The sequence below is a fragment of the Anarhichas minor genome, unplaced genomic scaffold (assembly GCF_050575085.1).
Source record: "Anarhichas minor isolate MPS153535 unplaced genomic scaffold, ASM5057508v1 ptg000017l, whole genome shotgun sequence".
NCBI classification, from domain to species: Eukaryota; Metazoa; Chordata; class Actinopteri; order Perciformes; family Anarhichadidae; genus Anarhichas; species Anarhichas minor.
The window spans coordinates 1,836,561-1,908,649 of record NW_027466463.1 but is presented as its reverse complement, the minus strand read 5'-3'; the positions used below and the strand labels follow the sequence as shown (position 1 = coordinate 1,908,649).

Sequence of the window (72,089 nt, the reverse complement as noted above, 5' to 3'; positions counted from 1 at the left end):
GTATAGTAGGACATAAGACTCAAAAAGATATAAAAATATCACAGTATAGTAGGACATCACTCAAAAAGATATAAAAATATCATCGTATAGTAGGACATAAGACTCAAAAAGATATACAAATATCATAGTATAGTAGGACATAAGACTCAAAAAGATATTAAAATATCACAGTATAGTAGGACATAAGACTCAAAAAGATATAAAAATATCACAGTTTAGTAGGACATAAGACTCAAAAAGATTTAAAAATATCACAGTATAGTAGGCCATGAGACTCAAAAAGATATAAAAATATCACAGTATAGTAGGACATGAGACTCAAAAAGATATAAAAATGTCACAGTATAGTAGGACATGAGACTCAAAAAGATATAAAAATATCATCATATAGTAGGACATAAGACTCAAAAAGATATTAAAATATCACAGTATAGTAGGACATAAGACTCAAAAAGATATAAAAAATATCACAGTATAGTAGGACATAAGACTCAAAAAGATATTCAAATATCATAGTATAGTAGGACATAAGACTCAAAAAGATATTAAAATATCACAGTATAGTAGGACATAAGACTCAAAAAGATATAAAAAATATCACAGTATAGTAGGACATAAGACTCAAAAAGATATTAAAATATCACAGTATAGTAGGACATAAGACTCAAAAATCTATTCAAATATCACAGTATAGTAGGACATAAGACTCAAAAAGATATAAAAATATCACAGTTTATTAGGACATAAGACTCAAAAAGATTTAAAAATATCACAGTATAGTAGGACATAAGACTCAAAAAGATATAAAAATATCACAGTATAGTAGGACATAAGACTCAAATATATTAAAATATCACAGTATAGTAGGACATAAGACTCAAAAAGATATAAAAATATCACAGTATAGTAGGACATAAGACTCAAAAAGATTTAAATTATCATAGTATAGTAGGCCATAAGACTCAAAAGGATATAAAAATATCATAGTATAGTAGGACATAAGACTCAAAAAGATATAAAAATATCACAGTATAGTAGGTCATAAGACTCAAAAAGATATACAAATATCACAGTATAGTAGGACATAAGACTCAAAAAGATATTAAAATATCACAGTATAGTAGGACATAAGACTCAAAAATCTATTCAAATATCACAGTATAGTAGGACATAAGACTCAAAAAGATATAAAAATATCACAGTTTATTAGGACATAAGACTCAAAAAGATTTAAAAATATCACAGTATAGTAGGACATAAGACTCAAAAAGATATAAAAATATCACAGTATAGTAGGACATAAGACTCAAAAAGATTTAAATTATCATAGTATAGTAGGCCATAAGACTCAAAAGGATATAAAAATATCATAGTATAGTAGGACATAAGACTCAAAAAGATATAAAAATATCACAGTATAGTAGGTCATAAGACTCAAAAAGATATACAAATATAGTATTGTAGGACATAAGACTCAAAAAGATATAAAAATATCACAGTATAGAAGGACATAAGACTCAAAAAGATACTAAAATATAGTATAGTAGGACATAAGACTCAAAAAGATATATAAATATCACAGTGTAGTAGGCCATAAGACTCAAAAAGATATAAAAATATCACAGTGTAGTAGGACATAAGACTCAAAAAGATATAAAAATATCATAGTATAGTAGGCCATGAGACTCAAAAAGATATAAAAATATAATAGTATAGTAGGCCATGAGACTCAAAAAGATATAAAAATATCACAGTATAGTAGGCCATGAGACTCAAAAAGATATAAAAATATAATAGTATAGTAGGCCATGAGACTCAAAAAGATATAAAAATATCACAGTATAGTAGGACATAAGACTCAAAAAGATATTCAAATATCATAGTATAGTAGGACATAAGACTCAAAAAGATATTAAAATATCACAGTATAGTAGGACATAAGACTCAAAAAGATATAAAAAATATCACAGTATAGTAGGACATAAGACTCAAAAAGATATTAAAATATCACAGTATAGTAGGACATAAGACTCAAAAATCTATTCAAATATCACAGTATAGTAGGACATAAGACTCAAAAAGATATAAAAATATCACAGTATAGTAGGACATAAGACTCAAAAAGATTTAAATTATCATAGTATAGTAGGCCATTAGACTCAAAAGGATATAAAAATATCATAGTATAGTAGGACATAAGACTCAAAAAGATATAAAAATATCACAGTATAGTAGGTCATAAGACTCAAAAAGATATACAAATATCACAGTATAGTAGGACATAAGACTCAAAAAGATATTAAAATATCACAGTATAGTAGGACATAAGACTCAAAAAGATTTAAAAATATCACAGTATAGTAGGACATAAGACTCAAAAAGATATTAAAATATCACAGTATAGTAGGACATAAGACTCAAAAAGATTTAAAAATATCACAGTATAGTAGGACATAAGACTCAAAAAGATATAAAAATATCACAGTATAGTAGGACATAAGACTCAAAAAGATTTAAATTATCATAGTATAGTAGGCCATAAGACTCAAAAGGCTATAAAAATATCATAGTATAGTAGGACATAAGACTCAAAAAGATATAAAAATATCACAGTATAGTAGGTCATAAGACTCAAAAAGATATACAAATATAGTATTGTAGGACATAAGACTCAAAAAGATATAAAAATATCACAGTATAGAAGGACATAAGACTCAAAAAGATACTAAAATATAGTATAGTAGGACATAAGACTCAAAAAGATATATAAATATCACAGTGTAGTAGGCCATAAGACTCAAAAAGATATAAAAATATCACAGTGTAGTAGGACATAAGACTCAAAAAGATATAAAAATATCATAGTATAGTAGGCCATGAGACTCAAAAAGATATAAAAATATAATAGTATAGTAGGCCATGAGACTCAAAAAGATATAAAAATATCACAGTATAGTAGGCCATGAGACTCAAAAAGATATAAAAATATAATAGTATAGTAGGCCATGAGACTCAAAAAGATATAAAAATATCACAGTATAGTAGGACATAAGACTCAAAAAGATATAAAAATATCACAGTATAGTAGGACATAAGACTCAAAAAGATATAAAAACATCACAGTGTAGTAGGCCATGAGACTCAAAAAGATATAAAAATACCACAGTATAGTAGGCCATAAGACTCAAAAAGATATAAAAATATCACAGTATAGTAGGACATAAGACTCAAAAAGATATAAAAACATCACAGTGTAGTAGGCCATGAGACTCAAAAAGATATAAAAATACCACAGTATAGTAGGCCATAAGACTCAAAAAGATATAAAAATATCATAGTATAGTCAGACATAAGACTCAAAAAGATATAACAATATCACAGTATAGTAGGACATAAGACTCAAAAAGATATAAAAATATCACAGTATAGTAGGACATAAGACTCAAAAAGATAGTAAAATATCATAGTATATCGGCCATAAGACTCAAAAAGATATAAAAATATCATAGTATTGTCGGACATAAGACTCAAAAAGATATAACAATATCATAGTATAGTAGGACATAAGACTCAAAAAGATATAACAATATCACAGTATAGTAGGACATAAGACTCAAAAAGATATAACAATATCATAGTATAGTAGGACATAAGACTCAAAAAGATATAAAAATATCACAGTATAGTAGGACATAAGACTCAAAAAGATAGTAAAATATCAGTATAGTAGGACATAAGACTCAAAAAGATATAAAAAATATCACAGTATAGTAGGACATAAGACTCAAAAAGATATTAAAATATCACAGTATAGTAGGACATAAGACTCAAAAATCTATTAAAATATCACAGTATAGTAGGACATAAGACTCAAAAAGATATAAAAATATCACAGTATAGTAGGACATAAGACTCAAAAAGATATTAAAATATCACAGTATAGTAGGACATAAGACTCAAAAATCTATTAAAATATCACAGTATAGTAGGACATAAGACTCAAAAAGATATAAAAATATCACAGTATAGTAGGACATAAGACTCAAAAATCTATTAAAATATCACAGTATAGTAGGACATAAGACTCAAAAAGATATAAAAATATCACAGTATAGTAGGACATAAGACTCAAAAAGATAGTAAAATATCATAGTATATCGGCCATAAGACTCAAAAAGATATAAAAATATCATAGTGTAGTAGGCCATAAGACTCAAAAAGATATAAAAATATCACAGTGTAGTAGGACATAAGACTCAAAAAGATATAAAAATATCATAGTATAGTAGGCCATGAGACTCAAAAAGATATAAAAATATAATAGTATAGTAGGCCATGAGACTCAAAAAGATATAAAAATATCACAGTATAGTAGGCCATGAGACTCAAAAAGATATAAAAATATAATAGTATAGTAGGCCATGAGACTCAAAAAGATATAAAAATATCACAGTATAGTAGGACATAAGACTCAAAAAGATATAAAAACATCACAGTGTAGTAGGCCATGAGACTCAAAAAGATATAAAAATACCACAGTATAGTAGGACATCAGACTCAAAAAGATATTAAAATATCACAGTATAGTAGGACATAAGACTCAAAAATCTATTCAAATATCACAGTATAGTAGGACATAAGACTCAAAAAGATATTAAAATATCACAGTATAGTAGGACATAAGACTCAAAAAGATATAAAAATATCACAGTATAGTAGGACATAAGACTCAAAAAGATTTAAATTATCATAGTATAGTAGGCCATAAGACTCAAAAGGATATAAAAATATCATAGTATAGTAGGACATAAGACTCAAAAAGATATAAAAATATCACAGTATAGTAGGTCATAAGACTCAAAAAGATATACAAATATCACAGTATAGTAGGACATAAGACTCAAAAAGATATTAAAATATCACAGTATAGTAGGACATAAGACTCAAAAATCTATTCAAATATCACAGTATAGTAGGACATAAGACTCAAAAAGATATAAAAATATCACAGTTTATTAGGACATAAGACTCAAAAAGATTTAAAAATATCACAGTATAGTAGGACATAAGACTCAAAAAGATATAAAAATATCACAGTATAGTAGGACATAAGACTCAAAAAGATTTAAATTATCATAGTATAGTAGGCCATAAGACTCAAAAGGATATAAAAATATCATAGTATAGTAGGACATAAGACTCAAAAAGATATAAAAATATCACAGTATAGTAGGTCATAAGACTCAAAAAGATATACAAATATAGTATTGTAGGACATAAGACTCAAAAAGATATAAAAATATCACAGTATAGAAGGACATAAGACTCAAAAAGATACTAAAATATAGTATAGTAGGACATAAGACTCAAAAAGATATATAAATATCACAGTGTAGTAGGCCATAAGACTCAAAAAGATATAAAAATATCACAGTGTAGTAGGACATAAGACTCAAAAAGATATAAAAATATCATAGTATAGTAGGCCATGAGACTCAAAAAGATATAAAAATATAATAGTATAGTAGGCCATGAGACTCAAAAAGATATAAAAATATCACAGTATAGTAGGCCATGAGACTCAAAAAGATATAAAAATATAATAGTATAGTAGGCCATGAGACTCAAAAAGATATAAAAATATCACAGTATAGTAGGACATAAGACTCAAAAAGATATAAAAAATATCACAGTATAGTAGGACATAAGACTCAAAAAGATATTCAAATATCATAGTATAGTAGGACATAAGACTCAAAAAGATATTAAAATATCACAGTATAGTAGGACATAAGACTCAAAAAGATATAAAAAATATCACAGTATAGTAGGACATAAGACTCAAAAAGATATTAAAATATCACAGTATAGTAGGACATAAGACTCAAAAATCTATTCAAATATCACAGTATAGTAGGACATAAGACTCAAAAAGATATAAAAATATCACAGTATAGTAGGACATAAGACTCAAAAAGATTTAAATTATCATAGTATAGTAGGCCATAAGACTCAAAAGGATATAAAAATATCATAGTATAGTAGGACATAAGACTCAAAAAGATATAAAAATATCACAGTATAGTAGGTCATAAGACTCAAAAAGATATACAAATATCACAGTATAGTAGGACATAAGACTCAAAAAGATATTAAAATATCACAGTATAGTAGGACATAAGACTCAAAAATCTATTCAAATATCACAGTATAGTAGGACATAAGACTCAAAAAGATATAAAAATATCACAGTTTATTAGGACATAAGACTCAAAAAGATTTAAAAATATCACAGTATAGTAGGACATAAGACTCAAAAAGATATAAAAATATCACAGTATAGTAGGACATAAGACTCAAAAAGATTTAAATTATCATAGTATAGTAGGCCATAAGACTCAAAAGGATATAAAAATATCATAGTATAGTAGGACATAAGACTCAAAAAGATATAAAAATATCACAGTATAGTAGGTCATAAGACTCAAAAAGATATACAAATATAGTATTGTAGGACATAAGACTCAAAAAGATATAAAAATATCACAGTATAGAAGGACATAAGACTCAAAAAGATACTAAAATATAGTATAGTAGGACATAAGACTCAAAAAGATATATAAATATCACAGTGTAGTAGGCCATAAGACTCAAAAAGATATAAAAATATCACAGTGTAGTAGGACATAAGACTCAAAAAGATATAAAAATATCATAGTATAGTAGGCCATGAGACTCAAAAAGATATAAAAATATAATAGTATAGTAGGCCATGAGACTCAAAAAGATATAAAAATATCACAGTATAGTAGGCCATGAGACTCAAAAAGATATAAAAATATAATAGTATAGTAGGCCATGAGACTCAAAAAGATATAAAAATATCACAGTATAGTAGGACATAAGACTCAAAAAGATATAAAAATATCACAGTATAGTAGGACATAAGACTCAAAAAGATATAAAAACATCACAGTGTAGTAGGCCATGAGACTCAAAAAGATATAAAAATACCACAGTATAGTAGGCCATAAGACTCAAAAAGATATAAAAATATCACAGTATAGTAGGACATAAGACTCAAAAAGATATAAAAACATCACAGTGTAGTAGGCCATGAGACTCAAAAAGATATAAAAATACCACAGTATAGTAGGCCATAAGACTCAAAAAGATATAAAAATATCATAGTATAGTCAGACATAAGACTCAAAAAGATATAACAATATCACAGTATAGTAGGACATAAGACTCAAAAAGATATAAAAATATCACAGTATAGTAGGACATAAGACTCAAAAAGATAGTAAAATATCATAGTATATCGGCCATAAGACTCAAAAAGATATAAAAATATCATAGTATTGTCGGACATAAGACTCAAAAAGATATAACAATATCATAGTATAGTAGGACATAAGACTCAAAAAGATATAACAATATCACAGTATAGTAGGACATAAGACTCAAAAAGATATAACAATATCATAGTATAGTAGGACATAAGACTCAAAAAGATATAAAAATATCACAGTATAGTAGGACATAAGACTCAAAAAGATAGTAAAATATCAGTATAGTAGGACATAAGACTCAAAAAGATATAAAAAATATCACAGTATAGTAGGACATAAGACTCAAAAAGATATTAAAATATCACAGTATAGTAGGACATAAGACTCAAAAATCTATTAAAATATCACAGTATAGTAGGACATAAGACTCAAAAAGATATAAAAATATCACAGTATAGTAGGACATAAGACTCAAAAAGATAGTAAAATATCATAGTATATCGGCCATAAGACTCAAAAAGATATAAAAATATCATAGTATAGTAGGACATAAGACTCAAAAAGATATAACAATATCATAGTATAGTAGGACATAAGACTCAAAAAGATATAAAAATATCACAGTATAGTAGGACATCAGACTCAAAAAGATATTAAAATATCACAGTATAGTAGGACATAAGACTCAAAAATCTATTCAAATATCACAGTATAGTAGGACATAAGACTCAAAAAGATATTAAAATATCACAGTATAGTAGGACATAAGACTCAAAAATCTATTCAAATATCACAGTATAGTAGGACATAAGACTCAAAAAGATATAAAAATATCACAGTATAGTAGGACATAAGACTCAAAAAGATTTAAATTATCATAGTATAGTAGGCCATAAGACTCAAAAGGATATAAAAATATCATAGTATAGTAGGACATAAGACTCAAAAAGATATAAAAATATCACAGTATAGTAGGTCATAAGACTCAAAAAGATATACAAATATCACAGTATAGTAGGACATAAGACTCAAAAAGATATTAAAATATCACAGTATAGTAGGACATAAGACTCAAAAATCTATTCAAATATCACAGTATAGTAGGACATAAGACTCAAAAAGATATAAAAATATCACAGTTTATTAGGACATAAGACTCAAAAAGATTTAAAAATATCACAGTATAGTAGGACATAAGACTCAAAAAGATATAAAAATATCACAGTATAGTAGGACATAAGACTCAAAAAGATTTAAATTATCATAGTATAGTAGGCCATAAGACTCAAAAGGATATAAAAATATCATAGTATAGTAGGACATAAGACTCAAAAAGATATAAAAATATCACAGTATAGTAGGTCATAAGACTCAAAAAGATATACAAATATAGTATTGTAGGACATAAGACTCAAAAAGATATAAAAATATCACAGTATAGAAGGACATAAGACTCAAAAAGATACTAAAATATAGTATAGTAGGACATAAGACTCAAAAAGATATATAAATATCACAGTGTAGTAGGCCATAAGACTCAAAAAGATATAAAAATATCACAGTGTAGTAGGACATAAGACTCAAAAAGATATAAAAATATCATAGTATAGTAGGCCATGAGACTCAAAAAGATATAAAAATATAATAGTATAGTAGGCCATGAGACTCAAAAAGATATAAAAATATCACAGTATAGTAGGCCATGAGACTCAAAAAGATATAAAAATATAATAGTATAGTAGGCCATGAGACTCAAAAAGATATAAAAATATCACAGTATAGTAGGACATAAGACTCAAAAAGATATAAAAATATCACAGTATAGTAGGACATAAGACTCAAAAAGATATAAAAACATCACAGTGTAGTAGGCCATGAGACTCAAAAAGATATAAAAATACCACAGTATAGTAGGCCATAAGACTCAAAAAGATATAAAAATATCACAGTATAGTAGGACATAAGACTCAAAAAGATATAAAAACATCACAGTGTAGTAGGCCATGAGACTCAAAAAGATATAAAAATACCACAGTATAGTAGGCCATAAGACTCAAAAAGATATAAAAATATCATAGTATAGTCAGACATAAGACTCAAAAAGATATAACAATATCACAGTATAGTAGGACATAAGACTCAAAAAGATATAAAAATATCACAGTATAGTAGGACATAAGACTCAAAAAGATAGTAAAATATCATAGTATATCGGCCATAAGACTCAAAAAGATATAAAAATATCATAGTATTGTCGGACATAAGACTCAAAAAGATATAACAATATCATAGTATAGTAGGACATAAGACTCAAAAAGATATAACAATATCACAGTATAGTAGGACATAAGACTCAAAAAGATATAAAAATATCATAGTATAGTAGGACATAAGACTCAAAAAGATATAAAAATATCACAGTATAGTAGGACATAAGACTCAAAAAGATAGTAAAATATCAGTATAGTAGGACATAAGACTCAAAAAGATATAAAAAATATCACAGTATAGTAGGACATAAGACTCAAAAAGATATTAAAATATCACAGTATAGTAGGACATAAGACTCAAAAATCTATTAAAATATCACAGTATAGTAGGACATAAGACTCAAAAAGATATAAAAATATCACAGTATAGTAGGACATAAGACTCAAAAAGATAGTAAAATATCATAGTATATCGGCCATAAGACTCAAAAAGATATAAAAATATCATAGTATAGTAGGACATAAGACTCAAAAAGATATAACAATATCATAGTATAGTAGGACATAAGACTCAAAAAGATATAAAAATATCACAGTATAGTAGGACATCAGACTCAAAAAAATATAAAAATATCACAGTATAGTAGGACATAAGACTCAAAAAGATATAAAAATATCACAGTATAGTAGGACATAAGATTCAAAAAGATATAAAAATATCACAGTATTGTAGGACATAAGACTCAAAAAGATAGTAAAATATCATAGTATATCGGCCATAAGACTCAAAAAGATATAAAATTATCATAGTATAGTAGGCCATAAGACTCAAAAGGATATAAAAATATCATAGTATAGTAGGACATAAGACTCAAAAAGATATAAAAATATCACAGTATAGTAGGTCATAAGACTCAAAAAGATATACAAATATAGTATTGTTGGACATAAGACTCAAAAAGATATAAAAATATCACAGTATAGAAGGACATAAGACTCAAAAAGATATTAAAATATAGTATAGTAGGACATAAGACTCAAAAAGATATATAAATATCACAGTGTAGTAGGCCATAAGACTCAAAAAGATATAAAAATATCACAGTGTAGTAGGACATAAGACTCAAAAAGATATAAAAATATCATAGTATAGTAGGCCATGAGACTCAAAAAGATATAAAAATATAATAGTATAGTAGGCCATGAGACTCAAAAAGATATAAAAATATCACAGTATAGTAGGCCATGAGACTCAAAAAGATATAAAAATATCACAGTATAGTAGGCCATGAGACTCAAAAAGATATAAAAATATAATAGTATAGTAGGCCATGAGACTCAAAAAGATATAAAAATATCACAGTATAGTAGGACATGAGACTCAAAAAGATATAAAAATATCACCGTATAGTAGGACATAAGACTCAAAAAGATATACAAATATCATAATATAGTAGGACATAAGACTCAAAAAGATATTAAAATATCACAGTATAGTAGGACATAAGACTCAAAAAGATATAAAAATATCACAGTATAGTAGGACATAAGACTCAAAAAGATATAAAAATATCATAGTATATAGGCCATAAGACTCAAAAAGATATAAAAATATCATATTATAGTCAGACATAAGACTCAAAAAGATATAAAAATATCACAGTATAGTAGGACATAAGACTCAAAAAGATATAACAATATCACAGTATAGTAGGACATAAGACTCAAAAAGATAGTAAAATATCATAGTATATCGGCCATAAGACTCAAAAAGATATAAAAATATCATAGTATAGTAGGACATAAGACTCAAAAAGATATAACAATATCATAGTATAGTAGGACATAAGACTCAAAAAGATATAAAAATATCACAGTATAGTAGGACATCAGACTCAAAAAAATATAAAAATATCACAGTATAGTAGGACATAAGACTCAAAAAGATATAAAAATATCACAGTATAGTAGGACATAAGATTCAAAAAGATATAAAAATATCACAGTATTGTAGGACATAAGACTCAAAAAGATAGTAAAATATCATAGTATATCGGCCATAAGACTCAAAAAGATATAAAATTATCATAGTATAGTAGGCCATAAGACTCAAAAGGATATAAAAATATCATAGTATAGTAGGACATAAGACTCAAAAAGATATAAAAATATCACAGTATAGTAGGTCATAAGACTCAAAAAGATATACAAATATAGTATTGTTGGACATAAGACTCAAAAAGATATAAAAATATCACAGTATAGAAGGACATAAGACTCAAAAAGATATTAAAATATAGTATAGTAGGACATAAGACTCAAAAAGATATATAAATATCACAGTGTAGTAGGCCATAAGACTCAAAAAGATATAAAAATATCACAGTGTAGTAGGACATAAGACTCAAAAAGATATAAAAATATCATAGTATAGTAGGCCATGAGACTCAAAAAGATATAAAAATATAATAGTATAGTAGGCCATGAGACTCAAAAAGATATAAAAATATCACAGTATAGTAGGCCATGAGACTCAAAAAGATATAAAAATATCACAGTATAGTAGGCCATGAGACTCAAAAAGATATAAAAATATAATAGTATAGTAGGCCATGAGACTCAAAAAGATATAAAAATATCACAGTATAGTAGGACATGAGACTCAAAAAGATATAAAAATATCACCGTATAGTAGGACATAAGACTCAAAAAGATATACAAATATCATAATATAGTAGGACATAAGACTCAAAAAGATATTAAAATATCACAGTATAGTAGGACATAAGACTCAAAAAGATATAAAAATATCACAGTATAGTAGGACATAAGACTCAAAAAGATATAAAAATATCATAGTATATAGGCCATAAGACTCAAAAAGATATAAAAATATCATATTATAGTCAGACATAAGACTCAAAAAGATATAAAAATATCACAGTATAGTAGGACATAAGACTCAAAAAGATATAACAATATCATAGTATAGTAGGACATAAGACTCAAAGAGATATAAAAATATCATAGTATATAGGCCATAAGACTCTAAAAGATATAACAATATCATAGTATAGTAGGCCATGAGACTCAAAAAGATATAAAAATATCATAGTATAGTCAGACATAAGACTCAAAAAGATATAAAAATATCACAGTATAGTAGGACATAAGACTCAAAAAGATAGTAAAATATCATAGTATATCGGCCATAAGACTCAAAAAGATATAAAATTATCATAGTATAGTAGGCCATAAGACTCAAAAGGATATAAAAATATCATAGTATAGTAGGACATAAGACTCAAAAAGATATAAAAATATCACAGTATAGTAGGTCATAAGACTCAAAAAGATATACAAATATAGTATTGTTGGACATAAGACTCAAAAAGATATAAAAATATCACAGTATAGAAGGACATAAGACTCAAAAAGATATTAAAATATAGTATAGTAGGACATAAGACTCAAAAAGATATATAAATATCACAGTGTAGTAGGCCATAAGACTCAAAAAGATATAAAAATATCACAGTGTAGTAGGACATAAGACTCAAAAAGATATAAAAATATCATAGTATAGTAGGCCATGAGACTCAAAAAGATATAAAAATATAATAGTATAGTAGGCCATGAGACTCAAAAAGATATAAAAATATCACAGTATAGTAGGCCATGAGACTTAAAAAGATATAAAAATATCACAGTATAGTAGGCCATGAGACTCAAAAAGATATAAAAATATAATAGTATAGTAGGCCATGAGACTCAAAAAGATATAAAAATATCACAGTATAGTAGGACATGAGACTCAAAAAGATATAAAAATATCACCGTATAGTAGGACATAAGACTCAAAAAGATATACAAATATCATAATATAGTAGGACATAAGACTCAAAAAGATATTAAAATATCACAGTATAGTAGGACATAAGACTCAAAAAGATATAAAAATATCACAGTATAGTAGGACATAAGACTCAAAAAGATATAAAAATATCATAGTATATAGGCCATAAGACTCAAAAAGATATAAAAATATCATATTATAGTCAGACATAAGACTCAAAAAGATATAAAAATATCACAGTATAGTAGGACATAAGACTCAAAAAGATATAACAATATCATAGTATAGTAGGACATAAGACTCAAAGAGATATAAAAATATCATAGTATATAGGCCATAAGACTCTAAAAGATATAACAATATCATAGTATAGTAGGCCATGAGACTCAAAAAGATATAAAAATATCATAGTATAGTCAGACATAAGACTCAAAAAGATATAAAAATATCACAGTATAGTAGGACATAAGACTCAAAAAGATAGTAAAATATCATAGTATATCGGCCATAAGACTCAAAAAGATATAAAAATATCATAGTATAGTAGGACATAAGACTCAAACAGATATAACAATATCATAGTATAGTAGGACATAAGACTCAAAAAGATATAAAAATATCACAGTATAGTAGGACATAAGACTCAAAAAGATATAACAATATCATAGTATAGTAGGACATAAGACTCAAAAAGATATAAAAATATCACAGTATAGTAGGTCATAAGACTCAAAAAGATATACAAATATAGTATTGTTGGACATAAGACTCAAAAAGATATAAAAATATCACAGTATAGAAGGACATAAGACTCAAAAAGATATTAAAATATAGTATAGTAGGACATAAGACTCAAAAAGATATATAAATATCACAGTGTAGTAGGCCATAAGACTCAAAAAGATATAAAAATATCACAGTGTAGTAGGACATAAGACTCAAAAAGATATAAAAATATCATAGTATAGTAGGCCATGAGACTCAAAAAGATATAAAAATATAATAGTATAGTAGGCCATGAGACTCAAAAAGATATAAAAATATCACAGTATAGTAGGCCATGAGACTCAAAAAGATATAAAAATATCACAGTATAGTAGGCCATGAGACTCAAAAAGATATAAAAATATAATAGTATAGTAGGCCATGAGACTCAAAAAGATATAAAAATATCACAGTATAGTAGGACATGAGACTCAAAAAGATATAAAAATATCACCGTATAGTAGGACATAAGACTCAAAAAGATATACAAATATCATAATATAGTAGGACATAAGACTCAAAAAGATATTAAAATATCACAGTATAGTAGGACATAAGACTCAAAAAGATATAAAAATATCACAGTATAGTAGGACATAAGACTCAAAAAGATATAAAAATATCATAGTATATAGGCCATAAGACTCAAAAAGATATAAAAATATCATATTATAGTCAGACATAAGACTCAAAAAGATATAAAAATATCACAGTATAGTAGGACATAAGACTCAAAAAGATATAACAATATCATAGTATAGTAGGACATAAGACTCAAAGAGATATAAAAATATCATAGTATATAGGCCATAAGACTCTAAAAGATATAACAATATCATAGTATAGTAGGCCATGAGACTCAAAAAGATATAAAAATATCATAGTTTAGTCAGACATAAGACTCAAAAAGATATAAAAATATCACAGTATAGTAGGACATAAGACTCAAAAAGATAGTAAAATATCATAGTATATCGGCCATAAGACTCAAAAAGATATAAAAATATCATAGTATAGTAGGACATAAGACTCAAAAAGATATAACAATATCATAGTATAGTAGGACATAAGACTCAAAAAGATATAAAAATATCACAGTATAGTAGGACATAAGACTCAAAAAGATATAACAATATCACAGTATAGTAGGACATAAGACTCAAAAAGATATAACAATATCATAGTATAGTAGGACATAAGACTCAAAAAGATATAAAAATATCACAGCATAGTAGGACATAAGACTCAAAAAGATAGTAAAATATCATAGTATATCGGCCATAAGACTCAAAAAGATATAAAAATATCATAGTATAGTTGGACATAAGACTCAAAAAGATATAACAATATCATAGTATAGTAGGACATCAGACTCAAAAAAATATAAAAATATCACAGTATAGTAGGACATAAGACTCAAAAAGATATAAAAATATCACAGTATAGTAGGACATCAGACTCAAAAAGATATAAAAATATGACAGTATAGTAGGACATAAGACTCAAAAAGATAGTAAAATATCACAGTATAGTAGGACATAAGACTCAAAAAGATATAAAAAATATCACAGTATAGTAGGACATAAGACTCAAAAAGATATTAAAATATCACAGTATAGTAGGACATAAGACTCAAAAATCTATTAAAATATCACAGTATAGTAGGACATAAGACTCAAAAAGATATAAAAATATCACAGTATAGTAGGACATAAGACTCAAAAAGATAGTAAAATATCATAGTATATCGGCCATAAGACTCAAAAATCTATTAAAATATCACAGTATAGTAGGACATAAGACTCAAAAAGATATAAAAATATCACAGTATAGTAGGACATAAGACTCAAAAAGATAGTAAAATATCATAGTATATCGGCCATAAGACTCAAAAAGATATAAAAATATCATAGTATAGTAGGACATAAGACTCAAAAAGATATAACAATATCATAGTATAGTAGGACATAAGACTCAAAAAGATATAAAAATATCACAGTATAGTAGGACATAAGACTCAAAAAGATATAACAATATCACAGTATAGTAGGACATAAGACTCAAAAAGATATAACAATATCATAGTATAGTAGGACATAAGACTCAAAAAGATATAAAAATATCATAGTATAGTAGGCCATGAGACTCAAAAAGATATAAAAATATAATAGTATAGTAGGCCATGAGACTCAAAAAGATATAAAAATATCACAGTATAGTAGGCCATGAGACTCAAAAAGATAGTAAAATATCATAGTATATCGGCCATAAGACTCAAAAAGATATAAAAATATCATAGTATAGTTGGACATAAGACTCAAAAAGATATAACAATATCATAGTATAGTAGGACATCAGACTCAAAAAAATATAAAAATATCACAGTATAGTAGGACATAAGACTCAAAAAGATATAAAAATATCACAGTATAGTAGGACATCAGACTCAAAAAGATATAAAAATATGACAGTATAGTAGGACATAAGACTCAAAAAGATATAAAAATATCACAGTATAGTAGGACATAAGACTCAAAAATCTATTAAAATATCACAGTATAGTAGGACATAAGACTCAAAAAGATATAAAAATATCACAGTATAGTAGGACATAAGACTCAAAAAGATAGTAAAATATCATAGTATATCGGCCATAAGACTCAAAAAGATATAAAAATATCATAGTATAGTAGGACATAAGACTCAAAAAGATATTAAAATATCACAGTATAGTAGGACATAAGACTCAAAAATCTATTAAAATATCACAGTATAGTAGGACATAAGACTCAAAAAGATATAAAAATATCACAGTATAGTAGGACATAAGACTCAAAAAGATAGTAAAATATCATAGTATATCGGCCATAAGACTCAAAAAGATATAAAAATATCATAGTATAGTAGGACATAAGACTCAAAAAGATATAACAATATCATAGTATAGTAGGACATAAGACTCAAAAAGATATAAAAATATCACAGTATAGTAGGACATAAGACTCAAAAAGATATAACAATATCACAGGATAGTAGGACATAAGACTCAAAAAGATATAACAATATCATAGTATAGTAGGACATAAGACTCAAAAAGATATAAAAATATCACAGTATAGTAGGACATAAGACTCAAAAAGATATAAAAATATCACAGTATAGTAGGACATAAGACTCAAAAAGATAGTAAAATATCATAGTATATCGGCCATAAGACTCAAAAAGATATAAAAATATCATAGTATAGTTGGACATAAGACTCAAAAAGATATAACAATATCATAGTATAGTAGGACATCAGACTCAAAAAAATATAAAAATATCACAGTATAGTAGGACATAAGACTCAAAAAGATATAAAAATATCACAGTATAGTAGGACATAAGATTCAAAAAGATATAAAAATATCACAGTATTGTAGGACATAAGACTCAAAAAGATAGTAAAATATCATAGTATATCGGCCATAAGACTCAAAAAGATATAAAATTATCATAGTATAGTAGGCCATAAGACTCAAAAGGATATAAAAATATCATAGTATAGTAGGACATAAGACTCAAAAAGATATAAAAATATCACAGTATAGTAGGTCATAAGACTCAAAAAGATATACAAATATAGTATTGTAGGACATAAGACTCAAAAAGATATAAAAATATCACAGTATAGGACATAAGACTCAAAAAGATATTAAAATATAGTATAGTAGGACATAAGACTCAAAAAGATATATAAATATCACAGTGTAGTAGGCCATAAGACTCAAAAAGATATAAAAATATCACAGTGTAGTAGGACATAAGACTCAAAAAGATATAAAAATATCATAGTATAGTAGGCCATGAGACTCAAAAAGATATAAAAATATAATAGTATAGTAGGCCATGAGACTCAAAAAGTTATAAAAATATCACAGTATAGTAGGCCATGAGACTCAAAAAGATATAAAAATATCACAGTATAGTAGGCCATGAGACTCAAAAAGATATAAAAATATAATAGTATAGTAGGCCATGAGACTCAAAAAGATATAAAAATATCACCGTATAGTAGGACATAAGACTCAAAAAGATATACAAATATCATAGTATAGTAGGACATAAGACTCAAAAAGATATAAAAATATCACAGTATAGTAGGACATAAGACTCAAATATATTAAAATATCACAGTATAGTAGGACATAAGACTCAAAAAGATATAAAAATATCACAGTATAGTAGGACATGACTCAAAAAGATATAAAAATATCATCGTATAGTAGGACATAAGACTCAAAAAGATATACAAATATCATAGTATAGTAGGACATAAGACTCAAAAAGATATAACAATATCATAGTATAGTAGGACATAAGACTCAAAAAGATATAAAAATATCACAGTATAGTAGGACATAAGACTCAAAAAGATATAACAATATCACAGGATAGTAGGACATAAGACTCAAAAAGATATAACAATATCATAGTATAGTAGGACATAAGACTCAAAAAGATATAAAAATATCACAGTATAGTAGGACATAAGACTCAAAAAGATATAAAAATATCACAGTATAGTAGGACATAAGACTCAAAAAGATAGTAAAATATCATAGTATATCGGCCATAAGACTCAAAAAGATATAAAAATATCATAGTATAGTTGGACATAAGACTCAAAAAGATATAACAATATCATAGTATAGTAGGACATCAGACTCAAAAAAATATAAAAATATCACAGTATAGTAGGACATAAGACTCAAAAAGATATAAAAATATCACAGTATAGTAGGACATAAGATTCAAAAAGATATAAAAATATCACAGTATTGTAGGACATAAGACTCAAAAAGATAGTAAAATATCATAGTATATCGGCCATAAGACTCAAAAAGATATAAAATTATCATAGTATAGTAGGCCATAAGACTCAAAAGGATATAAAAATATCATAGTATAGTAGGACATAAGACTCAAAAAGATATAAAAATATCACAGTATAGTAGGTCATAAGACTCAAAAAGATATACAAATATAGTATTGTAGGACATAAGACTCAAAAAGATATAAAAATATCACAGTATAGGACATAAGACTCAAAAAGATATTAAAATATAGTATAGTAGGACATAAGACTCAAAAAGATATATAAATATCACAGTGTAGTAGGCCATAAGACTCAAAAAGATATAAAAATATCACAGTGTAGTAGGACATAAGACTCAAAAAGATATAAAAATATCATAGTATAGTAGGCCATGAGACTCAAAAAGATATAAAAATATAATAGTATAGTAGGCCATGAGACTCAAAAAGTTATAAAAATATCACAGTATAGTAGGCCATGAGACTCAAAAAGATATAAAAATATAATAGTATAGTAGGCCATGAGACTCAAAAAGATATAAAAATATCACCGTATAGTAGGACATAAGACTCAAATATATTAAAATATCACAGTATAGTAGGACATAAGACTCAAAAAGATATAAAAACATCACAGTATAGTAGGACATGACTCAAAAAGATATAAAAATATCATCGTATAGTAGGACATAAGACTCAAAAAGATATAAAAATATCATAGTATAGTAGGCCATGAGACTCAAAAAGATATAAAAATATAATAGTATAGTAGGCCATGAGACTCAAAAAGTTATAAAAATATCACAGTATAGTAGGCCATGAGACTCAAAAAGATATAAAAATATAATAGTATAGTAGGCCATGAGACTCAAAAAGATATAAAAATATCACCGTATAGTAGGACATAAGACTCAAATATATTAAAATATCACAGTATAGTAGGACATAAGACTCAAAAAGATATAAAAACATCACAGTATAGTAGGACATGACTCAAAAAGATATAAAAATATCATCGTATAGTAGGACATAAGACTCAAAAAGATATACAAATATCATAGTATAGTAGGACATAAGACTCAAAAAGATATTAAAATATCACAGTATAGTAGGACATAAGACTCAAAAAGATATAAAAAATATCACAGTATAGTAGGACATAAGACTCAAAAAGATATTAAAATATCACAGTATAGTAGGACATAAGACTCAAAAATCTATTAAAATATCACAGTATAGTAGGACATAAGACTCAAAAAGATATAAAAATATCAGTTTAGTAGGACATAAGACTCAAAAAGATTTAAAAATATCACAGTATAGTAGGCCATGAGACTCAAAAAGATATAAAAATATCACAGTATAGTAGGACATGAGACTCAAAAAGATATAAAAATATCACAGTATAGTAGGACATGAGACTCAAAAAGATATAAAAATATCATCATATAGTAGGACATAAGACTCAAAAAGATATTAAAATATCACAGTATAGTAGGACATAAGACTCAAAAAGATATAAAAAATATCACAGTATAGTAGGACATAAGACTCAAAAAGATATTCAAATATCATAGTACAGTAGGACATAAGACTCAAAAAGATATAAAAATATCACAGTATAGTAGGACATAAGACTCAATAAGATATTAAAATATCATAGTATAGTAGGACATGAGACTCAAAAAGATATAAAAATATCATCGTATAGTAGGACATGAGACTCAAAAAGATATACAAATATCATAGTATAGTAGGACATAAGACTCAAAAAGATATTAAAATATCACAGTATAGTAGGACATAAGACTCAAAAAGATATAAAAAATATCACAGTATAGTAGGACATAAGACTCCAAAAGATATAAAAAATATCACAGTATAGTAGGACATAAGACTCAAAAAGATAGTAAAATATCACAGTATAGTAGGACATAAGACTCAAAAAGATATAAAAAATATCACAGTATAGTAGGACATAAGACTCAAAAATCTATTAAAATATCACAGTATAGTAGGACATAAGACTCAAAAATCTATTAAAATATCACAGTATAGTAGGACATAAGACTCAAAAAGATATAAAAATATCACAGTATAGTAGGACATAAGACTCAAAAAGATAGTAAAATATCATAGTATATCGGCCATTAGACTCAAAAAGATATAAAAATATCATAGTATAGTAGGACATAAGACTCAAAAAGATATAACAATATCATAGTATAGTAGGACATAAGACTCAAAAAGATATAAAAATGTCACAGTATAGTAGGACATAAGACTCAAAAAGATATAACAATATCACAGGATAGTAGGACATAAGACTCAAAAAGATATAACAATATCATAGTATAGTAGGACATAAGACTCAAAAAGATAGTAAAATATCATAGTATATCGGCCATAAGACTCAAAAAGATATAAAAATATCATAGTATAGTAGGACATAAGACTCAAAAAGATATAACAATATCATAGTATAGTAGGACATAAGACTCAAAAAGATATAAAAATATCACAGTATAGTAGGACATAAGACTCAAAAAGATATAACAATATCATAGTATAGTAGGACATAAGACTCAAAAAGATATAAAAATATCACAGTATAGTAGGACATAAGACTCAAAAAGATATACAAATATCATAGTATAGTAGGACATAAGACTCAAAAAGATATACAAATATCATAGTATAGTAGGACATAAGACTCAAAAAGATATTAAAATATCACAGTATAGTAGGACATAAGACTCAAAAAGATATAAAAAATATCACAGTATAGTAGGACATAAGACTCAAAAAGATATTAAAATATCACAGTATAGTAGGACATAAGACTCAAAAATCTATTAAAATATCACAGTATAGTAGGACATAAGACTCAAAAAGATATAAAAATATCAGTTTAGTAGGACATAAGACTCAAAAAGATTTAAAAATATCACAGTATAGTAGGCCATGAGACTCAAAAAGATATAAAAATATCACAGTATAGTAGGACATGAGACTCAAAAAGATATAAAAATATCACAGTATAGTAGGACATGAGACTCAAAAAGATATAAAAATATCATCATATAGTAGGACATAAGACTCAAAAAGATATTAAAATATCACAGTATAGTAGGACATAAGACTCAAAAAGATATAAAAAATATCACAGTATAGTAGGACATAAGACTCAAAAAGATATTCAAATATCATAGTACAGTAGGACATAAGACTCAAAAAGATATAAAAATATCACAGTATAGTAGGACATAAGACTCAATAAGATATTAAAATATCATAGTATAGTAGGACATGAGACTCAAAAAGATATAAAAATATCATCGTATAGTAGGACATGAGACTCAAAAAGATATACAAATATCATAGTATAGTAGGACATAAGACTCAAAAAGATATTAAAATATCACAGTATAGTAGGACATAAGACTCAAAAAGATATAAAAAATATCACAGTATAGTAGGACATAAGACTCCAAAAGATATAAAAAATATCACAGTATAGTAGGACATAAGACTCAAAAAGATAGTAAAATATCACAGTATAGTAGGACATAAGACTCAAAAAGATATAAAAAATATCACAGTATAGTAGGACATAAGACTCAAAAATCTATTAAAATATCACAGTATAGTAGGACATAAGACTCAAAAATCTATTAAAATATCACAGTATAGTAGGACATAAGACTCAAAAAGATATAAAAATATCACAGTATAGTAGGACATAAGACTCAAAAAGATAGTAAAATATCATAGTATATCGGCCATTAGACTCAAAAAGATATAAAAATATCATAGTATAGTAGGACATAAGACTCAAAAAGATATAACAATATCATAGTATAGTAGGACATAAGACTCAAAAAGATATAAAAATGTCACAGTATAGTAGGACATCAGACTCAAAAAGATATAACAATATCACAGGATAGTAGGACATAAGACTCAAAAAGATATAACAATATCATAGTATAGTAGGACATAAGACTCAAAAAGATAGTAAAATATCATAGTATATCGGCCATAAGACTCAAAAAGATATAAAAATATCATAGTATAGTAGGACATAAGACTCAAAAAGATATAACAATATCATAGTATAGTAGGACATAAGACTCAAAAAGATATAAAAATATCACAGTATAGTAGGACATAAGACTCAAAAAGATATAACAATATCATAGTATAGTAGGACATAAGACTCAAAAAGATATAAAAATATCACAGTATAGTAGGACATAAGACTCAAAAAGATATAACAATATCACAGGATAGTAGGACATAAGACTCAAAAAGATATAACAATATCATAGTATAGTAGGACATAAGACTCAAAAAGATATAAAAATATCACAGTATAGTAGGACATAAGACTCAAAAAGATATAAAAATATCACAGTATAGTAGGACATAAGACTCAAAAAGATAGTAAAATATCATAGTATATCGGCCATAAGACTCAAAAAGATATAAAAATATCATAGTATAGTTGGACATAAGACTCAAAAAGATATAACAATATCATAGTATAGTAGGACATCAGACTCAAAAAAATATAAAAATATCACAGTATAGTAGGACATAAGACTCAAAAAGATATAAAAATATCACAGTATAGTAGGACATAAGATTCAAAAAGATATAAAAATATCACAGTATTGTAGGACATAAGACTCAAAAAGATAGTAAAATATCATAGTATATCGGCCATAAGACTCAAAAAGATATAAAATTATCATAGTATAGTAGGCCATAAGACTCAAAAGGATATAAAAATATCATAGTATAGTAGGACATAAGACTCAAAAAGATATAAAAATATCACAGTATAGTAGGTCATAAGACTCAAAAAGATATACAAATATAGTATTGTAGGACATAAGACTCAAAAAGATATAAAAATATCACAGTATAGGACATAAGACTCAAAAAGATATTAAAATATAGTATAGTAGGACATAAGACTCAAAAAGATATATAAATATCACAGTGTAGTAGGCCATAAGACTCAAAAAGATATAAAAATATCACAGTGTAGTAGGACATAAGACTCAAAAAGATATAAAAATATCATAGTATAGTAGGCCATGAGACTCAAAAAGATATAAAAATATAATAGTATAGTAGGCCATGAGACTCAAAAAGTTATAAAAATATCACAGTATAGTAGGCCATGAGACTCAAAAAGATATAAAAATATCACCGTATAGTAGGACATAAGACTCAAAAAGATATACAAATATCATAGTATAGTAGGACATAAGACTCAAAAAGATATAAAAATATCACAGTATAGTAGGACATAAGACTCAAATATATTAAAATATCACAGTATAGTAGGACATGACTCAAAAAGATATAAAAATATCATCGTATAGTAGGACATAAGACTCAAAAAGATATACAAATATCATAGTATAGTAGGACATAAGACTCAAAAAGATATTAAAATATCACAGTATAGTAGGACATAAGACTCAAAAAGATATAAAAAATATCACAGTATAGTAGGACATAAGACTCAAAAAGATATTAAAATATCACAGTATAGTAGGACATAAGACTCAAAAATCTATTAAAATATCACAGTATAGTAGGACATAAGACTCAAAAAGATATAAAAATATCAGTTTAGTAGGACATAAGACTCAAAAAGATTTAAAAATATCACAGTATAGTAGGCCATGAGACTCAAAAAGATATAAAAATATCACAGTATAGTAGGACATGAGACTCAAAAAGATATAAAAATATCACAGTATAGTAGGACATGAGACTCAAAAAGATATAAAAATATCATCATATAGTAGGACATAAGACTCAAAAAGATATTAAAATATCACAGTATAGTAGGACATAAGACTCAAAAAGATATAAAAAATATCACAGTATAGTAGGACATAAGACTCAAAAAGATATTCAAATATCATAGTACAGTAGGACATAAGACTCAAAAAGATATAAAAATATCACAGTATAGTAGGACATAAGACTCAATAAGATATTAAAATATCATAGTATAGTAGGACATGAGACTCAAAAAGATATAAAAATATCATCGTATAGTAGGACATGAGACTCAAAAAGATATACAAATATCATAGTATAGTAGGACATAAGACTCAAAAAGATATTAAAATATCACAGTATAGTAGGACATAAGACTCAAAAAGATATAAAAAATATCACAGTATAGTAGGACATAAGACTCCAAAAGATATAAAAAATATCACAGTATAGTAGGACATAAGACTCAAAAAGATAGTAAAATATCACAGTATAGTAGGACATAAGACTCAAAAAGATATAAAAAATATCACAGTATAGTAGGACATAAGACTCAAAAAGATATTAAAATATCACAGTATAGTAGGACATAAGACTCAAAAATCTATTAAAATATCACAGTATAGTAGGACATAAGACTCAAAAAGATATAAAAATATCACAGTATAGTAGGACATAAGACTCAAAAAGATAGTAAAATATCATAGTATATCGGCCATTAGACTCAAAAAGATATAAAAATATCATAGTATAGTAGGACATAAGACTCAAAAAGATATAACAATATCATAGTATAGTAGGACATAAGACTCAAAAAGATATAAAAATGTCACAGTATAGTAGGACATAAGACTCAAAAAGATATAACAATATCACAGGATAGTAGGACATAAGACTCAAAAAGATATAACAATATCATAGTATAGTAGGACATAAGACTCAAAAAGATAGTAAAATATCATAGTATATCGGCCATAAGACTCAAAAAGATATAAAAATATCATAGTATAGTAGGACATAAGACTCAAAAAGATATAACAATATCATAGTATAGTAGGACATAAGACTCAAAAAGATATAAAAATATCACAGTATAGTAGGACATAAGACTCAAAAAGATATAACAATATCATAGTATAGTAGGACATAAGACTCAAAAAGATATAAAAATATCACAGTATAGTAGGACATAAGACTCAAAAAGATATAACAATATCACAGGATAGTAGGACATAAGACTCAAAAAGATATAACAATATCATAGTATAGTAGGACATAAGACTCAAAAAGATATAAAAATATCACAGTATAGTAGGACATAAGACTCAAAAAGATATAAAAATATCACAGTATAGTAGGACATAAGACTCAAAAAGATAGTAAAATATCATAGTATATCGGCCATAAGACTCAAAAAGATATAAAAATATCATAGTATAGTTGGACATAAGACTCAAAAAGATATAACAATATCATAGTATAGTAGGACATCAGACTCAAAAAAATATAAAAATATCACAGTATAGTAGGACATAAGACTCAAAAAGATATAAAAATATCACAGTATAGTAGGACATAAGATTCAAAAAGATATAAAAATATCACAGTATTGTAGGACATAAGACTCAAAAAGATAGTAAAATATCATAGTATATCGGCCATAAGACTCAAAAAGATATAAAATTATCATAGTATAGTAGGCCATAAGACTCAAAAGGATATAAAAATATCATAGTATAGTAGGACATAAGACTCAAAAAGATATAAAAATATCACAGTATAGTAGGTCATAAGACTCAAAAAGATATACAAATATAGTATTGTAGGACATAAGACTCAAAAAGATATAAAAATATCACAGTATAGGACATAAGACTCAAAAAGATATTAAAATATAGTATAGTAGGACATAAGACTCAAAAAGATATATAAATATCACAGTGTAGTAGGCCATAAGACTCAAAAAGATATAAAAATATCACAGTGTAGTAGGACATAAGACTCAAAAAGATATAAAAATATCATAGTATAGTAGGCCATGAGACTCAAAAAGATATAAAAATATAATAGTATAGTAGGCCATGAGACTCAAAAAGTTATAAAAATATCACAGTATAGTAGGCCATGAGACTCAAAAAGATATAAAAATATCACCGTATAGTAGGACATAAGACTCAAAAAGATATACAAATATCATAGTATAGTAGGACATAAGACTCAAAAAGATATAAAAATATCACAGTATAGTAGGACATAAGACTCAAATATATTAAAATATCACAGTATAGTAGGACATGACTCAAAAAGATATAAAAATATCATCGTATAGTAGGACATAAGACTCAAAAAGATATACAAATATCATAGTATAGTAGGACATAAGACTCAAAAAGATATTAAAATATCACAGTATAGTAGGACATAAGACTCAAAAAGATATAAAAAATATCACAGTATAGTAGGACATAAGACTCAAAAAGATATTAAAATATCACAGTATAGTAGGACATAAGACTCAAAAATCTATTAAAATATCACAGTATAGTAGGACATAAGACTCAAAAAGATATAAAAATATCAGTTTAGTAGGACATAAGACTCAAAAAGATTTAAAAATATCACAGTATAGTAGGCCATGAGACTCAAAAAGATATAAAAATATCACAGTATAGTAGGACATGAGACTCAAAAAGATATAAAAATATCACAGTATAGTAGGACATGAGACTCAAAAAGATATAAAAATATCATCATATAGTAGGACATAAGACTCAAAAAGATATTAAAATATCACAGTATAGTAGGACATAAGACTCAAAAAGATATAAAAAATATCACAGTATAGTAGGACATAAGACTCAAAAAGATATTCAAATATCATAGTACAGTAGGACATAAGACTCAAAAAGATATAAAAATATCACAGTATAGTAGGACATAAGACTCAATAAGATATTAAAATATCATAGTATAGTAGGACATGAGACTCAAAAAGATATAAAAATATCATCGTATAGTAGGACATGAGACTCAAAAAGATATACAAATATCATAGTATAGTAGGACATAAGACTCAAAAAGATATTAAAATATCACAGTATAGTAGGACATAAGACTCAAAAAGATATAAAAAATATCACAGTATAGTAGGACATAAGACTCCAAAAGATATAAAAAATATCACAGTATAGTAGGACATAAGACTCAAAAAGATAGTAAAATATCACAGTATAGTAGGACATAAGACTCAAAAAGATATAAAAAATATCACAGTATAGTAGGACATAAGACTCAAAAAGATATTAAAATATCACAGTATAGTAGGACATAAGACTCAAAAATCTATTAAAATATCACAGTATAGTAGGACATAAGACTCAAAAAGATATAAAAATATCACAGTATAGTAGGACATAAGACTCAAAAAGATAGTAAAATATCATAGTATATCGGCCATTAGACTCAAAAAGATATAAAAATATCATAGTATAGTAGGACATAAGACTCAAAAAGATATAACAATATCATAGTATAGTAGGACATAAGACTCAAAAAGATATAAAAATGTCACAGTATAGTAGGACATAAGACTCAAAAAGATATAACAATATCACAGGATAGTAGGACATAAGACTCAAAAAGATATAACAATATCATAGTATAGTAGGACATAAGACTCAAAAAGATATAAAAATATCACAGTATAGTAGGACATAAGACTCAAAAAGATATAAAAATATCACAGTATAGTAGGACATAAGACTCAAAAAGATAGTAAAATATCATAGTATATCGGCCATAAGACTCAAAAAGATATAAAAATATCATAGTATAGTTGGACATAAGACTCAAAAAGATATAACAATATCATAGTATAGTAGGACATCAGACTCAAAAAAATATAAAAATATCACAGTATAGTAGGACATAAGACTCAAAAAGATATAAAAATATCACAGTATAGTAGGACATAAGATTCAAAAAGATATAAAAATATCACAATATTGTAGGACATAAGACTCAAAAAGATAGTAAAATATCATAGTATATCGGCCATAAGACTCAAAAAGATATAAAATTATCATAGTATAGTAGGCCATAAGACTCAAAAGGATATAAAAATATCATAGTATAGTAGGACATAAGACTCAAAAAGATATAAAAATATCACAGTATAGTAGGTCATAAGACTCAAAAAGATATACAAATATAGTATTGTAGGACATAAGACTCAAAAAGATATAAAAATATCACAGTATAGGACATAAGACTCAAAAAGATATTAAAATATAGTATAGTAGGACATAAGACTCAAAAAGATATATAAATATCACAGTGTAGTAGGCCATAAGACTCAAAAAGATATAAAAATATCACAGTATAGTAGGACATAAGACTCAATAAGATATTAAAATATCATAGTATAGTAGGACATGAGACTCAAAAAGATATAAAAATATCATCGTATAGTAGGACATGAGACTCAAAAAGATATACAAATATCATAGTATAGTAGGACATAAGACTCAAAAAGATATTAAAATATCACAGTATAGTAGGACATAAGACTCAAAAAGATATAAAAAATATCACAGTATAGTAGGACATAAGACTCCAAAAGATATAAAAAATATCACAGTATAGTAGGACATAAGACTCAAAAAGATAGTAAAATATCACAGTATAGTAGGACATAAGACTCAAAAAGATATAAAAAATATCACAGTATAGTAGGACATAAGACTCAAAAAGATATTAAAATATCACAGTATAGTAGGACATAAGACTCAAAAATCTATTAAAATATCACAGTATAGTAGGACATAAGACTCAAAAAGATATAAAAATTTCACAGTATAGTAGGACATAAGACTCAAAAAGATAGTAAAATATCATAGTATATCGGCCATTAGACTCAAAAAGATATAAAAATATCATAGTATAGTAGGACATAAGACTCAAAAAGATATAACAATATCATAGTATAGTAGGACATAAGACTCAAAAAGATATAAAAATGTCACAGTATAGTAGGACATAAGACTCAAAAAGATATAACAATATCACAGGATAGTAGGACATAAGACTCAAAAAGATATAACAATATCATAGTATAGTAGGACATAAGACTCAAAAAGATATAAAAATATCACAGTATAGTAGGACATAAGACTCAAAAAGATATAAAAATATCACAGTATAGTAGGACATAAGACTCAAAAAGATAGTAAAATATCATAGTATATCGGCCATAAGACTCAAAAAGATATAAAAATATCATAGTATAGTTGGACATAAGACTCAAAAAGATATAACAATATCATAGTATAGTAGGACATCAGACTCAAAAAAATATAAAAATATCACAGTATAGTAGGACATAAGACTCAAAAAGATATAAAAATATCACAGTATAGTAGGACATAAGATTCAAAAAGATATAAAAATATCACAATATTGTAGGACATAAGACTCAAAAAGATAGTAAAATATCATAGTATATCGGCCATAAGACTCAAAAAGATATAAAATTATCATAGTATAGTAGGCCATAAGACTCAAAAGGATATAAAAATATCATAGTATAGTAGGACATAAGACTCAAAAAGATATAAAAATATCACAGTATAGTAGGTCATAAGACTCAAAAAGATATACAAATATAGTATTGTAGGACATAAGACTCAAAAAGATATAAAAATATCACAGTATAGGACATAAGACTCAAAAAGATATTAAAATATAGTATAGTAGGACATAAGACTCAAAAAGATATATAAATATCACAGTGTAGTAGGCCATAAGACTCAAAAAGATATAAAAATATCACAGTGTAGTAGGACATAAGACTCAAAAAGATATAAAAATATCATAGTATAGTAGGCCATGAGACTCAAAAAGATATAAAAATATAATAGTATAGTAGGCCATGAGACTCAAAAAGTTATAAAAATATCACAGTATAGTAGGCCATGAGACTCAAAAAGATATAAAAATATCACAGTATAGTAGGCCATGAGACTCAAAAAGATATAAAAATATAATAGTATAGTAGGCCATGAGACTCAAAAAGATATAAAAATATCACCGTATAGTAGGACATAAGACTCAAAAAGATATACAAATATCATAGTATAGTAGGACATAAGACTCAAAAAGATATAAAAATATCACAGTATAGTAGGACATAAGACTCAAATATATTAAAATATCACAGTATAGTAGGACATAAGACTCAAAAAGATATAAAAATATCACAGTATAGTAGGACATGACTCAAAAAGATATAAAAATATCATCGTACAGTAGGACATAAGACTCAAAAAGATATACAAATATCATAGTATAGTAGGACATAAGACTCAAAAAGATATTAAAATATCACAGTATAGTAGGACATAAGACTCAAAAAGATATAAAAAATATCACAGTATAGTAGGACATAAGACTCAAAAAGATATTAAAATATCACAGTATAGTAGGACATAAGACTCAAAAATCTATTAAAATATCACAGTATAGTAGGACATAAGACTCAAAAAGATATAAAAATATCAGTTTAGTAGGACATAAGACTCAAAAAGATTTAAAAATATCACAGTGTAGTAGGACATAAGACTCAAAAAGATATAAAAATATCATAGTATAGTAGGCCATGAGACTCAAAAAGATATAAAAATATAATAGTATAGTAGGCCATGAGACTCAAAAAGTTATAAAAATATCACAGTATAGTAGGCCATGAGACTCAAAAAGATATAAAAATATCACAGTATAGTAGGCCATGAGACTCAAAAAGATATAAAAATATAATAGTATAGTAGGCCATGAGACTCAAAAAGATATAAAAATATCACCGTATAGTAGGACATAAGACTCAAAAAGATATACAAATATCATAGTATAGTAGGACATAAGACTCAAAAAGATATAAAAATATCACAGTATAGTAGGACATAAGACTCAAATATATTAAAATATCACAGTATAGTAGGACATAAGACTCAAAAAGATATAAAAATATCACAGTATAGTAGGACATGACTCAAAAAGATATAAAAATATCATCGTATAGTAGGACATAAGACTCAAAAAGATATACAAATATCATAGTATAGTAGGACATAAGACTCAAAAAGATATTAAAATATCACAGTATAGTAGGACATAAGACTCAAAAAGATATAAAAAATATCACAGTATAGTAGGACATAAGACTCAAAAAGATATTAAAATATCACAGTATAGTAGGACATAAGACTCAAAAATCTATTAAAATATCACAGTATAGTAGGACATAAGACTCAAAAAGATATAAAAATATCAGTTTAGTAGGACATAAGACTCAAAAAGATTTAAAAATATCACAGTATAGTAGGCCATGAGACTCAAAAAGATATAAAAATATCACAGTATAGTAGGACATGAGACTCAAAAAGATATAAAAATATCACAGTATAGTAGGACATGAGACTCAAAAAGATATAAAAATATCATCATATAGTAGGACATAAGACTCAAAAAGATATTAAAATATCACAGTATAGTAGGACATAAGACTCAAAAAGATATAAAAAATATCACAGTATAGTAGGACATAAGACTCAAAAAGATATTCAAATATCATAGTACAGTAGGACATAAGACTCAAAAAGATATAAAAATATCACAGTATAGTAGGACATAAGACTCAATAAGATATTAAAATATCATAGTATAGTAGGACATGAGACTCAAAAAGATATAAAAATATCATCGTATAGTAGGACATGAGACTCAAAAAGATATACAAATATCATAGTATAGTAGGACATAAGACTCAAAAAGATATTAAAATATCACAGTATAGTAGGACATAAGACTCAAAAAGATATAAAAAATATCACAGTATAGTAGGACATAAGACTCCAAAAGATATTAAAATATCACAGTATAGTAGGACATAAGACTCAAAAATCTATTCAAATATCACAGTATAGTAGGACATAAGACTCAAAAAGATATAAAAATATCACAGTTTATTAGGACATAAGACTCAAAAAGATTTAAAAATATCACAGTATAGTAGGACATAAGACTCAAAAAGATATAAAAATATCACAGTATAGTAGGACATAAGACTCAAATATATTAAAATATCACAGTATAGTAGGACATAAGACTCAAAAAGATATAACAATATCACAGTATAGTAGGACATAAGACTCAAAAAGATATAACAATATCATAGTATAGTAGGACATAAGACTCAAAAAGATATAAAAATATCACAGTATAGTAGGACATAAGACTCAAAAAGATATAAAAATATCACAGTATAGTAGGACATAAGACTCAAAAAGATATAAAAATATCACAGTATAGTAGGACATAAGACTCAAAAAGATATAACAATATCACAGTATAGTAGGACATAAGACTCAAAAAGATATAACAATATCATAGTATAGTAGGACATAAGACTCAAAAAGATATAAAAATATCACAGTATAGTAGGACATAAGACTCAAAAATCTATTAAAATATCACAGTATAGTAGGACATAAGACTCAAAAAGATATAAAAATATCACAGTATAGTAGGACATAAGACTCAAAAAGATAGTAAAATATCATAGTATATCGGCCATAAGACTCAAAAAGATATAAAAATATCATAGTATAGTAGGACATAAGACTCAAAAAGATATAACAATATCATAGTATAGTAGGACATAAGACTGAAAAAGATATAAAAATATCACAGTATAGTAGGACATAAGACTCAAAAAGATATAACAATATCACAGTATAGTAGGACATAAGACTCAAAAAGATATAACGATATCATAGTATAGTAGGACATAAGACTCAAAAAGATATAAAAATATCACAGTATAGTAGGACATAAGACTCAAAAAGATATAAAAATATCACAGTATAGTAGGTCATAAGACTCAAAAAGATATACAAATATAGTATTGTAGGACATAAGACTAAAAAAGATATAAAAATATCACAGTATAGAAGGACATAAGACTCAAAAAGATATTAAAATATAGTATAGTAGGACATAAGACTCAAAAAGATATATAAATATCAGTGTAGTAGGCCATAAGACTCAAAAAGATATAAAAATATCACAGTGTAGTAGGACATAAGACTCAAAAAGATATAAAAATATCATAGTATAGTAGGCCATGAGACTCAAAAAGATATAAAAATATAATAGTATAGTAGGCCATGAGACTCAAAAAGATATAAAAATATCACAGTATAGTAGGCCATGAGACTCAAAAAGATATAAAAATATCACAGTATAGTAGGCCATGAGACTCAAAAAGATATAAAAATATAATAGTATAGTAGGCCATGAGACTCAAAAAGATATAAAAATATCACCGTATAGTAGGACATAAGACTCAAAAAGATATACAAATATCATAGTATAGTAGGACATAAGACTCAAAAAGATATAAAAATATCACAGTATAGTAGGACATAAGACTCAAATATATTAAAATATCACAGTATAGTAGGACATAAGACTCAAAAAGATATAAAAATATCACAGTATAGTAGGACATGACTCAAAAAGATATAAAAATATCATCGTATAGTAGGACATAAGACTCAAAAAGATATACAAATATCATAGTATAGTAGGACATAAGACTCAAAAAGATATTAAAATATCACAGTATAGTAGGACATAAGACTCAAAAAGATATAAAAAATATCACAGTATAGTAGGACATAAGACTCAAAAAGATATTAAAATATCACAGTATAGTAGGACATAAGACTCAAAAATCTATTAAAATATCACAGTATAGTAGGACATAAGACTCAAAAAGATATAAAAATATCACAGTTTAGTAGGACATAAGACTCAAAAAGATTTAAAAATATCACAGTATAGTAGGCCATGAGACTCAAAAAGATATAAAAATATCACAGTATAGTAGGACATGAGACTCAAAAAGATATAAAAATATCACAGTATAGTAGGACATGAGACTCAAAAAGATATAAAAATATCATCATATAGTAGGACATAAGACTCAAAAAGATATTAAAATATCACAGTATAGTAGGACATAAGACTCAAAAAGATATAAAAAATATCACAGTATAGTAGGACATAAGACTCAAAAAGATATTCAAATATCATAGTGTAGTAGGACATAAGACTCAAAAAGATATAAAAATATCACAGTATAGTAGGACATAAGACTCAATAAGATATTAAAATATCATAGTATAGTAGGACATGAGACTCAAAAAGATATAAAAATATCATCGTATAGTAGGACATGAGACTCAAAAAGATATACAAATATCATAGTATAGTAGGACATAAGACTCAAAAAGATATTAAAATATCACAGTATAGTAGGACATAAGACTCAAAAAGATATAAAAAATATCACAGTATAGTAGGACATAAGACTCAAAAAGATATTAAAATATCACAGTATAGTAGGACATAAGACTCAAAAATCTATTCAAATATCACCGTATAGTAGGACATAAGACTCAAAAAGATATAAAAATATCAGTTTATTAGGACATAAGACTCAAAAAGATTTAAAAATATCACAGTATAGTAGGACATAAGACTCAAAAAGATATAAAAATATCACAGTATAGTAGGACATAAGACTCAAATATATTAAAATATCACAGTATAGTAGGACATAAGACTCAAAAAGATATAAAAATATCACAGTATAGTAGGACATAAGACTCAAAAAGATTTAAATTATCATAGTATAGTAGGCCATAAGACTCAAAAGGATATAAAAATATCATAGTATAGTAGGACATAAGACTCAAAAAGATATAAAAATATCACAGTATAGTAGGTCATAAGACTCAAAAAGATATACAAATATAGTATTGTAGGACATAAGACTCAAAAAGATATAAAAATATCACAGTATAGAAGGACATAAGACTCAAAAAGATACTAAAATATAGTATAGTAGGACATAAGACTCAAAAAGATATATAAATATCACAGTGTAGTAGGCCATAAGACTCAAAAAGATATAAAAATATCACAGTGTAGTAGGACATAAGACTCAAAAAGATATAAAAATATCATAGTATAGTAGGCCATGAGACTCAAAAAGATATAAAAATATAATAGTATAGTAGGCCATGAGACTCAAAAAGATATAAAAATATCACAGTATAGTAGGCCATGAGACTCAAAAAGATATAAAAATATAATAGTATAGTAGGCCATGAGACTCAAAAAGATATAAAAATATCACAGTATAGTAGGACATAAGACTCAAAAAGATATAAAAATATCACAGTATAGTAGGACATAAGACTCAAAAAGATATAAAAACATCACAGTGTAGTAGGCCATGAGACTCAAAAAGATATAAAAATACCACAGTATAGTAGGCCATAAGACTCAAAAAGATATAAAAATATCACAGTATAGTAGGACATAAGACTCAAAAAGATATAAAAACATCACAGTGTAGTAGGCCATGAGACTCAAAAAGATATAAAAATACCACAGTATAGTAGGCCATAAGACTCAAAAAGATATAAAAATATCATAGTATAGTCAGACATAAGACTCAAAAAGATATAACAATATCATAGTATAGTAGGACATAAGACTCAAAAAAATATAAAAATATCACAGTATAGTAGGACATAAGACTCAAAAAGATATAAAAATATCACAGTATAGTAGGACATAAGACTCAAAAAGATAGTAAAATATCATAGTATATCGGCCATAAGACTCAAAAAGATATAAAAATATCATAGTATTGTCGGACATAAGACTCAAAAAGATATAACAATATCATAGTATAGTAGGACATAAGACTCAAAAAGATATAACAATATCACAGTATAGTAGGACATAAGACTCAAAAAGATATAACAATATCATAGTATAGTAGGACATAAGACTCAAAAAGATATAAAAATATCACAGTATAGTAGGACATAAGACTCAAAAAGATAGTAAAATATCACAGTATAGTAGGACATAAGACTCAAAAAGATATAAAAAATATCACAGTATAGTAGGACATAAGACTCAAAAAGATATTAAAATATCACAGTATAGTAGGACATAAGACTCAAAAATCTATTCAAATATCACCGTATAGTAGGACATAAGACTCAAAAAGATATAAAAATATCAGTTTATTAGGACATAAGACTCAAAAAGATTTAAAAATATCACAGTATAGTAGGACATAAGACTCAAAAAGATATAAAAATATCACAGTATAGTAGGACATAAGACTCAAATATATTAAAATATCACAGTATAGTAGGACATAAGACTCAAAAAGATATAAAAATATCACAGTATAGTAGGACATAAGACTCAAAAAGATTTAAATTATCATAGTATAGTAGGCCATAAGACTCAAAAGGATATAAAAATATCATAGTATAGTAGGACATAAGACTCAAAAAGATATAAAAATATCACAGTATAGTAGGTCATAAGACTCAAAAAGATATACAAATATAGTATTGTAGGACATAAGACTCAAAAAGATATAAAAATATCACAGTATAGAAGGACATAAGACTCAAAAAGATACTAAAATATAGTATAGTAGGACATAAGACTCAAAAAGATATATAAATATCACAGTGTAGTAGGCCATAAGACTCAAAAAGATATAAAAATATCACAGTGTAGTAGGACATAAGACTCAAAAAGATATAAAAATATCATAGTATAGTAGGCCATGAGACTCAAAAAGATATAAAAATATAATAGTATAGTAGGCCATGAGACTCAAAAAGATATAAAAATATCACAGTATAGTAGGCCATGAGACTCAAAAAGATATAAAAATATAATAGTATAGTAGGCCATGAGACTCAAAAAGATATAAAAATATCACAGTATAGTAGGACATAAGACTCAAAAAGATATAAAAATATCACAGTATAGTAGGACATAAGACTCAAAAAGATATAAAAACATCACAGTGTAGTAGGCCATGAGACTCAAAAAGATATAAAAATACCACAGTATAGTAGGCCATAAGACTCAAAAAGATATAAAAATATCACAGTATAGTAGGACATAAGACTCAAAACGATATAAAAACATCACAGTGTAGTAGGCCATGAGACTCAAAAAGATATAAAAATACCACAGTATAGTAGGCCATAAGACTCAAAAAGATATAAAAATATCATAGTATAGTCAGACATAAGACTCAAAAAGATATAACAATATCATAGTATAGTAGGACATAAGACTCAAAAAAATATAAAAATATCACAGTATAGTAGGACATAAGACTCAAAAAGATATAAAAATATCACAGTATAGTAGGACATAAGACTCAAAAAGATAGTAAAATATCATAGTATATCGGCCATAAGACTCAAAAAGATATAACAATATCATAGTATAGTAGGACATAAGACTCAAAAAGATATAACAATATCACAGTATAGTAGGACATAAGACTCAAAAAGATATAACAATATCATAGTATAGTAGGACATAAGACTCAAAAAGATATAAAAATATCACAGTATAGTAGGACATAAGACTCAAAAAGATAGTAAAATATCACAGTATAGTAGGACATAAGACTCAAAAAGATATAAAAAATATCACAGTATAGTAGGACATAAGACTCAAAAAGATATTAAAATATCACAGTATAGTAGGACATAAGACTCAAAAATCTATTAAAATATCACAGTATAGTAGGACATAAGACTCAAAAAGATATAAAAATATCACAGTATAGTAGGACATAAGACTCAAAAAGATAGTAAAATATCATAGTATATCGGCCATAAGACTCAAAAAGATATAAAAATATCATAGTATAGTAGGACATAAGACTCAAAAAGATATAACAATATCATAGTATAGTAGGACATAAGACTCAAAAAGATATAAAAATATCACAGTATAGTAGGACATAAGACTCAAAAAGATATAACAATATCACAGGATAGTAGGACATAAGACTCAAAAAGATATAAAAACATCACAGTGTAGTAGGCCATGAGACTCAAAAAGATATAAAAATACCACAGTATAGTAGGCCATAAGACTCAAAAAGATATAAAAATATCATAGTATAGTCAGACATAAGACTCAAAAAGATATAACAATATCATAGTATAGTAGGACATAAGACTCAAAAAAATATAAAAATATCACAGTATAGTAGGACATAAGACTCAAAAAGATATAAAAATATCACAGTATAGTAGGACATAAGACTCAAAAAGATAGTAAAATATCATAGTATATCGGCCATAAGACTCAAAAAGATATAAAAATATCATAGTATTGTCGGACATAAGACTCAAAAAGATATAACAATATCATAGTATAGTAGGACATAAGACTCAAAAAGATATAACAATATCACAGTATAGTAGGACATAAGACTCAAAAAGATATAACAATATCATAGTATAGTAGGACATAAGACTCAAAAAGATATAAAAATATCACAGTATAGTAGGACATAAGACTCAAAAAGATAGTAAAATATCACAGTATAGTAGGACATAAGACTCAAAAAGATATAAAAAATATCACAGTATAGTAGGACATAAGACTCAAAAAGATATTAAAATATCACAGTATAGTAGGACATAAGACTCAAAAATCTATTAAAATATCACAGTATAGTAGGACATAAGACTCAAAAAGATATAAAAATATCACAGTATAGTAGGACATAAGACTCAAAAAGATAGTAAAATATCATAGTATATCGGCCATAAGACTCAAAAAGATATAAAAATATCATAGTATAGTAGGACATAAGACTCAAAAAGATATAACAATATCATAGTATAGTAGGACATAAGACTCAAAAAGATATAAAAATATCACAGTATAGTAGGACATAAGACTCAAAAAGATATAACAATATCACAGGATAGTAGGACATAAGACTCAAAAAGATATAACAATATCATAGTATAGTAGGACATAAGACTCAAAAAGATATAAAAATATCACAGTATAGTAGGACATAAGACTCAAAAAGATATAAAAATATCACAGTATAGTAGGACATAAGACTCAAAAAGATAGTAAAATATCATAGTATATCGGCCATAAGACTCAAAAAGATATAAAAATATCATAGTATAGTTGGACATAAGACTCAAAAAGATATAACAATATCATAGTATAGTAGGACATCAGACTCAAAAAAATATAAAAATATCACAGTATAGTAGGACATAAGACTCAAAAAGATATAAAAATATCACAGTATAGTAGGACATAAGACTCAAAAAGATATAACAATATCACAGGATAGTAGGACATAAGACTCAAAAAGATATAACAATATCATAGTATAGTAGGACATAAGACTCAAAAAGATATAAAAATATCACAGTATAGTAGGACATAAGATTCAAAAAGATATAAAAATATCACAGTATTGTAGGACATAAGACTCAAAAAGATAGTAAAATATCATAGTATATCGGCCATAAGACTCAAAAAGATATAAAATTATCATAGTATAGTAGGCCATAAGACTCAAAAGGATATAAAAATATCATAGTATAGTAGGACATAAGACTCAAAAAGATATAAAAATATCACAGTATAGTAGGTCATAAGACTCAAAAAGATATACAAATATAGTATTGTAGGACATAAGACTCAAAAAGATATAAAAATATCACAGTATAGAAGGACATAAGACTCAAAAAGATATTAAAATATAGTATAGTAGGACATAAGACTCAAAAAGATATATAAATATCACAGTGTAGTAGGCCATAAGACTCAAAAAGATATAAAAATATCACAGTGTAGTAGGACATAAGACTCAAAAAGATATAAAAATATCATAGTATAGTAGGCCATGAGACTCAAAAAGATATAAAAATATAATAGTATAGTAGGCCATGAGACTCAAAAAGTTATAAAAATATCACAGTATAGTAGGCCATGAGACTCAAAAAGATATAAAAATATCACAGTATAGTAGGCCATGAGACTCAAAAAGATATAAAAATATAATAGTATAGTAGGCCATGAGACTCAAAAAGATATAAAAATATCACCGTATAGTAGGACATAAGACTCAAAAAGATATACAAATATCATAGTATAGTAGGACATAAGACTCAAAAAGATATAAAAATATCACAGTATAGTAGGACATAAGACTCAAATATATTAAAATATCACAGTATAGTAGGACATAAGACTCAAAAAGATATAAAAATATCACAGTATAGTAGGACATGACTCAAAAAGATATAAAAATATCATCGTATAGTAGGACATAAGACTCAAAAAGATATACAAATATCATAGTATAGTAGGACATAAGACTCAAAAAGATATTAAAATATCACAGTATAGTAGGACATAAGACTCAAAAAGATATAAAAAATATCACAGTATAGTAGGACATAAGACTCAAAAAGATATTAAAATATCACAGTATAGTAGGACATAAGACTCAAAAATCTATTAAAATATCACAGTATAGTAGGACATAAGACTCAAAAAGATATAAAAATATCAGTTTAGTAGGACATAAGACTCAAAAAGATTTAAAAATATCACAGTATAGTAGGCCATGAGACTCAAAAAGATATAAAAATATCACAGTATAGTAGGACATGAGACTCAAAAAGATATAAAAATATCACAGTATAGTAGGACATGAGACTCAAAAAGATATAAAAATATCATCATATAGTAGGACATAAGACTCAAAAAGATATTAAAATATCACAGTATAGTAGGACATAAGACTCAAAAAGATATAAAAAATATCACAGTATAGTAGGACATAAGACTCAAAAAGATATTCAAATATCATAGTACAGTAGGACATAAGACTCAAAAAGATATAAAAATATCACAGTATAGTAGGACATAAGACTCAATAAGATATTAAAATATCATAGTATAGTAGGACATGAGACTCAAAAAGATATAAAAATATCATCGTATAGTAGGACATGAGACTCAAAAAGATATACAAATATCATAGTATAGTAGGACATAAGACTCAAAAAGATATTAAAATATCACAGTATAGTAGGACATAAGACTCAAAAAGATATAAAAAATATCACAGTATAGTAGGACATAAGACTCAAAAAGATATTAAAATATCACAGTATAGTAGGACATAAGACTCAAAAATCTATTCAAATATCACAGTATAGTAGGACATAAGACTCAAAAAGATATAAAAATATCACAGTTTATGAGGACATAAGACTCAAAAAGATTTAAAAATATCACAGTATAGTAGGACATAAGACTCAAAAAGATATAAAAATATCACAGTATAGTAGGACATAAGACTCAAATATATTAAAATATCACAGTATAGTAGGACATAAGACTCAAAAAGATATAAAAATATCACAGTATAGTAGGACATAAGACTCAAAAAGATTTAAATTATCATAGTATAGTAGGCCATAAGACTCAAAAGGATATAAAAATATCATAGTATAGTAGGACATAAGACTCAAAAAGATATAAAAATATCACAGTATAGTAGGTCATAAGACTCAAAAAGATATACAAATATAGTATTGTAGGACATAAGACTCAAAAAGATATAAAAATATCACAGTATAGAAGGACATAAGACTCAAAAAGATACTAAAATATAGTATAGTAGGACATAAGACTCAAAAAGATATATAAATATCACAGTGTAGTAGGCCATAAGACTCAAAAAGATATAAAAATATCACAGTGTAGTAGGACATAAGACTCAAAAAGATATAAAAATATCATAGTATAGTAGGCCATGAGACTCAAAAAGATATAAAAATATAATAGTATAGTAGGCCATGAGACTCAAAAAGATATAAAAATATCACAGTATAGTAGGCCATGAGACTCAAAAAGATATAAAAACATAATAGTATAGTAGGCCATGAGACTCAAAAAGATATAAAAATATCACAGTATAGTAGGACATAAGACTCAAAAAGATATAAAAATATCACAGTATAGTAGGACATAAGACTCAAAAAGATATAAAAATATCATCGTATAGTAGGACATAAGACTCAAAAAGATATACAAATAGCATAGTATAGTAGGACATAAGACTCAAAAAGATATTAAAATATCACAGTATAGTAGGACATAAGACTCAAAAAGATATAAAAAATATCACAGTATAGTAGGACATAAGACTCAAAAAGATATTAAAATATCACAGTATAGTAGGACATAAGACTCAAAAATCTATTAAAATATCACAGTATAGTAGGACATAAGACTCAAAAAGATATACAAATATCACAGTTTAGTAGGACATAAGACTCAAAAAGATTTAAAAATATCACAGTATAGTAGGCCATGAGACTCAAAAAGATATAAAAATATCACAGTATAGTAGGACATGAGACTCAAAAAGATATAAAAATATCACAGTATAGTAGGACATGAGACTCAAAAAGATATAAAAATATCACAGTATAGTAGGACATGAGACTCAAAAAGATATAAAAATATCATCGTATAGTAGGACATAAGACTCAAAAAGATATTAAAATATCACAGTATAGTAGGACATAAGACTCAAAAAGATATAAAATATATCACAGTATAGTAGGACATAAGACTCAAAAAGATATTAAAATATCATAGTATAGTAGGACATAAGACTCAAAAAGATATAAAAATATCACAGTATAGTAGGACATAAGACTCAAAAAGATATTAAAATATCATAGTATAGTAGGACATGAGACTCAAAAAGATATAAAAATATCATCGTATAGTAGGACATGAGACTCAAAAAGATATACAAATATCATAGTATAGTAGGACATAAGACTCAAAAAGATATTAAAATATCACAGTATGGTAGGACATAAGACTCAAAAAGATATAAAAAATATCACAGTATAGTAGGACATAAGACTCAAAAAGATATTAAAATATCACAGTATAGTAGGACATAAGACTCAAAAATCTATTAAAATATCACAGTATAGTAGGACATAAGACTCAAAAAGATATAAAAATATCACAGTTTATTAGGACATAAGACTCAAAAAGATTTAAAAATATCACAGTATAGTAGGACATAAGACTCAAAAAGATATAAAAATATCACAGTTTAGTAGACATAAGACTCAAAAAGATATAAAAATATCAAAGCATAGTAGGACATAAGACTCAAAAAGATATAAAAATATCACAGTATAGTAGACCATAAGACTCAAAAAGATATAAAAATATCACAGTATTGTACACCATAAGACTCAAAAAGATATAAAAATATCATAGTATAGTAGGCCATAAGACTCAAAAAGATATAAAAATATCATAGTATAGTAGGCCATAAGACTCAAAAAGATATAAAAATATCACAGTATAGTAGGCCATAAGACTCAAAAAGATATAAAAATATCATAGTATAGTAGGCCATAAGACTCAAAAAGATATAAAAATATCATAGTATAGCATGCCATAGGAAAAGCCATAAAAATGTCATAATTTAGTATACCATAAAAAATGGAAGTGTAAGTCAAAGAGTCATGAAAAATGTCCTACTAGTAAGTCATAAAATGTCTATACAGAATATAGTATGTCATAACAAATTTCATAAAAATGTCATATCGTACTCCCTCGTCCTGGAAACTTGTTTCCTCACAAAGGTGACGATTGGAAGTAAACCGGGGACTTAGCAGCCACCATGCAGCGCACACTGTGGTTTACTCTCTTGGTTTATTGGACTTTTCCATTTTGTGTGCTGGACCTCACAGAGAATGAGCAAACGTCCGGTTCTCAGACCAGTGGTTTACCTCCCTGAGCTGTCTGATCTGACACACTGCAGGTTTGTAGCATATTTGACTTCTTTAATCACAGTGTTAGACCTTTAAAAGGAACTGCACCACATAGATTGGACTTCTGGTCCTGATACCAACCTTCTACCCGACACGCTTGACTATTGTTTCAAAGCACATGTGACTTCTTTCATTTCGGCGGGTGGACCTGACATTTCACTGCTCCACATGAGGATTCAACCCACAGCCTCAGGAGCTGCTTGGTCACATAATGTCCCCTCAACTGATACACACAAAACCTTTGGAAAAAATAAACAGTTTTAAAGTGTAAAGTCATATTAATAAAATCAATCTGCATATAAAGCTCCTTCATTGTTGATGGAAACAGATTGGACCTTCCTGAAATTTGAGTTTAGATCTCGTCACCTCACATTGTCAAGTATCAGTTGTATCAGCACCTTATCTTTGTGAGCTATTCCTGAAATGTATCATTTATATTTGTTGTTCGTACTACTGAGGAGAAAACTTGGAGATTTATCAAGATTGGTTAGCTTGACATGGGAGGCTTCGATCCTTTCACTTCAGACTTTTAGGCTTCAGCCTCTCTCTCTCTGTGTTACAGTCAGACTGACTAATCCACAATCAGATCCGCAGCCCTGGACAAAGAAAGTACAGACACTGTTGAGATCAGAGTGTTTTATTCTTGTTTTTGGTATTAACTGCTGTTTTTTTGCCGTTGCTTTGAGTAGTTAGCTGTTATCACAATGCATGCTATCGCAGTGAAGTGCCTGGCTAAAGGTCTTTCTAAAGACTGGATGCTGTGCACGACGCTGAAGAAGAAGTCAGGAATTCGGTCAATATTAGCAAATAGCTGATCCACCTGTCCAGGGTGTACCCTGCCTTCGCCCAATGTCAGCTGGGATCGGCTCCAGCGCCCCGCGACCCTGAACAGGATAAGCGGTTTGGATAATGGATGGATGGATGATCACATGCCAAACGGCCAAATTTATAATAATAAATGCTTAACAGAGCTATGTAGATCCAAGTTTCGCTCTAGATGCTTTTCTGCTTCACAAGAACAATTCAGGCAGACCCAGAAGATATTTCTTTCATCCCAATTTCAATGTGTCCGGAAGTCGTTGCATTGCAAGTGGAAGTTCTATTTACCTCCTTTTCTCTTTAAAGAAAAACAGTTTGTTTTTTAGAACTTTAAACAGATAAACAGATTTAAACTTGCAACTTTAATGACTAGAGTTTGAGGGTAGTAAGGCTTTTGTTGATTAGCTCGTTTAGCCTCAGCAGAACAAGTGCAGATGTCCCCTTCTTAGTCAAGCAGTCAGCGAGCTGTTCCCTGGAGGCTGACCACATGATCTGCTGGAGGGTCCCAGAGTGGATGAGCTCCTTGACGCTGCTGATTTCGAGGCAGAGTCTCTTTTCAGTGACAGTTTTGGGTGGACTTGACAGCATCAAGAAGAGAGTGATTGTCTGTTACACACACAATGGGCAAATTGTTCCCTGTGCAATCACCTGTGGTAAGTTCTGAGTAGTGTAGCCAAAAAGACTGCACTGTCAATGCCAAAGTCTCTCCTGCTAAGGTGCTTCAGACAACTCTCCTGATCCTCTTTGACTGCCAGCATATAGGTGAACATCTTCCATTCTCTCCCATAAGCATGACCAGGTGTCCACCTTGAGTGTCTCCGTCTGGAAGGTTTCCCATCGAGGAATCACTGAACCAATTTCAGCGAGTTATCTTTTCCCAAGTGCTGAAACCTCAAGGTCACCTCTTCTGATTTCAGTTTGTTTGCACAGTGTAGAGTGTGAACAGTAGCATGCTTTGTACTTGATGCTAGGATGGATATGTCACACATTATGTCAAGTCTACTCTGCCTTGCTACCCACAATATGTGGCCAATCTTCGACTTTAATATGTCAGTTTCAGTGTCTGTTAGAGGAGCCTCTCGCATGTGTGGCTCTGTTGGGGTCCACAGGAATGGGTTGTAGATTCTTTATGTAGATACTTTGTTGCACTTGTATCTCATCCTCTAAAGCAGTGGTTCTCAAACTTTTTCTGTCACGCCCCACTTTGGAGGAAGAAAAATGTTCATGCCCCACCACCCCAACAAAACTGTAACAAAATGGTCCATGTTGAACTTTTATTGAAATAACAACATTTTGTGACTCCTCCATCTGTGCTTTTTCAAATAATAGAATAAAGAAAATTGCAATCACTTTCAAGTAAACCAGATTGCTCCATCAGAATACAATGTGCAATCACTTTGTTAGAACAATGCAAATAAAGTTATATCTGTGCAAAAAATAACTAATATTTGGCAAAAAATAGCTTATTGTGGCTGCAATTCACCTGTTTTGCACTGAATATCTTTCTAAGATAATAACAATAAACTGCAACCTGTGAAAAACGAAATAAAATGAGTGCAGATATGTGCTCACACATATGCAGCCATATGCTCACACATATCTGGAGCATTTTATTTTAAATATGAGCTTTAAAATGTAGCATTCTAAAAGTAAAATAATAGCTGTGATAATAGCTATGATAATAATAATAGCTGCACGTGGGACTGTTGGGACTGTTAGTACACTGGCTGTGGTCATCACAGTGAACAGTGTGATGAGAGGACACGTGAGCCCTTGTTGCTGTACTTTATATCCTTGGAGCAGAGGCTGCATTTAGCATACCCTGCCTTATCAATGTATTTAAAACACTGTGACAGCGGGAAGCTGTACTCACGTCTGTTTAGACCTCCACCTTTATCCAGGCCCAGCTCCTTCACAGCTCAGCCCTGCGTCAAGCTGCGCTACAGACAGCCTCCTCTCCCTGAAGCTCTTTGACCTCATCATCTCATCAGTATCTGGGCCTCATGAAAGTTATTCTGACCACGAAATCATCTCATTCTACTTTGAGTTAAAAAACAACCTGCCACCAGATGCGCCGGTGTTCTGGTTTAACGTTAACGAGTGACCGCGTGAACACGGGGGGGGGGCTGCATGTTTCATCACGTTACGTTTTTTCCTCCTAAATCGTGATAATGACGAACGTTAACAGTCGACAAAGTTCTGCATGCAGTGGACGTTAATTGAACCCAGCAAGTCTGAACAGTAACGGAACATAACGTAACTTAAACTGTAACGGAGTGAAAGACGCTGGAGACATCTGAACGCTGATTGGCCAAGACTCGACACGTCACAGATGTTCTATTGCGAAGATCACGACATCACATTTTCTCCTCGTCTGACTCCAATCTGAGAAACGCTGGCTGGCCAGTTGACCCCCCCCCCCCCCCCAAAATAACGTTTTTATTTCAAAATAAATAAAGTTATTGAAATAAAAAAATTCTGCATTTCCCCCTGCGCCCCACCTGCAATACCTGCGCGCCCCACTAGAGGGGCGCGCCCCACAGTTTGAGAAACACTGCTCTAAAGAGTGAACCTCCATTCCAATATAGCTGAAGCTGTTGTGCTCTTCATCATCATTTACAATAAGTATGTCTTCTTCAGGATAGCTAGCACATAACTCGACATGCTCAGATGGGACCACTTGAAGATTGTGTACTCGTCTTAAGTCAACAGAACCGGTAGTGCCAGGAATTTCCTCAGGCTCAATGTACTCCAAATTATACCAGTATTACATTACATTACATTACAGTCATTTAGCAGACGCTTTTATCCAAAGCGACTTACAATAAGTGTATTCAACATCGGTTTTCGAGAGAACAACTAGTCACCAGAAGTAATAAGTGCATGTCCCTACCTCAAACAAGCATCTAAGAGCATAAACCAGAGCCAACGTACAGTGCAGAAACAAAGGAATGCAATAAGTGCCACAAGCTAATATAAAAACAATAAGTGCAATAAGCTAGTATGAATACAGTAGATGCTAGGTAAGTGCTAAGCGGAAGGGTAGGCCTTCTTGAAGAGGTGAGTTTTCAGCCTGCGCCTAAAGATGGGCAGTATTAGTATGTTCCTGTAACGGGTTTGTTAAGGACCCAGGAGCAGTACAACAGACACCAGGGATAGTTTGAATCAGAGCTTTATTTTCCTCTGGACACACAACAGGTATAAGAATCACAAGGAAAAAGCGGCAGGATCTCGTGGTCGGGAACAGAAGACTGGGTGAATTACCGGGGCAGAGGCAAGGCGGGGTAGAACTCCTCCGAGGCCGCAGAGTCAGAGTCCACAGCCGGGTGGGTGGAGGGGGTCTGGTGGTAGGGTTCCTTGGGACCGGAGGAGGGGCCTCATAGTCCGCCCCGGGAACCTGCTGGGTGTTCCTGGCAGTCGTCTTGGTCCAAGACGGTTGTTCTGGGTGCTACCGATGAAACCTGGCGATGAGTCGGGGGTCGCAGATGTTACAAGCCGGAACCCATTGCCTCTCCTCCGGACCGTATCCCTCCCAGTCGACCAGGTACTGAAAACCTCGCCCCCAGCAGCAGGAGCGCAGCAGGCGATGAACCGTGTAGACCGGACCTCCTTCAATGACGCGAGGAGGCGGAGCAGCCGGCACCAAGGGACTCTCCCGGACCGGTTTGACCTTGGATACATGGAATGTGGGGTGGATGCGCATGTCTCTGGGGAGCTTGAGCCTTACTGCCGCCAGGTTGATGATCCTCTCAATCTCGAAATGCCCGCTGAATCTTGGGCCCAGCTTCTTGGACTCCACCCACAAGGGTAGGTCCCAGGTTGACAACCACACCCTCTGACCCACCTGGTAGATAGGGGCTGGAGTGCGGTGTCAGTTAGCTGCTGTTTCATAGCGGTCAGCAGACCGGAGCAGGGTTGCTCGGGCCCTTGCCCAGGTCTGGCGGCAGCGGCGGATGAATGTCTGGACAGAAGGGTAGGAAACCTCCTTCTCCAATGCGGGGAACAGAGGTGGCTGGAACCCATAAGCACACTGGAAAGGTGACAAGCCTGTGGCGGAGCTGGTCAGGGTGTTATGAGCGTACTCCATCCACATCAACTGGTGGGACCAGGAGGCAGGATTCTGGGGGACCATGCAGCGGAGGGCTGTTTCCATCTCCTGATTCTTCCTCTCCGTCTGACCGTTGGATTGGGGGTGAAACCCCGAGGACAGACTAACGGTGGCCCCCAGCAGAGCGTAGAATTCCCTCCAGAAGATGGAGGTGAACTGAGGACCTCGATCGGAGACCACATTGACTGGAATCCCATGCAAGCGGAAGATATGCAGGGAGATGAGTTTTGCCGTCTCCTTAGCAGATGGGAGTTTAGGTAGAGGAATAAAATGGTCCAGTTTACTAAATCTGTCGACCACTGTCAGAATGGCGGTGTGGCCCTCAGATGGTGGTAGTCCGGTGACAAAGTCCAGGGAGATGTGGGACCACGGACGATGAGGCACTTGGAGAAGCTGCAGGAGGCCGGCCGGAGCCTGGTGGGAAGGTTTATGTTGATTGCACACTGGGCAGGCGTTGATGAATTCCCGGGTGTCCTCGTTGAGTGAGACCCACCAGAAGCGCTGCCGCAGGACGTCCTGGGTCCTCTGGATGCCCGGGTGGCAGGTGAGTCTAGAGAAGTGTGGCCACTGGAGGATGTTGGACCGAAGGGCCTGAGGGACAAACAGGAGGGCATGTGCTGGGACTGGCTTGACCCCTAGTCGCGGCCCTCACTGATTCCTCAATCTCCCAGGTGAGGATGGCTACTTGGCAGGAGGCAGGAAGGATGGACAAGGAGCCAGAGGTTGGTTCTTCCTCCCCCTGGAACTGACGGGAAAGGGCATCAGGCTTGACATTGCGGGACCAGGGGCGATAGGAGAGCGTGAAGTGGAACCGTGTGAAGAATAACGACCACCTGGCCTGTGCGGATGTACTCAAGGTTCTTATGGTCGGTCCAAACCAGGAATGGGAGCTTGGTCCCCTCCAACCAATGACGCCACTCCTTCAGGGCCAGCTTCACTGCTAGTAGTTCTCGGTTACCAATGTCATAGTTTCTCTCGGCGGGGAAAGCCGACGCAAGAAAAAGGCGCAGGGATGGAGCTTTTGGTCGGTGACCGAGCACTGAGACAGCACACCCCCAACCCCTATGTTGGAGGCATCCACCTCCACCACAAATTGTCTGTCCGGCTCCGGGACTTGGAGGATGGGTGCTGAGGTGAACCTGGACAGGTTCTGGAAGGCCTCTTCGGCTGAAGAAGTCCATAGGAAAGGAATCTTGGAGGAGGTGAGGGCAGTGAGTAGAGAAGCGACAGCGCTGTAATTCCTGATGAACCTCTTATAGAAATTGGGGAACCCCAGGAAACATTCAAGTTGCTTGCGGGAGTTTGGGACAGCCCAGGTAGTGACGGCAGCAACTTTAGCAGCGTCCATCTGAATGCTGCCCTGGGAAACGATATATCCCAGGAATGAAACCGTGGGAAAGTGAAACTCGCATTTCTCTGCCTTCACAAACAGGGAGTTCTCCACTAGGTGTTGAAGCACGGATTGGACGTGGTGCACATGTTCCTCTTGGTTCTTGGAGAAGATCAAGATGTCGTCGAGGTAGACGAATATGTGCCCGTCAAACATGTCCCGGAGCACGTTGTTGACCAGGGCCTGGAAGATAGCGGGGGCGTTGGTTAAGCCGAAAGGCATCACAAGGTACTCGTAATGTCCCTTAGGTTTGTTGAATGCCATCTTCCACTCATCCCCCTCTCTGATCCGGACCAGGTGATAGGCGTTGCGGAGATCGAGCTTGGAGAAGATGGTGGCTCCTTGAATTAACTCGAAAGCCAGCAAGGGGTACCGGTTTTTAACCGTGATCTCATTTAAGCCCCAGTAGTCGATGCAGGGTCTGAGAGTCTTGTCTTTTTTCTCCACGAAGAAAAACCCAGCCCCTGCAGGAGAGGACGAGGGGCGTATGAGACCGGAAGCCAGGGAGTTGTTAATATATTTGTCCATCGCCTCTCTTTCAGGAGCAGACAAGGAATAAAGGCGCCCCTTAGGTAGGAACGTACCAGGATGGAGGTCGATGGCACAATCATAAGGACGGTGGGGAGGCTGAAACATGGCCTTAGATTTGTTGAAAACCTCCTTAAAGTCCAAGTATTCAGCGGGAACACCCGTAAGATCAGGCGTGAAATTGGTGAGCGAGGCACCTCGTGGTACGGCGGCTTGCTTCAGGCAGACTAGATGACAGGACTGGCTCCAACCCCGAAAAGCCCCCGTAGTCCAGTCGATGTGAGGATTGTGTCGACGCAGCCAGAGGTATCCCAGAATGAGGGGGGTGCGAGGGGTTTGCAAGATGTGGAAGCTGATGGTCTCGTGGTGGTTGTCGGACAGCAGCATGTGGACCGGAACGGTTTGGTGCGTCACTGTCCCCAGAAGATGACCGTCCAGGGCGCTGGCTGGAACAGACTGGGGAAGAGGTATCTGGTCGATCCCCAACTGTGTAACGAGTTCCTCGTCCATAATGGACGCGTCTGCTCCAGAGTCCTGGAAGGTGGAAATAGTATGGGAGCCCCCGGTTAGTAGTAGCTGGGCGTGGAAAAGTGGTCGTTGACAGACGGAGGGTCGGAAACTGCTCGGCTCACCAGTACTTCCCCTTGCATGGGGTCATTCTCTTGAAGAAGCCGCTGAGTCGGCGTGTACTCCGGAGCTGTAGCACGAGGAAAGCGAGAAGGTTGCCCCTGGCTTGACTGTTCCCGACGCCTTGCCGGCCACCTGACCTGGATGCGGCGATCCAATCTGGTGGTTATCTCGATAAGTCCATCCAGAGATGTGGGTAGCTCGAACGAGATGAGTTTGTCCTTGATGTAATCTGCTAGACCGAGCAAATGCGCGTCACACTGGGCGTCCCTGTTCCACGAACTTAATCGTGCCTTGGTCCGGAAATCAATGGCATAATCTGTGACAGATTATGCCCTGCTGCAGAGGCCCTGCTGAAGCCTCATTAGCCCTCCGGTGACGTCCGGTCCCATGGACACCACTCCGAAAACCTTGCGTAGTTTGTCGGAGAAGGACTGGAAGGAAGCACAGGCAGGAGTACGACGATCCCATTCCACCCTTCCCCACAGGCAAGCTCTCCCCATCAGGTGATTGATGGTAAACGCCACCCTGGCGTCTTCTAACGTGAAGGTGCGGGGCTGCAACGCAAACAGGATGGAACAGTTCATCAGGAATGCGTTGCAACCCTCAGGATCCCCAGCGTAACGTTCCGGCTCCCCCACCCGGGGCTCCGAGACCGCCATAGAATGTGCTGGATCAATTCCAGAGTGGATCGAAGCAGGTGACGGCGACCACGTTGCGTTGGTCTGAGCTGTGGCTGCCTTGAGTTGCTGTACTTAGACTTCCAAGTAGTGGATGTCCCACAGTGTCACATTACAGAAGAATCCTGTTGAACTTGATCTTGAATTAGTTTGATTATTGAACTGTAAATATGGATTGAAGAGGTTTAAACTGTGATTAGTTCAGTTGATATTCCAACAGTGCTAACCCTAGACTAACCTTCTATTTCTATTGTGAAGTCTGAAGAAGAGCTTTGCAAAAGTTAATTTAAAGTGGCAGGCAGTCAATTTATCCTTTTAACAGATTAAAACAAATCTTTGTAATAAACTGTCATTTGGACTGTATATTAAATACAGAACTTTAAATACATTTAATTCAGATCTAGTTTACTGTACTTATCATTGATGCTAGGTAAAAGGTGGTAATTTGCCTGTATGTATTGTTTTTGTTCATTGTAGGAAGACTAAATATTTTTTTCCCCATCAGAGCAGAAAGGCTCTGGAGAGACGTTTATGGCGGCGTACTTGATCTCTTCTACACCATCTTTACCAACCTTGAGAGAGAAGGCCTTCTCAATCCTGACAACGAAATGCATCTCTATGCTCTGTACCCCACATACAGAGACACCTTCAGTTTGTCCAGCATGGCTGGAACTGCCACCGGCTACGCACTGAGGGAAACCAGTCCCCGCTGCAACTGTGGACTCTCCATGAACATGAGGCACAGCAGGACCCAATGCAGTCATTTTATTTTTACTATGACCTTACTTTCCTACATGGGACAATGTCAACATGAACCCCACTGTATCTAACATTACACGACATTTTTATATTATAAATAATGTAGGGAAGGTCCATTCCAAAGTGTATCAGAAGCATAATGTAACTAATAGAGAGGCCTGTAAATGTGGATTATTTTTATTCTGCATATCATGGGCACTTTCAAAACTTCAATAAGGTGTTGCTAAAATGTTGTGATCGAACAAGGAGCAGTGTTTTAGAGAGATGATTGTACATCGTATAGTAATTCATCATCTCTCTTTCTGATGCCATAGCTCTTCATGGCATGTTCATCCAGAATCGAAGGAAATGATAAAACAAGTGATGTTTCAAACACGGTTCTAAAAAAATGAATAACTGACTGAAAATGACTCACAGTTCTGTAGACATGTTGACTATAATAAGTTACACATTACTTTTGGCTGAACAGACCCTTTAATCTCAACTATTTTCACTGCAGGTTGACTGGACTGGACCGTGTGGTCATCGCCGGCCTGGTGTTGTGGTCCCTGAAGTTCAGCTGGAACGCTCACTAACTGACCAGGAAGTTGAAAGTCTACCAGACCCTGATGGCCCCGTCCAATGTGTTGAATGTCTTTGTACTTAATATCAGAAATGCTGCAGTAAATGCCTGCGTCACAAGCTGATGATAGTAAACTATGACGTAAAGAAGCCGGTGCTCTGATGAAGCATAGTTCTGAAACCAGTGTTGAATCGCATTCTTATTTACTAAACTCCTCTTTGTTTCACATGGCTAAAAAGATGAACACTAAAGTAAGAAGAATGGTGATGACAGCACTGACAGTATATATATATTCTTTTAATACAACGAATAAAGAACAGCAACAACTTGTCTTGAGGTTCTTCCAAGGACCTGCAAAACATTTGCATTAAGCAGCCTTACTAATCTTTAACTAACAGCCTAATTAGCATTAATTAATAAACTCATCAACATCTGTCTGTGTATGTCACAAAAAAGACAAAATGTGAAAGACAAAATTTTGTCCGACATCAGAACTTCAACTCTGATTAGTCGGTGTGGTTTGTATGATCTGTAAAGTACAGATCACAATACTCACAGCACGGAGGAGCAGTTTGTCCAGCAGCCATCACCTGATCTCAGATGTGACTGCAGGCAGATCCCAGGACAGTGCCAAGTCATTGATTGTTCTTTTCTGTTGTACCCTCCAGCTAATAATGACAATTAGAATTAGAATAGATTAGAATTCCTGATTTCTCAAGACTTGCATAATATTCAGATTTGATACAACAAATAGAGATATGACAACTTGTCAATAACTATCAATCACACTGGTCTCAAACCACATGCCAAATAATGTCATTTTTATCACTTTTTTATCCGTCATAATTACGTGTTTTAAAGAAATGTACTTACGTTTATGGTTTTAATATTGCTTTAGCACTCCCTGCTGGTTTAAATATGTAAATGATGTGATTGTGGTATTATAAATATCTGAAAAAAAATTCTGACATCAGATATTCCTTTTATTGTCCTTGGCCTGAATTTTTATCATTAAAATCTTACTGCAAAAATGTATTGTACCACTTTGACTGTCTCACGGATATCAGGGTCAGCACAGTCCTTAAAACCTCTTTAAGACTGGCCCTATTTTTAGGCCTCTGGTCGAAAATTGCATACCCATACTAAAGAGAGTGTATTTCTGCAACTACAAGGTCTATTTTAATAATTTTTTGATTGTATAATACAGGTAACACTTGGAAGATGTGCTGATATGTGTAAATATTGTGTATATGTTACTGGTTAATAACATATTTTCACATATGGCACAGCTCAAATTGAAAAAGTTGCAGTTTCGCCTGAAAAAAAGCACTTGTGTCTAAAATATTACTTGAAATAAGGCCTAAAAATGTTAATGGCATAGCCAAAGTCATAGTACAACAGGTTTTACAGTCTCTAAACTGATTTGACTTTGATTGAGTAAAGCAGGCCAGCATAAACCAAGCAAAGGCATGCAAAATTCTCATTTTTGGAAGCAGCAGTTGCATTGCCGTATTCTAATTGTATATACTATATAACGAAATATTAACTATATATTCACTTTTCTTATCACTGAGTGTTCAATAATCCTAATAAATCAGTTTGATACCATTTTGAATAATTTTGAGCAGTTATGATGTGTCATATCTGTCATTCATAACAATAACTGGCTCATAATGTGTGTCTATGTGACACTGGTAAGGCCTGTGATCGGCCGATTTACAAGTGTGAGACCATTTTAGATGTGGGATAGTCCAACGGGAGCCATGTGGGGGTGTTTGAGAATCTCCGTTTCTCTTTACTGACTAAAAATCGCAAAATGCAGGGCAAACCCCCCTCTCTACATGGATTGGTCCACCTCACAGAATCGGCTGCCATTTTGCCATTCATTCCGCCCGCGCATTGATACCAGTCACAGTCATGCAACACAGGATGGAGGACACATGAGCGTCGAAATCCGTTGGAATAAATCCATTTTACATCGCCAAAACCGTCAAAACGTAAGTTTTTTTACCCAATTTATTTTCTCGTGACCAGTGGCTGATGTTGGCATGTATACCCATAACTTTTGAACGGTTTGAAAGAGAGTAATTTCGACGCCGCTGCTCGTTTCCGGGTCGAATCACGAGCCTGCTAGATGTGCTCATCCGCCATCTGCGATCCGTGCTTCGTGATGAGAGATCATATAAAGAGCACAGTTCGTCGATTTTTGGCCAAAATTGTGGCAAATCTTCTAGATATCTTCCAGATATGATCTTAGTTCATGTATAATTGTGTTTTGCAGTGTGTAAAATGGCTCCCATGGTTGTTTCGCCCAGAATCTCTTTGTTACACAGGTATTATTTTTTTTTTTTTAAATTATTTTATTCCTTTCGCAAAAGTGAATTGTACACATGTACACCACCCCCCGCCCCCCTCTAGCCCCCTTTAAAGGGGGCTCTCGTGTACAAGAAGTTTTAATATCTATCAGGGCTTCTTCTGGGGATCCACCAAAGAGCACATGCAGGATAGCTGGGCTGAGTCCTCCAAGGCATGGCCCACTATGGACGAATGAACGACCAATCATTCCGCCAGCAACAACAAAGAAGTCACTCTCCAAAAAGGTACCACCAAGTGGAGGGAATCAGATGATCTTGTTCCCCCACAAAAAGAAGAGTTCCTCCTGGTACTTCAATTAAACGAGAAACGTGAAAGAACATCGATAGTGCAGAATGTGAAGGACATATATATTCAAACTTTCATACAGAATTAGTAAGGAAATATCAATCAGCCACTGAATACTTTGGGTGATCCTGTAGAAACCTACAGGGCCACAGCAGCTGTTCTTTAAGGTTTTAGGTATTCTCTGGGTAAGTAGAGACTGATCTGTGGTCAGCCTGGAACTGGTGCAAACCAAACACAGAGCCTGATAGCTGACAACCGGCCAGCAGCCGAAGTGAATATTCACTTACCAAAATTCATCTCAAAACCATACTGAGGTTTGGACGTGATGCTTGCAAAGAAATGGCGAGTCACGCCATCACCGATTGCTGGATCTCCTGGAAAAGCAAAATACACAGAACAGACATCAGTTAAATGAATATATGATCATTTTTATCTTTAGTTTTGTGTGTGTAACCAATTTACCCTTGAGTGTGCATGCCAAGGGGCAAGCCCACTCAACATTAGCCCTCTTATAAAAAGAAAGGACTGCCCTGTCCTCTGCACTGTCCTCAAGATCCATGGTAAGATGTAATGACTTTCCTGTTGTAATGCTGGCTTAAAATGTCTTCTTTGAATCTCTTTGCTGCCTCACTGGGATTTGAAAGAATTTTCCATTGTGGAAAGCCGATGCCTTGCATGGACATGTCGAGTCTGCCGGCTGGTTAGACTGTACGAGGAAGACTCCAGACTAAGGAACCATTATGATGCTCATCCCTATTTTAAGGGAACTTCAGCCACTATTCAAAACAAACTTTTGGATTGCATGTACAATGCTTACAAGGACGAGGTTGCTCAACAGATAACAAATGTACTTTTCGTTGCTGGCGATGAGTCAGCTATTTGATGTTGAGAGATCTTTAACATTGTCCTTTGGTGGTTCTATATATTGGTAAGATATGTCGTCAGATCTTCATTGTGGGATTTTAGGTGGTATTATTAGCCTGGTATTTTGTCAGCACTGCTGGTGGTGATACAATTGTCACAGCAGGCGCTGTTTCAGCACTCTCACTCACACGCAGTTGTGAGAATATGGTTCAGTGTGATATATCTATGCTATGGATTGCATCATCAAATGTTCTTATATGAACATTGTGTGGCCCCACCAAAATGTTACTGAAAATAAGTTTAAATAAAAGAACACATTTCTCCATCAACTGTAGTCAAGGAGATAACCCCCACCCACTTTGATAACAAATGTTGTCAGCACTGGTGGTTGGTTACCCACAGTGCTCCTTTATTTTGAAAGGAGTCAGTGGATCAGGCATCTGTCTAGGACACCGCTATCTATCCACCCAGAGGTGGCCAAACCTTTATGGTTGAGGGCCATTTACAGAAGAATATTGCTTCCTTCACAGGCTGGTGGGTAGATGGCAGAATAACGGCAGAGACAGACTGTACAATGAGAGTACAAGATTCAGACTGATATCAGGGTCATATTCATTAGACCTGAGTCTGCATGGAGGTTTTATTATTATAACTTTAAAGGGCTTCCGATGAGCTTTATATTTCCATTGCCTACTCCGTGACAAGTAGGGCTGAGTATCAAACCTCAATACGTCTTTGGTGGCAACATACAACAGCATAAAATATGAACTCTGAGCCAAAACATTGGTTACAGCAGGGAGGTATAGATACCCCTGTATCAGTGAGCCCTCATAGACTCTCTCACACACACGGCTGTATATCTTCCCTGTGCTGTTGTCCCTTTTCTCCCCGTCTAGTGTCTCTGTCCAGGTGGACTGCGGTGCTCAACGAGGTGCACCAGGATCGGGAAGGAAGTGCTGAAAAGCTCCTGAACCAGCAGCAGAAGGGAGGGAGGCCTCTGGTGTGGGGAGGCTGATCTCAATGTTGTTTTACCTCGTGTGTTTGTTCTATGATAATAAATCCTGTGGATCTGGTGGTTTTAAAAGGTGTCTTTTCTGTGGTCGATTTTGGGTTGGTAGTGGATTGTTGTTCTCCCCCAAAGGGCTGCCCGAGGGTGGGAGGTAGCAAGTCACACACGAGGAACTTTCACAAACAGAAACACATCGGTTTTAAATCACACGTCATACGCAACACGCACATCATTACAGTCATCAAACAAGTGTTCATCAAGGTGTGGAGTTAAGAAAGAAGTGATCTTCTCAGCCCCACATAGCTCATGGTCAGTAAACGGTGATATCTGCTGTATGTAGGAGCAGAGCTTCCTCAGAGGTTGGCCCTGGTCTACTTCGCCCCCGGAGCAACAACCACAGGGCAACAGTAGTAATGGTTACCCCATTGGGAACACATGATCCTGGCTTGGCACAGCATGGTTAAAACAGGCCTGTGACAAAACCACATCTGATACCTATTCTGATAAATGAGCATCTTAGAGATACACATGTGGGCTTCTGTGGCAAGAGCTGAGATGACTTTAGAGCTGTTGCTTTCTGTTCATCTGTCTGCTGGACAGTTTAGTTCACCGTCCTGTCAGACAGCGTGTCAAAAGGCCACTGCATCTATCCGTCTGAGGATCCAGAGATGGGACTGCCCCCACAGTACAGAGAGGTGTCCAAGGCACGGGTTGGGTTAGTAGAGCAGGAACAGTTTGGAGGGCTGCTGAAGCTGTTTCGGCTACAGTGATTCATTCATTTTAAGCTCTCTTTCTGTTCTCCGGCCATCGATTATCAGCGAGAAGTGACTCCCTTTAGCTGAATGAAGTGTCTGTCTTCATGCTAATGATGTGTTCACGTCCCATGACAAAGATAATATCAACAATTGTTCACATACAAATTCAGGAGTCCATGAATGTAGATTTCTGTAGAGCTCAGTAGCTCCTCGTGTACCGTTTTGACACTCAACACTCACTGTGTATGTTAAAGACATTATGTCCCGTCACAGCTGTGAAGAGCTGCGATCACAAATGAGGTATTATGATGATCATTTGCCTAAATTGGCTTTATTTAAAAAGAAAACATTGTTTCTACAGTCGTCCACATGTCAGCATGAGGCTCAGTCACAATGCTGACCTGAGCTAAGAAATGTGTGTTTTAGTATTTACCAGCTGGACGCTGAGGTCAGCACTATTTCAGTATCCTGTTGTAGAGAATGTGGATCGATCGTGTCTTGCATAGGTCGTGAACGCAGCACAGTGTCCTGTTTGAAGCCAGTTCTGCATATCTTTATGTTCCGGTACACCGCTCCACGTGCGAGTCCATGAGTTTGTACAAATGCCTTGTGTGATGGCGTGTGCATGCACATGCCACTTTCAGACTGCAAGCAACAAGTCACCTCAAGTCCTTGTCTTTCCTTTGTGCCATCTAAACGTATGTCAGACACCTAAAGAAATCCATATCAGTTTAAGTGTAGACTTTATTTCGAATATTTTACCTCTTTACCTCGCTGTCAGCCAACTGAAGCAGTTCTATTCATCCATGCTCTCTTCAAAGAACTCTTAAACCTTGCAGAACACAGCAGTTGCTGTTCTACTGAAGCCTCCATCGGCTAGTCTGTGTTATTGTGACTTTGGTGGATCCGTACGAACCCTTTAAAACACCAAAGTCACACAACAACATAAACTAGCCGATGGAGGCCGCAGTAGACCAGCGACTCCTGTGTTCTGTGAGGTAAAATCAGTTTTTGTCAAAGGAGTCTTGTGGCTTTGAGGAGAGCATAGACAACGGCTTCAGTTCCCCGTCAGAGTGAGCCGTCTGTCTGCAAAGTCAACCTGTGGAAATATTCTAAATAAAGCGTTCACTTAAACTGATATTGATTCTTTAAGGTCTCTAAAACACGTCCGCAGCAGTACATTGCTTTGCTGGTTCTCCAAACTCCATCTACTGCAGTAATACCCTGACTACGGAGAAGTACCTCATACAACCCCACTTCAAAACACCCAAACCATCCCTTTAATATCACTGTGTGTGTGTGTGTTGCTGTTGTTACACAAAAAAACAATCTGCAAGAAAATCAGAAACAGTGCTGAAAAAAAACAAATCCCTACTTTCTTTTAGTGTGCTAAGAGAAAGTAAAAAGATGCCGCTGGGTAGTTTTTCTTCAACAGCGTATATGTAAAGGTACTGTATATGTATATGAATATGTGACTGCATCACACTGCACATGGCCCTGATGTTGGTGCTGAGCTCTGCCAACAGAAGCAGCAGTTCATCCACATGAATTCTACATTTAGTCCCTTCCACTCAGCCTCATGCAAGCTGTGCAGTTTGTATGTCGGTGTAACATCAGGCGAGTGTGTTGGTGCTGAGGCTGTTGAGAACAATAATAATAATAACCATAAACAGACTCCAAACGGCTCGTGGAGCATATCCAGTGTTCTGAAACAGAACTATTCTGCTGTGGGGCCAAAATTCTCTGATTACACGATTATCTCCTGAATGAATTCTACTTCAAACACTAATCTAAAGAAGAAAGTTCAGCTGTTTCAGACAATAGTGTGTTGTCACCTCACATTCATGCTTTCCTTCTTCTTTCTTTCCAATTGAGTCAAAAAGAAAACAGATGCAGAAGTAAAGAAAAAGTTATACAAAATCACATTTGTGTATCCCCCCCAAAAAGAAATTCAGCAATGTAATAATAAAACAATGTAATATTGTTGTTTATTTAATGTTTCCCAAATGAAATACCCAACAGATGATCATGAGCCTCCAGCGCTCCTCCCTCAGCTCACACACTCACAGCGTTCTGCTCAGTACAGCAGCAGCTTAGAGGGATGCTGTACTGAGCTAACATCTGCACTAAGTATCATGTAAAGAACTGGCTCATAGATAAAGAGCACTTTCATTTAGCTCCGCAACAATGAAAAGATGCTGCCTACGTTGTTCAGAGTTGTTTAATTGCTACTTCCAGACAAAAAAAAAAAAAGAACATTCTGTTTAATTAAAAAACATGAAAATTAAAAAACTTCCATCCCAATCTCACCAATGTTCCAACTGACGCTGTGGGCGAGCGACTCCCGTATCTTAGATTGCGTTGTGTTAGCGGTATATCACTGAGATTAGCTTCATTCTTATCAGAGGAAGTTCCATCACAGCTCTGTCCACCCTGAACGTGAGCAGAGGTCTGATCAGACGGAGCCTGTGGGTTTCAGATGTCAAACATGTTTTGCATCCAGACTCAAGACTGGTTGTGTGTGTTTGTGCGTAAGACATGTCTCTCATCACAGTTTATCCCTGTCCAGTAGCTCCTGCAGTTCGTTCTGGATGTCCTCTGGCAGCTCCAGAGGAGGCAGGTCGTCCAGACCCAGATCTTCCTGAGCCGGCATCTCCAGCGGGGGCAGCTGGGGGATTGCGATCTCCTTCCCCTTCCCCGTGCTCTTCCTCTCCTGGCCGCAGCCTGCTTGTGGGAGCACCCAGAACTCCGAGCGCTCCACGAAGTCCACCGCCTCGACGCGCAGCCGACCGTTTTCCGATTGCAGCTGCTTGTTCTCGGACGCCAGCCGCTCGTTTTCGTCCATCAGCTGGTCGACCAGGCGCCGCAGGTCCTTTATGGTGGTCTGTTGTTCTTCCAGGCGAGTTTTGTCATCTTTGGTGGTCTTAGATCCGGGGCACGGTGGAGTCACAGGCTGGCAGCCTCCAGTCTGCCGAGTCTGCAGCTGATAGAGCAAGGTGTCGTACTCTCTCTCCCTGGTTCCGGCACCCTTGGCGGCTGAGAGGCCTGGGGAACCGTGGGGCTGGAGCTGGCCCATGGGCTGGGTTTGGGTGAGGCTGGCCGGGCTGCTGGAGTGCTGCACCTGGCCAGGTCGGGCCTTTGTGGCCTCGCGTCGAGCCTCTCTCTTCCAGCGCTCTTGGATCAGCCGCTGCTGTTTGATATGACTGTCCCTCTGCAGCTCCATGGAGAGACGAGCCTACAGACACAGAGCATCAACACCGGACACAGCACTCACCACGTTCACACTTATACATCAAACTGTACTGACCACAGACATGCTAACAGGGGATATATGGAAAAACTGACCACATATTGTCATCTCTCGCATGACAACTTATTAAAACCTAATTAGGTGACAGCTTTTAGCTTTTAGCCTGCCTCAAAATATCAATATTTCCTGACTTCTGTTCATGCAATAATAATCACATTTGTATTTAAAATCTTACGTTATTCCATTAGATTCAACGTTCATGTTTTCCATGATAAGCATTGTTCTATAAGTAAGCTAGCGAGCTAAACGTCAGGTCAACAGCTTGTGTTGTGTAATTAGAAAGATGGGCCAAGAAGATTTGAATATGTTATGTTAATAATAACAATAATAATAATTCTTGTCCTCGTAAAAGCTGGAATGTCTCACCTGCTCACACTCTGTTGTCTTCATTGCATCGGTCAACAGATCTGGGGGAGACAGAGACAGACAGGTGAGGACTACAACACATACTTTAGCTCTCACAGTGAATGCTGGAGCAGTTCACATCAATTCTATGAGACGTGCAACTTATTGCATTCAGTACAGTCACATTATTAGGACAGACACACTGTTCTGTACTCCAGCACTGGACTGGAATGGACACAATGATTGTGGGGTGTTCAAACTGAGTAGGAACTGCAGTCCCCTGTTAACTGTGAGGGACAGGCACCTCAAAGGTGAACGGCAGTGAACTCACCTGCAGCTGCTCCGTGGCAGGAGATGGCCTCTTCATACTTCCCCGCCACGAGCAGACGGTCTGCCTTCCTGCACTGCTGGTGGGCCTGAAGAGAGGCCCGCACGCGGAGCGAAAGAGATTCAGCTTTATATTCATATTCAACCACATCACACAGATCAAGGGAATCACATGTTGTTCATGGTTAACAGAGATACAACTAGAGCAGAAACCATTAGTTCATTAATACAATCAATCCACACTCAATTAATTGGCAAGAATTTTGATAATTAAACTGTGATTTCAGTCACTAGAGTTCTAATCTATTCAGACTTCCTGGGACATGTGAGCTGGTGTGTGTTTGTTATCATCAATGTAGACGACTTCTCGTCATCAGCTTCTCATGTGAGCATTCGGTTTTATATTCATATGTGAATGAGTTATGGACTGTTGGTCAGACAAAACAAGCGGTTAGAATATGTCACCTCGGGCTCTGGGAAATTAAAATGGGCATTTTTTTTTTTACTGTTTTCTGACGATTAATCGATTATTAGAGAAAAGTATACTTGTTGGAATAGCCAGGTCTAGTTCATAGAATTTATGTAAATAGCATTTTTGTTATAATATTTCCAGTACATGGGAATTATTGATTGCATTGAGAGATTTTAAAGGAGAGATTGGTCTCTGGATAGAAAAACCTGAGAATACGACCGGAGAAACATGAGTGCTGATGCCTCCATACTGCTGTATCTGACTCAATCAAGTCATTTAATAACCAAATGTGCTCAAGAGTTCACATAAATAAGACATAGTAATTCCAACAGAGCATCATTTATGCTAGCTAACGTGCTAGCTAACGTTCCTTCAGATGCAGTGAAACTAAATGGATCGGTTATTGAAATGAAAAAGTGATGCAGGAGACAAGCTCCAAAGCAGAACTATGAGGCTGAATACATTAAATGTGGATTCATAACGTCGGGCAGTGATGGCTGAGGGTCAGCAGAGAATGTGTTTTGGTCACTACAGCTGATGGAGGAATAACACATATTACAGCAGTTTGTCTTTGCGCCGCTCTCATGCATTAACAGCACATCAACGTAACAGAGTTAAGCCTCTTTCCACCCATCCATTATCTCCACCTGCTTGTTCCTTTGCAGGTCCTGTTGAGGTATCCACCTACACCGCCTGAGACACACCTCACCCATAACCTCTCTCTCATTTAACCAATCCATCTATCACAGTGAAGTTAGACAAACACCTGGAAAAACTGTGCAACATTATGAAACTGCAGATGAACTTCTGCTTTCTGCAAAGCTAGCGGAGGACGTTAGACCCTGTAAGCACAGCCTGAAGCAATCTGTGGTTTGTGTGACACGTAAACTTAGTTCACACTCGCAGTGGTGAGGCCGGCGTGAGGCGCGCACCAGACAATGACGTAATCACGACCGGCACGTGAAGCAAGTGGTCACGGTGCTGGTCGTGCACCTCTGAATATTTGTAACTTGGCGATCACGTGTCAATAGTTCACTGATAAAAGCACTATTTATATGTCCAGGGATTATACAAAGAAGACCAGTTCACCTCTAAATGCTTTAGGAACAGGAGGTCTTACAAATCTACATTCAAATCAATATTTTGCAGCCAAATCAAATAGTTTACAGGATATTCAACCTTTGGTTCTTTATAATGCTTTTAACACTTAACTTGTTTATTTACTGGGCTTGCACAAAGACAATAAAGTAGTCCCTGAATATGAGATATGAGTTTACACATAATCACAATCCCTCCTGCATTAAGGAGGTTGCTTTATGGCTTTTACCGGTTCCACCTACAGGCTCTGGGCGTATCTCTGGGTTACACTCCTTGTCTTTATGATTCTTCACAGTTCATTTTATTTGTACACATCTGGCGTTTTGGAGAACAATGCAGGCCACAGGGCTGCGAGTACAAACGCCTCCGCTCATACTCGCAGCCCGCGCTGAGGTGCCAAGCGTGAGTATAAACAAAGATTCTAAATGCACTGCTGTGGTTTCTATACAGCTCGGCTCTGATAACCACTAGCCATAGAGCATAGGAAGCCGTCTTTCAAAGTATTGTTTTCTTTTATTCGATTCATTCAGTATTAATGCATTTAAGTTTATTTGTACTCAATAAGTTAGTAATGATTTCAGAGTAATTTTGAATCCTTCATGATTTTCCTTTTCATTCTTTGATTTGTATTAATACTTAGTGTTCATTTAATGATGATGACGTTTCAGTGACTCTCATTCATTGATTGATGTATAATACTCTTGAGTTCACAATCGCTTAAGATGAGTAAATGAGCCATTTAAAGAACTATTTGGACTGATGTTTCACTCAGGAACTTAAGAAACAAGAGTTAAAGAAGCATGTACAAATTGTAAGAGTACGTAAACAGCTTTATCCGATGATCTGACGATGTTTAGTTATCTACCATGTATGGACCAGGAGGTTGAAGATGCTGGAGAGAAAGATAAAGAGGAGACTGGAGAGGAAAGGGAGCGAGCAGGTCTGCTGGTTCATCATGCCAGTTGTTGCATGCATGCATCATAGAGTTTAGACATTAGCTGTTGTGTTTATGGTGAAGCAATAGGGGTCAGACTGATGTCTAAATTCATAGTGTTCGGGTCCTGAAGCTGCTCTTCATAACCGAGTGAGGTTCCCAACCACACAGGGTTCCTCCTCCAGCGGTGGCCCTTTAAACGGGTCCATCCTGGAGTACTTCCAGACCTCCACCACCTATTGTGCACAAATGCGTTGATATCCGGCTCTCTGGGAGGCCGACTTCTTAGCCTGAAATAAGCGATACGACGGTGGCTAGTGTTTTTAGTTATGCTGGCTTCGCCCCCCTAGGCAGGCTGAGCGGGTCTTTGAGTGTAGGTCGGAGGTTACTGAACAAGCCATCACGATGCCTTACCCACAATGGGCGGGGCCATCGGTTACCCAGCTAGGCTGTACACCTTTTCAGCCCGCACGGGGTTGGATCTCATACCAGTTACCACTATTTTTGGTATGTTGTGATGCCCTTGTGACTCTATTTTCCAAGGCCGTGGACAGAAATGTCTCCCTGCTCCTAGTTTTCACAAGAAAAAGCACAATAATATAAAAAAGAAGAGAGATCATTTCTGGCTACCCTTATTGTTTTATTAGGGAATAGACCTTTAATTAAATAGGTGTTATCGTGCAGTAGACTGAATATATATTTTCATCCAGATGGTCTGAGGATTCAGGAAATCCCTGAAGTGTGTTTGGATTTATTTTCCGGAGAAAAACAGATCTGTGATTTGATTGCTATGATGATACATGAGACACACAGACTGAGGCTATCCACCATCATCAGTAACACCAATATCTGTTAAGATGATTGTGTTCATGAGAGGATCATGGTGCAGCGATACCTTTATGATACACTGTATAATGCTTCCTCTACATAGGTTGTTACTGACACACCTAAATACAGACCCTCTAATGTCCTTCCTTCTATAACGCTGCATGCTAAATCTAATCAGGTAACGTGCCTTCAACGCCCCCTGTTGTGCTTAATTGACAACAACCAGACAATATGGAGGTTAAATAATACCGAGGTAGCATTGTATTTCAGGTTAGCGGTACCTTGCTGGCTAATTGAGGTCGGGGACAGTGGAAGTTAACGCCATAACGTTAACTTACCTTTTCAAAATGCTATAATCGGCTAAAATCAGGTTATTATCAGATGGCCTTGCAAACAAGTAACGTTAGCTAACAACTTGTAAAGCATTCTCTGTAATAATAATAATAATAATAATAATTCTTAACATGACTTAGTCATTACATCACAATAAAACCAGACAGTATAGCTACAATGTCCCAACGACGGACGACTAGCTCGTTTCTCCGAGGACCGACATGTAACGTTATCATGTGTAGCATGTCGGACAACAACAGGGACATTGGCAAACGTAGCGGATAGCCGCTAACTAACTATGGGAGCTAGCTAATGTAGCCTAGCTATGCAATGTCTTAGCTACAGTAACGCTAGCCTGTTATTGCAACATCGAGACCGAAACTTACGAGATTGAGCGGGCTGTCCACGACTTCCATGGAATCGATACGTCGATGGTTTACGCTACATGAAAGGTGTCTCCGTCCCCCACGGACTGTCATCCGCAATGTGATGAAAAAGAGTCCTGAAAACGATGAGTTAGAAGATTATTAGCCGCTGTCAGGGAAGCACGGTCAATACGTCATGACGTCACCGTTCTTCCGCTTTGCTCGGGTGTTTTGTTGCGTCAAGTTACGGGAATAGAAAAGGCTTGCCCTAAACAATAAAAGTCTTCAAAGAATAGTGTTGAAATAGTCGATGTAAAGAACGCATTGGATTTTGCCCGAAGGCATCTACATTTCTTTCAGATGTATTCACACGTTGAGTCTGACCACATAACCATTTGGAGTATTAGGATTGATGTCTTTTAGTGGTGCTTTTATTGCGAAACGTTGAACGGAAATGCTATCTGTTATTCACTCATTTCCCTCAGGTTGGTTCTTGTTTAGGACTCCAGGAAATGACTCTACATTGAATGTGGTTTGTGGATTTACCAGTATATCTAGATCCCGGATTTCAAACTAATAGCATCTATAGATATATCTATATCTATAGATTACATTAACGGTGTGCTTGTTTTGGACCAACTCAATCGATGTTCTCTCAGGACTGTAAACCACTGATGCTGATGAAAAAGAGAGGCCGTACGTGTTTGATCGCGTCCAGCATGGCTTCGCTAGCAGTGCTCATGATGGTGTTGTACGGCACCATCGGCACTCAGCAGCCGGGCAGCTCCGGCCTCAGGCAGGACTACCAGCTGCTGGGGAGACCTCTTTACAAGCTGGACCTGAACTGGCCGAAGAATCCCGAGCTCTTCACCGGGGACGTGTTCGCAGTAGCTGCCAACCAGCACACCGGTGTCGTGTATGTGGCGCAGAGAGGTAAACACACGTATCAACTGAATTCATCAAGTTGGAGAGAATCTGCATTTCGCTCTATTTAGTTTATTAGTGGACTGGAAATGTGGGTTTGTTGATGACACTCGTGAAAGACAAAACCTTTACCTCATTTTAAAAGATATCACATGAATTGAAAATGTTCATTAACATTTGTAAAGATAATTCCAGATTTTATTTATTGGTGTTCTTCTCCTATTCTCTTGACCATACTTTACTTTGAACACGTGAACATCAGATCAATATGAAATGTACTGGTTGATGTGCCCAAATTCTTCTGTCCTGAATTAGGTCTCTTCATACCTCAATACTGATATATATCACGATAAACGATTTAACGACACTGGGGTGGTGTGTGCCTGCTATCATCAATTCAGACGCTGGAACTGTGTATTGCGAAATCTCGACATATGATTTCATCACAATATGATTCTGTTGAAATAACATACTATCATATTGACTTATTGCCTGAAGTGTTTCACCTTTGCTTTGCCATCAGGTGACAATGTGCCCAAGGTGCTGGTGTTCACCACAGATGGAGACTTCCTCATGTCCTGGAACACAACCACCCTGGAGATGCCTCACGGTTTATTTTTAGCAGACGCCGCCTCTTCAAACCCCACCGTGTGGATCACAGACGTGGGGACCGGCCCGTACGGACACTGCATCAAACAGTACTCCCCATCTGGGAAGCTCCTGCAGGTGACGGGGATTTAATTCGTCACTAAAAGTCTTTGGTTCAGGTTCCACCAGCTCGTTTTCCATTGAAGTATTTAGTGTGAATATATAAAATTAGAAATCTGCCAAATGTTGCTGGGCGTTGAATATTTTCTTGTATTTGTCAGGTGCTTGGTACACCGGGGAAGGCAGGCTCTGGGATGAACCCTCTGCAGTTCGACAATCCGGCTGAGATCTTCGTCCACGACTCCGGAGAGATTTACATCGTGGACGGAGACGGTGGGGTGAACAACCGCCTCATCAAGCTGTCCAAAGAGCAGCAAGTGATGTGGATGCACGGAGAGAAGGGACAAGGCCCGGCTCAGTTCAACATCCCCCACAGCGTGACTGTGGACAACTTCCAGAGGGTGTGGGTGGCCGACAGGGGGAATAAGAGGATCCAGGTCTTTAACTCCATCACCGGGGACTGGCTGGGGACGTGGGGGAGCTGCTTCACGGAGGATGCGCCCTATTCAGTGCGCCTGACCCCGGACAAGAAGTACTTTGTCGTTGTCCAGCTCAACACCAACCAGATTACGCTGCTGGATGCTCCACCGGTGGGTTTGATTGGCCAGTGCAGTGTGGCCAGTGTGATCCAGCTAGCTGACGAAGTGAAGCCCCACCTGGTGGACCTGGACCTGAAGACAGGGGCCCTGTATGTGGCTGAAATCGGAGCTCAGCAGGCCCAGAAGTTCACCCCCTTCAGTCTGGGTGGGGGCTTCCTGTAGTGCCACACTTTGAAATGGCACAATCGATCAGAAGCTAACTGTGCCTATAATTAACATTACCAATCCATTAAAACTGGACTGAAAATGTCCACCTGTTCCGTAATCTGCAATCATGTGATCCAGAAAAAAGCCAATTTTCAGAATGAAGAACCCGACAAATCAGACGAGATTAAGGTGTCTAAGGTGTCCCCTGTCTCATAGAAATTACATTTTTATATTACGAGTTTGTAATAACCCTTGTGTTTCCGTTAGAATGAACCTTCATATCTACAAAGGGAGCGAGTCCTTCATGTTGCACCGCCAGGTTTCTACGGTAGCCCAGAGCAGACAAACCAAACACTGACGTTGGATAGCGCCACACACGCTCTCCAACGCGCTGTCATGCGGGAGAAGTTTCGGTTGGTTGCAGTCTAGAACCTCACCACGAGATGCCACCAGATCCTACACACAGGCCCTTCAAGGGTCCCGTGTGCCTGGTAGTACCGCTCACTAACCCATCCACCATATCTGGCAAAACCATTTACTATATAATTGTCATTATTTTGAGACAGGGTTTCCTCTGACTAAGCATCTTAAAGAGACGAGAGCTGTTTCCTTTCTTCACTGCAGACACTTTAAACTCTTCACCCTTTTGCCTCTATGGCTGCTTTTAAAGACATTCATAAGGCTACACCTGAGTTCTATCATTGAAGCACTTCATGATGCTGTGAATACATACAATGTATGGCTGGCTTTGCCACTGTAGGTGTATAGTTCATTTAGTCTTGCAGTATATTTCCTGTGTTACAGAAACATCTGTATTGTGGTATCATCCTGTCTGTGAGAAATGTGTTGTGATCGTCGCTGTGCAGGTTGTGTGGGGAAATGAATGACTTGTGATATTTGTGGACACTTGCTGCTGTTGGTCCTAAAACAAAGAGCTGCCTCCGCTTAGAAACAAAGGGTTTCTCTACCATTATGAGACTTGGGTGTTGGGCAGTCATTGCACATTTTTGTTTGTACGGTTTTATTTTATTGAGGTTTTATTTATTTGGGATGTTTTTATATATATTTTGCAACATTCCAATTCCTAAATCTGAATAACTAAGAATTTAAAGTTCATTGCTCTTTAAAAGGGTGTATTTGCATTATAATTATATGATCATATCAGTGGCATAAAATGAGAATACTACGTGACTTGAGTAGTACTGAACTCATAACTGAAGGAAGTACCACTGACTGATGGTGTGATTTTCATCTTGCATGTGTCCAATGAAATGTGGATACATGCATTTCTTGGAATATACTTTGCATAATATTCTTTGGTGTTGGAAAATGCATGTTAAGCTTCTCTTAAGGGATTTGTCCTGTGAGTCCAGGATGTGCTTGGACATATGGCTTTTTTTCATTTTAAAGTTACTTATTAAATGTAATTCTTTTGGTGTCTTTTAAATCAAATCTGGCAGCAGAACTGAAGGGTGAATGGAACTTCAAATAAAAACTATTTAATCATAGCAGCGTGGTTCATTTTCACCATGAAGGTCTACCATCTGTATCCAGCAGAGAGGGAAAGGCCTGATGTGTAACAGTAGTAGCAGAAAAAGAGCATTTTGTACACAGTTCTTTCTCGTTGTTTTACAGGTGCAGACGCTTCATGTGCTTATGCTTCAGAGTGCCTCTCTAAGTAGACCTTACAGGAACAGGGCCAATAGCAGTGCATCTGCTGACATGATGCAAACATGGGTATAAATGTAGCTTCTGCCCTAAATGTCTCCCATAAAGACCACATGAGCAGCAGCATAGCCAGGAATGCAAATAAAATGATTACATGAACACTTGACAAGAATAGTTCCTCCAGATACTTCCTGTGGAGCGTAACTGGTCAGCATGTGCACAGTTTGGATGAACTGGATATGCTTGTTAGTCGTCCTTTCACAACAAGCTGGATTAACTCCACATCATACCACTAGATGGAGCTCAGCACTTACAGTTTCCTGCTCATATCTCATTCCAAAAATGTATATATAAATATACACAGTACATGTATATATATATATATATATTGCAGTTTAGACTTGTCGTGAATACAGATTTATCTTTAACATTAACGTTCTTTGATTCATTTCTTAATAGATTGTTGTATGTAAAACACAAACACATTACATCAACATGTACAGATGAGCATGCGCTGACTTCAGGAGGTTTCTTCCATCTAGCTGCAAAAAATCAATTACTCTTACAGTTGTCACTAGCAGTACTATCAATATAAAAATATAAATGGAATTTGAATGTCTTACGTTTTGAACTTTAAAGGTGCCGCCTA

The 72,089-nt window shown here is 33.4% G+C and overlaps 2 protein-coding genes and 1 long non-coding RNA gene across 6 annotated transcripts; 1 reads left to right on the top strand and 2 right to left on the bottom strand.

The window, feature by feature from the left end:
• Positions 1-52,807: 52,807 nt before the first annotated feature.
• LOC142951396 (uncharacterized) lies at positions 52,808-57,714 on the bottom strand. The gene is made up of 3 exons (XR_012954569.1): positions 57,042-57,714; positions 54,650-54,761; positions 52,808-52,934 (listed from the first exon to the last, which is right to left on the bottom strand). It is a non-coding gene; the product is annotated as an uncharacterized LOC142951396 (long non-coding RNA).
• Positions 57,715-61,342: 3,628 nt separating this feature from the next.
• nrbf2b (nuclear receptor binding factor 2b) lies at positions 61,343-67,612 on the bottom strand. 3 transcript variants are annotated; one of them, XM_076092916.1, is made up of 4 exons: positions 67,416-67,612; positions 63,369-63,465; positions 63,059-63,099; positions 61,343-62,617 (listed from the first exon to the last, which is right to left on the bottom strand). In XM_076092916.1, exons 1-4 carry the CDS (start codon positions 67,506-67,508, stop codon positions 61,931-61,933), a joined length of 918 nt encoding a protein of 305 aa, XP_075949031.1. In that variant the 5' UTR covers positions 67,509-67,612; the 3' UTR covers positions 61,343-61,930. The 3 variants fall into 3 exon arrangements, with proteins under 3 accessions (XP_075949031.1, XP_075949032.1, XP_075949034.1); XM_076092917.1 differs by having other exon boundaries at positions 63,369-63,453; XM_076092919.1 differs by lacking the exon at positions 67,416-67,612 and adding an exon at positions 64,484-65,850 and having other exon boundaries at positions 63,369-63,453.
• A 257-nt stretch (positions 67,613-67,869) lies between these two features.
• Positions 67,870-71,280, top strand: LOC142951406 (NHL repeat-containing protein 3-like). 2 transcript variants are annotated; one of them, XR_012954570.1, is made up of 4 exons: positions 67,870-68,327; positions 68,842-69,044; positions 69,188-69,961; positions 70,040-71,280. XR_012954570.1 is itself a non-coding variant. In XM_076092915.1 (3 exons), exons 1-3 carry the CDS (start codon positions 68,042-68,044, stop codon positions 69,785-69,787), a joined length of 1,089 nt encoding a protein of 362 aa, XP_075949030.1. In that variant the 5' UTR covers positions 67,870-68,041; the 3' UTR covers positions 69,788-71,280. The 2 variants fall into 2 exon arrangements, 1 of the variants encoding a protein (XP_075949030.1); XM_076092915.1 differs by having other exon boundaries at positions 69,188-71,280.
• The last annotated feature ends 809 nt before the right edge of the window (positions 71,281-72,089 follow it).

Coding starts and splice junctions, on each gene's coding strand:
- nrbf2b (XM_076092916.1), bottom strand. CDS start 67,508: ATGACAGTCCGTGGGGGACGGAGACACCTTTCATGTAGCGTAAACCAT. Junction 63,100..63,368: donor CTGCCACGGAGCAGCTGCAG/GTGAGTTCACTG, acceptor TGTCTCCCCCAG/ATCTGTTGACCGATGCAATG. Junction 62,618..63,058: donor AGACAACAGAGTGTGAGCAG/GTGAGACATTCC, acceptor CTGTGTCTGTAG/GCTCGTCTCTCCATGGAGCT.
- LOC142951406 (XM_076092915.1), top strand. CDS start 68,042: ATGTTCTCTCAGGACTGTAAACCACTGATGCTGATGAAAAAGAGAGGC. Junction 68,328..68,841: donor CGTGTATGTGGCGCAGAGAG/GTAAACACACGT, acceptor CTTTGCCATCAG/GTGACAATGTGCCCAAGGTG. Junction 69,045..69,187: donor CATCTGGGAAGCTCCTGCAG/GTGACGGGGATT, acceptor TGTATTTGTCAG/GTGCTTGGTACACCGGGGAA.